At 34.1% G+C, this 72089-nt stretch overlaps 4 protein-coding genes and 1 non-coding gene across 5 annotated transcripts; 3 read left to right on the top strand and 2 right to left on the bottom strand.

Moving 5' to 3' along the window:
• Nucleotides 1–7987: 7987 nt before the first annotated feature.
• Nucleotides 7988–8881, bottom strand: LOC139899929 (uncharacterized). Its single transcript, XM_071882754.1, has one exon. The coding sequence runs from the start codon at nucleotides 8879–8881 to the stop codon at nucleotides 7988–7990; it is 894 nt and encodes a 297-aa protein (XP_071738855.1).
• A 3658-nt stretch (nucleotides 8882–12539) lies between these two features.
• On the top strand, nucleotides 12540–15036 carry LOC139899626 (S-adenosylmethionine synthase 3-like). The gene is made up of 2 exons (XM_071882466.1): nucleotides 12540–12660; nucleotides 13545–15036. The coding sequence occupies exon 2, from the start codon at nucleotides 13547–13549 to the stop codon at nucleotides 14717–14719; it is 1173 nt and encodes a 390-aa protein (XP_071738567.1). The 5' UTR covers nucleotides 12540–12660; nucleotides 13545–13546; the 3' UTR covers nucleotides 14720–15036.
• A 9833-nt stretch (nucleotides 15037–24869) lies between these two features.
• On the top strand, nucleotides 24870–24955 carry TRNAY-GUA (transfer RNA tyrosine (anticodon GUA)). The gene is given in 2 exon segments: nucleotides 24870–24906; nucleotides 24920–24955. It is a non-coding gene; the product is annotated as a tRNA-Tyr (tRNA).
• Nucleotides 24956–41901: 16946 nt separating this feature from the next.
• Nucleotides 41902–42407, top strand: LOC139896041 (multifunctional methyltransferase subunit TRM112 homolog A-like). The gene has a single exon (XM_071878620.1). The coding sequence runs from the start codon at nucleotides 41950–41952 to the stop codon at nucleotides 42319–42321; it is 372 nt and encodes a 123-aa protein (XP_071734721.1). The 5' UTR covers nucleotides 41902–41949; the 3' UTR covers nucleotides 42322–42407.
• A 7825-nt stretch (nucleotides 42408–50232) lies between these two features.
• LOC139899928 (protein MAIN-LIKE 1-like) lies at nucleotides 50233–51105 on the bottom strand. Its single transcript, XM_071882753.1, has 2 exons — nucleotides 50772–51105; nucleotides 50233–50414 (listed from the first exon to the last, which is right to left on the bottom strand). The coding sequence occupies exons 1-2, from the start codon at nucleotides 51103–51105 to the stop codon at nucleotides 50233–50235; spliced, it is 516 nt and encodes a 171-aa protein (XP_071738854.1).
• Nucleotides 51106–72089: the final 20984 nt, after the last annotated feature.

The raw sequence follows: 72089 nt of genomic DNA, 5'->3' as shown, positions 1-72089 counted from the left end.
TAGCAACAATACCACCATTAGCAGCACCAGCAGCATAATCAGTACCAACAACAACAACATCATCACACGTCTCAATCTCGCAATCTATACCTCAAGCATAATCATCGTTCTACGAATCGTTCTACATAAACCATCTTCGTCCTTCATGGCGATTATGTAATCTCTAATGTTTTAGAGATTATGCACTCTAGTTCTAGCCGTAAATCTGATGAGTTTAATATCACATTGACTCATTAAATCCATGATTATGTCTGAAGAAAATATATATGTATATATGTTTTCATAAAGATTGTAATTAAAAGTTTTATTGTACAAACTGTTAATGGTAAAAATATTTTAACGGGTAGGTAATACCCGAGGAATATTTAGATTTCACATTAATAAGTTACACTGTACATTCTTTAAATCTAATTCAACAGTCATCTACTATCCTGTTTACATCCACCGATATACAAATCCGTTCACCATGAAATAACCATTTTCATTCAATTTCATATTTGGATTTTGATCTATCAGAATCCAACAAGTGGCATAATGAAGAAAACATTGGACAAGATAAAATTTGTTAGAAACAAACAAATTAACTATGAGGAATTTTGTTAAGAATCCACGCTAACTGTTCCTAGCTAATTGTTCCTAGCTAACTTATTACATTTTTATTTATCGCAATTTAATTATCGCAATTTACATTCTCGCAATCTTATTTATTGTCATTTAATTTCTGTATTTATTTTTCGCACTTTAAATATCGGGACACGTATACAAGGTTTTGACATATCATATCGACGCATCTATATATATTATTTGGAATAATCATAGACACTCTATATGCAGTAATGATCGAGTTCTCTATACAGGGTTGAGGTTGATTCTACAATAATATATATAGTTTGAGTTGTGATCGAGTCTGAGACGAATACGGGTCACGATACGTATTAATTAATTCGAATATTATATATTAAATTATATATGAATTGTTGAATTGCTAACTGTGGACTATCAATCGAGGACTACCAACATTGGACAATTAAAATGAATTAAAATATTAATTATAACATATGAAACTAAACAAATCTTCAAGTTTGCCACTTGATTTCACCCTAAAACCTCATTTGTATCTTGACGATTACAATCTGCGTCCAAACCTTTCGTAATTCTTGAAAACACCTTAATCGAGAGGATGAACCAACCGCATTTCATCTACGGAAGAAAAGATTGATGCATATAACTTTTCACCTGAGAAGCTCTCAGCAACTGAGTAAACGTTTAAAACGTAGCTATGCAAATTTCTTAGTGTTATTATTACCCAAAATAACTTTGCAATCCCTTTCCAAATTAGCAAATTTTGTCACAGCTCCAGCAAGTCAACTTTGACTTTTCGTTCGAAACAACCTTATTATAACCTTGATTTATATGTGTACTCTTTTATTGTTACCGGAGAACCTTTCATATTCCATCATATTACCATCAGCGTTTAATCATCTAAAAACACAATTCTTCTGAAACCACCTCGAATTGATAATCGATGATTCAGATATCGTAACATTAAATGCAGAGGAAACAGAAAATGGGTAGATGTTTTAAACGGCCAAAAGTTTGATGATAAGAAAGGGGTGTTAGGAACGCTCGATAGAAAATTTGGTACTGAAAAACAGATTGAGCTAACCATGAAGGAGACCAAGGACAAATACAAGGACCAAACCCTATATTCAAAGGATCCAGGTAATTCTAGATCCTATGAAATCTTCAACGAATATCTTTCTCCGAGGTCATGTTAAAATCTTGAGGAAAATTTTTCTTCATCAACCTTTGAACTTAGAAATTCTAAAATATCATCATAAATATCTTCGATATTTCTGAGGATATTTTCATAAATATTCTCGTCCGAAATTATATACCTCTTCGTGTTATCTGTAATACATTATACTAGAAATTTCTGTAAAATCTAAGTATAAACTATGAATGAATTCTGAAGTAGTGTTGGGAACTGAATCATGAGTTAGTATAATATGATGACACTTGATCAACGTGATTATATTACAGTAAGTCATGCTGAGTTTCTAATGGAACGTGATGATTCACAGATCATAACGTCATCGTGTGCCATGTTACACGACTCGTTCATTCTACTTCACCTCTGAACATATCAAAAAAATATATTCTTGATAGTTCTATTCTCAGTGATTCTGGTAATTTGAAAATCAAATCGTGCTATCACGTTCCTACCTGCTTAGAACATTATAATTATTCAAAACTCTGTATCAACAAATTCTGGACCATTATTCGCTTGACTTGAAGTCGGGAAGAGAAAAACAAAAGCATAGAGCTTTAAAATATAAGGGAGAATATAAAGCCGATAACAACACGTAAATTACAAACCGTGTATATCAATGTTTATAGCAACATAAAGACACGGGAGAATTAAAAACAATATAATCCCAAGGGCAAAGTAGAAGAAAGCAGATTCCTCTGGTGGAAGTTGGAAAAGAAAAATGATTGTTGCGATAGTAAGCATGAGAACAAGGATCGGAACTGGATTAAGCATTTTTAGAATCTTTTGGAGGTATGAAACAAGAAGGAAATATAGGAATGGTGAGAGTAATGAAACAGAAGAGTTTAATTTATAATGAAAATATCAGACAGAGTAATCGAAGCAGATCACCGTATTTAATTAAAGAGATCTTAATTTCCTTAAAACCCGAAGAATCAGATCTTATAGATAACGAAGATATTCTTTGAAATCCCTTGAATTCCGGAATTCAACCCTGACTCTGACAAAAGTTAAGACGCACCTTATTTTCTAAATTCAACCATGACTAGTCAAAAGTTATGATAAAACTTGCCTTTTTCATTTCACCATTTAGTGATAGCTTCATTCGTACTTTTTGAGTAATCGAATTGTTTTATCTATATTACTCAATGATGATAAAACTCTATTTATCAGCTCATATTTGTCAGGAAAACATTCTTATTGTTATCCATGACCACCTTGATCAAATTTCGGGACGAAATTTCTTTAACGGGTAGGTACTGTGATGACCCGGAAATTTCTGACCAAATTTAAACTTGATCTTTATAAAATTCTGACATGATAAGCAAAATCTATTAAACTGACTCCCAAATTTGTTTGAACTACTTTTCATAAATGCATTGGACCTTGACTGATCCCGACGATTCACGAACAATTGTTTGTAATAAATATGTGTATATATATATATATATATATATATATATATATATATATATATATATATATAATAAATTGAAACTAAAGATATAATTTTAACATTTGAAGTAAATATGTAAAATAAGATACAAAATAATTAATTATGTATAAATATAAATATATATGATTAATTGTTGTAATATGTATAAAATATAAATATTAAATAAATGTTATCATATAACATAATATTATATAAATGTAACATTAATATATTAAAAGTAATTAAAAGTTTAATTATAGATATTATCTTATTATTATTATTATTAATATTAATATCAGCATTGTTAATTAAATTATAATATGAAGTTTGATATATTTAAATAGTTATAGTTACTATTGTTTCATTGTTAACATCAGTATTATTATTTTAATTAGTAGTAAAGTTATAACTTTAACTATTAGGAATAATATTAGTATTATTATTAAATATTATAATTACCATTTTCATTAAGTATTATTGTTATTATTAGTATGATTTTTATTATTAAAATTAATAAAACTATCATTCTTATGATTATTAGTATCATTATTATTTATTATCAATATTAACACATATGATTGTTATTATTAGAATTATTGATATTATTATCAATATTATTAATTTTATTATTATTATTATTACATATATAATTAGTATTATTATTAATGTATACTTATTTACTTATTAATACCAATTATGGAGTGTAAATAATCAGATATATTTAAGATCAGTTTCATGTCATAATCAGACCATAACCAATTTTGTTTCTGTCCCTGTAAACATTAAACAAGTGAATCAATCGTACAAATCAAAAGAAAAGTCGATATCTGTTTAATTTTTTTTTATTATTTAGTATCATGGTGCGACTTTGGTTACCTGATCCCATCAGCATTTTTATTCAAATTTGTTGTTATCTCCAATCTGTTACACGTCTTTATCATTCACGAATCATTCTTCATATATACAACTGTAATTGAAATGAATTAAAAACAGAAAGGATAGAAAAATGCCCACGTTCCCTGTTCTTCCACTTTTCAGTCATATCACAAGTTCGAATCAAATTAAAAAATGTAATAATGTAGTTCTATTAGGAATGTTTTACGTAATCTTTCTGCAAAGTTTCAAAACCCAAATCATTGTAACGAGTTTCAATTTGTAGGTCAAAGTTTTTTGTTTCAAAAGTCAACCGATGTGTTCTTGCAGAAATTCGAATTCGTGTTTGTATTTCAAGTACAATTAATGATTCCAATAGTTTTTATGAGTGATTTGAAAACAAATTTGTGTAGGAGTCATAAGCCAAAACAGCCTCAATCTCGAAATCAAATTTTTTTTTCAAACCGTGAAGCAGCAGCAGCAGCGTTTTTTTTTCTATTCTTTTTATTATTATTTTTTTCGATTTCAAGTTATTCAGAGATCCATATAGATCGAGTATGTTCGGTGGGAAAGTCCCAAAACTGTTTAGTTAATGGATTTTATGTATGAACTGATCTGGTCGACTAGAAGATTAAGAAGAAGAAGATAACATGATATATCGACATAAAAATAAATGGGTTATGAATTATTCAGAGAAAACAGAAGTAGACGGGTGGTTAGAAGAGTGTTCGGGTGAGCGAGGGGTCTTGGGTTCGAACCCTAGCTGTGGCATTTATTTTTTTAAGGCTTGCTTTAAAGGTAGTAATCTCAATTATTATTATTATTATTATTATTATTATTATTATTATTATTATTATTATTATTATTATTATTATTATTATTATTATTATTATTATTATTATTATTATTATTATTATTATTATTATTATTATTATTATTATTATAATTATTATCATTGTTATGATTATAGTATTATTATTATTGTTATCATTATTGTTATAAACATTATTATTATTATTACATGTATAAGTATGATAATTATTAACATTATAATTATTATTATAAGTATTAATGTTATTATTATGAATCTTATTATTAAGGTTAATATTATGATTATAAATAATTATTGATGTTATTAAGATAATTATTATTGTATTAACGTTAGAATAGGAGTATATGTATAATTAATATTATTATTATTATTATTATTATTATCATTAGGAAGTAACAATAAGTATTATTAGTATTATTATCACTATCATAATAAAGTTTATTATTTTTATCATTAACATTAATGATTATCATATTTATAATTATTATTACAAAATATTAGTACTAAGTATTATTAAGTCTTAGGGAATAGAATCAAAACTAATGTTTTTTTTTATTTGTAAAAGTAATATAACTCTTATATTTATTATTAGTATCATCATTTTTAATAAGGTTATCCTTATTATTATCAGAACTCTCATTTTAAAACAAATAAATATTTTGTACATAAAATATACTTGTTATATATATTGTAATTTTATTAAAATTTCACATAATTATATCTATCAAACTTATTATTATTTAAATTCATACAAATAACAAACTATCGATTTTAAATATAGCATTAGACAAGTATGTATATAAATATAAATATTAATAAACTATATAAATATTAACTATTATAAATATATACATAAATTAAACATACATAATATATAAACTAAAGGTATAATAAGTAAATTTGTTCAGTTATGATTATATGTTTTAATATAAATATACAAATGATATAGGTTCGTGAATCCGAGGCCAACCCTGCATTGTTCAGTTCCGTCATATGTATTTTTACTACAAAATACAGTATTGTGAGTTTCATTATTCCCTTTTTATATACATTTTTGGGCTGAGAATACATGCAAATGCTTTATTAACTATTTTACAATATTTATATGCGTGAGTTTCATTATTCCTGTTTTTATACATTTTTGGGCTGAGAATACATGCAAATGCTTTATTAACTGTTTTACAATATTTATATGCGTGAGTTTCATTATTCCCTTTTTATATACATTTTTGGGCTGAGAATACATGCAAATGCTTTATTAACTATTTTACAATATTTATATGCGTGAGTTTCATTATTCCATTTTTAAATGCTTTTGCAATATATATTTTTGGGACTGAGAATACATGCGCTTTTATAAATGATTTAAAAAATAGACACAAGTACGTGAAACTACATTCTATGGTTGAATTATCAAAATCGAATATGCCCTTTTTATTAAGTCTGGTAATCTAAGAATTAGGGAACAGACACCCTAATTGACGCGAATTCTAAAGATAGATCTATTGGGCCCAACAAGCCCCATCCAAAGTACCGGATGCTTTAGTACTTCAAAATTTATATCATGTCCGAAGGAGGATCCCGGAATGATGGGGATATTCTTATATGCAAATTGTGAATGTCGGTTACCAGGTGTTCAATCCATATGAATGATATTTTTGTCTCTATGCATGGGACGTATGTTTATGAGAAATGGAAATATGAAATCTTGTGGTCTATTAATATTATGAAATGATTATTTATGATAAACTAATGAACTCACCAACCTTTTGGTTGACACTTTAAAGCATGTTTATTCTCAGGTATGAAAGAAATCTTCCGCTGTGCATTTGCTCATCTTAGAGATATTACTTGGAGTCATTCATGACATATTTCAAAATACGTTGCATTCGAGTCGTTGAGTTCATCAAGATTATTATTAAGTCAATTATAGTTAGATATATTATAAAATGGTATGGATGCCGTCAACTTTCGATGTAATGAAAGATTGTCTTTTTAAAAACGAATGCAATGTTTGAAAAATGTATCATATAGAGGTCAAATATCTCGCGATGTAATCAACTATTGTGAATCGTTTATAATCAATATGGACTTCGTCCGGATGGATTAGGACGAGTCTTCACATAGAAATCATCAGATGTCGAAAACCTTTGATTTAAATTTTCATTTATGGTATGCCTTTTCAAAAGAATGCAATGTTTACAAAACATGTCATATAGAGGTCAAATACCTTGCAATGAAATCAATGAATGACGTATTGTCCATATGGATTTGGAGCGATCGTCACAAATTTTATTAAAATTAACTCTTAGACTGGAAGCCTTCTCAAAACATTCTAACAAATACATGAGTTTTCTAAGGTTTCGTTTACTCCACTGCTCGAAGAAAATGGTATCATTCGCATATTGGAGATGCGAGACGATCACTTTATCAACACCCACATCAATTCCATTTGAACATATTTTCTTCGACCGCCACCTTAGTTAAGATATTAAGGCCTTTCGCCGTAATAATAAAGAGAAACGGTGATAATGGGTCACCTTGTCTTACACCTCGACTCAAACAAAATTCCTTAGAGGGCGAACCGTTAGTAAGAATGGAAATTGAAGCCTACTTTAAACACGCATGAATCCAATTACACCATTTAACTCCAAATCCTATGCATTTCATAACTTCTAGAAGGTAATCACAATTTATGGAACTGAAGGCCTTTTCAAAGTCGACCTTGAAGAAACATCCCCTTTTCTTATGTTTTTTAATGTCCTCAACAATTTCATTTGCTACAAGAACACCATCAAGTATGAACCTATCTTTAAGAAAGGCACTTTGCTCAATACCAATTAGATTATGAACCACCTTTCTTAAACGGTTGGAAAGGATCTTTGCAATGATTTTGTAGTAACTCCCGATGAGACTAATTGGTCGGTAGTCACCAAACTGAGTGGATTATTTTTCTTAGGTATTAGAGAAACGAATGATGCATTACAACCAATTGAAAACTCCTCCTTTTCCCAAAACCATCTAATTGTGGCAACCAAATCCTTTTTAATAATGTACCAAAACTTTTTGAAAAAATTCAAATTGAAACCGTCAGGGCCCGGGGCCTTTGAACTCCCGCACCCCTTGACCGCATCCCAGATTTATCCTGTTGAAAAGGCTTGTTCAAGCATATTTGCTTCGCTGCTCGTGACCAGCCTATACTGCAGCTCATCCAGAGATGGACGAGTGGTTTTTGCTCAGAAAAGATGTTTTTGAAGTGAGTATAATCAGAGTCTTTAATTATCTTCGGTTCCTCGCACCAAACACCGTTCACGTTTACCCCCCGAATGTTGTTTTTATTGTATTTTCTTTTCAAAGATTTGTGAAAATATTTGGTGTTCTCATCTCCATCCGTAACCCATTTAACACGCGCCTTTTGTTTCAACATATTACTCTTAGTTTTTTCTTTATCAAGCCATTTCTTTCTCAAATCTAACCAGTATGCCCTTTCAATGTCATTTAGTAATCCCGACTCGACTTTGATTTCAAGAGCTAAGCAATCTTTTTTAGGTTGATCAATTTCGCCATCAAGACCCCCAAAATGTGATTTACTCCACTCTTTGAGGACCAATTTTAACCGCTTCAACTTATTTCTAAACACACAATCTTTTCTACTACCACTATTAGGCTCGGCCCAATAATTAGCAATAATAGTATCAATTCCTTCTACCTTGAACCATTCATCGAAGATCTTGAACGGTTTGGGACCGAAGTTGACCTCATCATTGATAAGAATTATCGGACAATGATCCGAGAAGCTTCTAAAACTTGCAACAACTTTTACATCCGGCCACAAGGAAAGAAACTCATCCGAGACAAGGAACCTATCAAGTTTACTCATTTTAACCCCATCCCCACTAACCCAAGTGAACAATCTTCCACCAAGTGGAAGATCAACAAGCCGATTTCTAGCAATAAAATCATTGAACATTCTTGCTCTACTTTCATTGAATTCACAATTTAACCTCTCGAATTGATCTCGAACTTCGTTAAACTCACCACATAGTACCCAAGAAACTCCGTTAATAAGTAAGAGATTATCTAAAACATCTCTCACATTTTACGTTTGCTAATATCGTCATGAGGGCCATACACATTAAGGTGGTGTTTGTTTTTTAGTTTGAAGACCTTATTATGTCTTATGTCTGCGGGCGGGCAGACATTTTAATTTCAGATCGTTTGTTTTTTTGCAGACAAAAGACAAAATAAGATCTTAATTTGTCTTCCAAATAGAAGCTGTAGAATATTGCTTCTACTTTCAGAAGTTGTTTTCACATGAACATTCTTATCAACCATCACTCTCTAATCTCTATCTCTCTCACCTTCCAACCTACCTTCCATTCACAGCCACTTATCTCCGTCACCTCCTTACCCCGTCACCTCCATCAACTCCGGCAGCAGCACCACCTTCTCCGGCCCGCACTACTCACCAAATCAATGGAATTAGAACACAAGTTGTGAAGAGTCCCATTCGAAACTTACAAAAAACCAATTTATATAACGACAATCATATTCATAGTTGAATCCACTTACTCTGTAAATCAAAACATTTTATCGATCAATAACACCCCACATATGCAAAAAAATAATTGACGAGGTGCTAATAAATAGCTTGATTAAAGTGATTGAGATGCTCGAGCAGTGATTGTATATATTATTTTGAACTAATACAGAGTACTACGTATCTTTCTTAAAAAATTGATAAATGGGTACTGTTGCCTTTAAACCAGAATAGAGGAGAAAGAAAGAAGACAAGAAGATAAGAAGATGAGGTCTCAAACTTATCCACGTATTCATTTTTATTTGTTTTTGATTATTTCCTACATAAATTCATTTTTACATATTTATACGGAGTAATAATATAAAGTTGTAACTGTATTTGGAAAAGGTTTTTTAATTAGGCAATAAATTTAATTTTTACGTGTGTACATTTTAATTTGACAATTTTAATTTTTAGATAAAAATGGAAGGATAGAATAATTTGGTATTTAAAATTTTGGCAGACATAAAAACAAACAGTCTTTAATCTTTAGCATACAGATCTTCAGACCACATCTTTTCTACAAACATGGTCCGCAGATCTTCAGACAAAAACATCTTAAAAAACAAACAACACCTAACTATTATGAATTCATCACCCGTAATCTTCCAAACCCCCCGAATGGCAATAAAGAAATCACTAATCAATTTACTAGTGGCTTCAAACACATTAGAATCCCAAACTAGCATTTGAGAAACTTAAAGGTAGTCGACTTGGAGTAATAAACAATAATATAGTAGTGATTAATGAAACAATACACAAGGAAGTGACGAATGGCATTAAAAAAAGCAAAGAAACAAAGGGAAATATTGAAAATTGAGCAAAGAGTTGATGAAGAAAAATAGAGTACGAAACAAACATAAACATATGAATTATAAAAATAAAGTGAAAGTTTTAATTTTCTTTAAGCATGTAATGAAAATGCTAAAAGCTACTACATGTTTAGGTACAAGGATTAGTTTGGAACAAAAATCTCAATATAAAGACTATTTTTACAATTTTTAATTAGGAGGGATGAAAATAGATAAAATGATATAACACATGGATAATTTGATCAATTTTGTCTTAAATATATTTACAATGTTTTAGTGTACAACTTAGCGAAACATATTTATAGTCAAGGTTGAAAAAGACGTGAGAAGGGGCCGAAACGTTAGCGACCTCAAAACGTCGCAACGGACTAAAAGGGGTAGAAACGGATGTTGACTAACGTTGACTTATATATATATATATATATATATATATATATATATATATATATATATATATATATATATATATATATATATATATATATATATATAAAGTTGACCGTTTTTTTCCGTCTTTCACCGTTTTTTTTCGTTTTTTTTCGTCTTTGACCGTTTTTTCCGTCTTGACCAATTTTACCGTTTTCTAGCGTTGTTGACCGTTTTTTAAGCGTTGACCGTCTTTTTGCCGTTTCAAGGCCCGTTGCAACATTACTAAGACAAATCTGTTGCGGCGCCCGTTTCGGTCGTTTTTTACAACCCTGTCCATAGTTAATATTAAAATGCTATAATGATGACTTTATAAATAGTCATTTTCTTTCATTGAAAAAAAAAACAGAAAGGAAATAGAAAAAAATCTAACCCATTTGGATGACACCATAAATCATTTTAATTTACAATTAAAATTTAATCTTTACAATTAATTATGATTAAGATATAAATTAACAAAAGATGCAACAACCTTTATTTCTTTTGCAATTTACGGAGTATTTGTTTTTTTATATGGTAAATAAAATTACCCCCGTGCTTCGCAATATATTCGATAAATCAAAAAGCATATACGAATACAAATCGCCGTCCTCAAAATATCCCCTGTTCCCAAATCAAATTAAAACCCTAGAAAACTCAAATGAATTGCACGTCATTACTTACACCTACTAATATGAAAATAATATTAACATCCAATAATCCATGTACCCTTAAATACTCAACCCTAACAAACTCTCTTCATTCATCGAATCTTTTTCTCTTTCAAAATTGTCTCCTAAAATGATGATGTCATAGATAACAAAATATTCAAAGTTAAATAAAATTAAAAATAATAATTTAAACCTCTCATGATGATGTCATTAAAATAATTACTTGTATTTAATAAAATTATTAATACGTTAATTGTGTAATATATTAAGCATCATGTACAACATTAAGATAAAACACCTCCGACCATATGTACAATGTTGAAGCATTATGTACAACTTCCATATTTACAATATTTGAAACATTATGTATAACCTTATAATAAAACACCTACATGATCACATGTACAAACTTTAAAACAAATTGTACAATCTTCTACAAAACACTCAATGAACAAATGTACAAATTTTAATGCATATTGTACAACCTTCATATAATAATTGTATTTTAATTTTTAAAAAAATTTCAAAAGGCATTTGTTATTATTAATAATTATTATTATTAAAAATATAAATACTCAAATTTTAAGTAAATTTTATTATTATTTTTATTATTATTTTTATTATTATTATTATTATTATTATTATTATTATAATTATAGTTATAATTATAATTATTATTATTATATTAATATTCAAATATGGATTCTCTTTATGAGATTAATTACGTTACATATGTATGCGAAAATACATGTCTCTATATGTTTGTAAAAACAACGACTAGTTTCTTAGTCAGAATCCGTGATTTTACAAGTCATTAAACTAAACGACTTTAGCATTTACATTCACTTAATTTCTAAACACATATCATTAAACTGTTTAGTTTAATCAAATCCGTGGTTCCATGGATCATTTCTATATAAATAAATATAAAAATGATTGTGTTGCAATTTATTTAATGTAAATAAATGGTAACGGTATGGTAATTCTAATACGGAGTAAAAATTACCCGATTGGGGGTTAAATCCATGAATCATGATTGGTTTTGGGGGTTGGTCGGTAAATAAGGTTTGGTGAAAGGGACCCACGGGTTTGGTGAGGGGTCCACATCCACATAGTTGGTAGTTTCTGGCTACCCGCACCCTTTCGCACCTATAAATTAACCCTCACTCACTTGTTACCAAATCGTCTCTCATTCATATTCTCTTCTTCAGCTTTCCCCAATATTTTATCTCTTTTTTCTGGATCTCAAGATTTGATCTCATTCTTCAACGCCGTTAAAAAGGTACCAACCGTTTCTTCAATTTACACATCTTATTACTATAACAGCTTCCATTTAACAGATCTGTTTACTTACACACTCGTTTTGCTCATCATTCGTTTACTCCATGCATTTTTTTCAGTTAGATCTGAATACTTTAGCTTCGATCTGGTGTCTTGAAGCCTTAATGTTTACAATACTTGATTAATTTGTGCTATTGTCTACAAAACATTAAATTATGCTGCTATATTACAGATCTTATCGCTACCCGTAACCCGTTCATGCGTGATGCCTAACTCTTTTATGTTGCTAGTATCAGATTCGATATTTTTGTCAAGACTAGGGTTTAGGATATGTAGAATAGTTGAATTTGATGAAAGCAAAACACTGGAACTAGTAGATTAATTGCTAAATTTGTGCTCTGTATTAGGTAAAACGTGCAAGTTTAACTGCTAGATGACAGATCTTGTCGATCCTGCTTAATGGAGTAATTGTTTTATGTTCAGGATCTAAAGAATATTGTACCTTATATAAAGTTTAAGTGAAACACCAAAGCTTTTTTGATTAGCAATTTAGCAGATCATAAGTATGAGTTATAAGTTATAACCTTGTCTTATACGGAGTAATGATTATAAAAGAAAGAGAGATTTACTAAATTATAAGTTATTTAAGTACATAAAGGTTTTGAATTTTTACTTACAACCAAAGTAAGTAAAGATCATGATGGATCTGTAGCATTGTTTATGTGCACACAAAAAGCCATTACATTTTAGGTGCAACTATGTTTTAGTTATGTTGTAAAAGTTTGTTTTATCATGCTGACGTGATTTGATTACCTTTCTGTTACTGTTAGAATTATTCGTATAATGTACTTATAAAACCTTTTGGGTATTGTTTGTATCTTTTAGAGATGGAGACCTTCCTATTTACATCTGAATCTGTCAATGAGGGACACCCTGACAAACTCTGCGACCAAGTCTCAGATGCCATCCTTGATGCCTGCCTAGAACAAGATCCTGAAAGCAAGGTTGCATGTGAGACTTGCACCAAGACTAACATGGTCATGGTCTTCGGTGAGATCACCACAAAGGCTACCGTAGACTATGAGAAGATCGTCCGCGACACTTGCAGAGAAATTGGATTTGTATCTGCTGATGTCGGTCTTGATGCTGACAACTGCAAGGTCTTGGTCAACATCGAACAACAAAGTCCCGACATTGCCCAGGGTGTTCACGGACATCTTACCAAGAAGCCAGAGGAAATCGGTGCCGGTGACCAAGGTCACATGTTTGGGTATGCCACTGATGAAACACCAGAGCTTATGCCTTTAACCCATGTCCTTGCAACCAAGCTTGGTGCTAAGCTAACTGAAGTTAGGAAGAACAACACTTGCCCATGGCTCAGGCCAGACGGTAAGACCCAGGTCACCGTTGAGTACCGTAATGAAAACGGTGCTATGGTCCCCACCAGGGTTCACACCGTTCTTATCTCTACCCAACATGATGAAACAGTCACCAATGACCAAATTGCTGCTGATCTTAAGGAGCATGTGATCAAGCCTGTTATCCCAGCTCAGTACCTTGATGAAAACACCATCTTCCATTTGAACCCATCAGGTAGATTTGTTATTGGTGGTCCCCATGGAGATGCAGGTCTTACCGGCAGGAAGATCATCATCGACACCTATGGAGGATGGGGGGCCCACGGAGGTGGTGCGTTTTCTGGTAAAGATCCAACTAAGGTGGACAGGAGTGGTGCTTACATCGTTAGGCAAGCAGCTAAAAGTATTGTGGCCTCGGGACTTGCTCGCAGGTGCATTGTTCAGGTCTCTTATGCTATTGGTGTGGCTGAGCCACTATCAGTTTTTGTTGACTCGTACAAAACCGGAACAATCCCGGATAAGGATATCCTTGTCCTTATCAAGGAGAACTTTGACTTCAGGCCAGGGATGATGGCTCTCAATCTTGACCTTAAGAGAGGTGGCAACTTTAGGTACCAGAAGACTGCTGCTTATGGACATTTCGGCCGTGAAGACCCTGACTTCACATGGGAGACCGTCAAGATTCTCAAGCCCAAAGCTTGAATGTAACAGTTGCACGAGAATGAATGATTCTTTAGCCCCCCTTTAATCGGCTGCTGGACAATAATCAAGCTTTCGATGTTACAAGTAGGCATGCTATTTTCCTGAAGCCCATTATCAGGTGGACAACACTTGGAAAACATATTTAGGAATTGTTACAGGCTATTGATTGTTATCAAATGTTGTGTTTGTTTTTGTTTCTTTTTTTATATTTTGTTGCTGGGGAAACAATTAGGATTCTAAATTTTCAGTATTTGATGGTGAAGCCTATGTTATATCTACGTTTTGAACAAATCTTATCTACTTAAGCTTTTGAATTATGAAGTTGCCATCAATTTATTATTTTCATTACATCAGCTGTTGATAACATTCTACTACAAATCAAAATATTTATCAAGATCAGGATATAGATGGTTCTTTGTGCATTGGATATGCTGAGTTGTTTCTGGGCATTCATCTTATATCTGCATATATATGATGTATGAAACCCAACTTGAGCAATTTATTACTTAGCCCTCCGATGCATATTAACATGGGCGTTCAACCTTTTGTGTCTGTGGATCTGTGTGTTAGGATATACAATTTCTAGTCCTGCTCCTGGATCAATTATCAATCAGCCTTAATGTTGACGTGGCGCTTAGTTAAAAAAGTAAAATGTTGAATCCTCACTTGCAAGATATGAATGTTCTTACCACAAACATGATACCTAACCACTTACAAAGTAGCTCCACTAATATTCCAGGACAATGGACTTTAGTGCATCAGATCGGATTACACATATAAAGAAATAATTACTTTTAGATATTGTTCACCCAAAAGTAACAACACTATAGTCTCCTACTTTTTAAAAGCATGACAAACAAAGTATCAATTAAAATTTCCTTTTTTTATTAAGATGCACCAATACCATATTACGTCATTCTTATTTTTGGTTGTCCAAAAAATACACACACACTATCTTTTATGGGTATTTTTAATCATATAATGATGATTATGATTTATCATCTCTTAACCTGTACTTGTAGTAAATAATTAGTATGTCATGTGAACTTTTGGTTCTTGTTGTTGGACTATATATAATTACTTCTTTAGTAGTCTAAACATTCTTAAAGATGGATTTTAACTGTACTACTAGTGGCAAGTTGGGATATACAGATACTCCTATGTAAATTGTGATCTAGGGGATCGTTTGGGAACTTTAGTACATACAGCAAAAGTCAGTGGATATCAGGTGTTTCGTGTCAATGGTTTCAAGTGTCTCGAGGCTGTTTCGTTATGCGGTTTAAAGACTACAATTTTTTTGGTAATTTTAGGTATGGTCAGTCTTTTCAACCTTTGGTGGTCATAGATTTGTGGGATTTATTTGTTAGTCATCCCTACATTTTACAGTACAACCAACCACTCAATCTGATAGTGTGGTTGAACCGTTAGTTATATGTTCAGATGTTTTGGCAGCCTCTTGTTAGTGTCAAGGTTGGTGTAGTGATAAGGTAATAGTTGAGTTTCTTTTTACTCAAGTGGTCACTTGTTATGTGATAGGATGACGAAGTTAGTCCTTCAACGGTTAGATCTTCCTTTGGCTAGATTTTCCTTTGGCTATAAAATGCAGTAGTTTTTTTTGGATTCGTTTAGTTTGGAATTGAGTATTGAGATAAACGCGTGAGTGGTTAAGTCTCATGAGTGATCCTAACAGTTGTAAAAAAAAAAAAAAATTAGGATTTAGGAGTCATGGTTGAAAGTAAATGAATCATTGTAGTCGATTCTTGTTGGCTTACTAATAACTATACCTGGCAAACGGGTCGAGATGAGTTGGGTTGGGTCAAAGATCAAATGGGTTTGGGTCGAAACGGGTCATGGGTCGAAATGGGTCAGAATTAAAATGGGTCGAGACCCGGGTCGGTTGGGTAGGACTAGTAAAATTGTTCTTAATTATATTTTTTATTAATGTATCTCTTCCGAACACGCGCCTTTTTAGGACCCCGTTTTTGATGTATTTTTTGGACCCCGTTTTTGCAACGAAAACACGCGTCGAAAACGCGCCTAGAAAAAGGCTTGTCGAAAACGCACGTAAAGGACGGGCGTCGAAAAACGCGCGCCGAAATCGCGCCTCAAAACAGGGCGTCGAAAACGTGCCTCCAAAACATGGTTCAAACCCGGCGAACCGAAATCGGGCGTCGAAAAAACGGGTTGAAACAGGCGCGCCGAAACGGACGCCGAAACCGGGTGACGAAACCGGGCGTCGAAAACGAGGTCCAAAACCGGGCACTGAAACCGGGCGCCGAAACCGAGCACCGAAAACGGGGGCCCAAACCGGGCGCCGAAACGGGGGTCCAAAAACGGGGGCCGAAACCGGGCACATAAACGGGGGTCCAAAAACGGGGGCCGAAAACCGGACGCTAAAAACGCGTGCCGAAAACGGGCGCTGAAAATGGGCGTCGAAACCTGGCGCCGAAACATGGCACCGAAACCGGGCGTCGAAAAAGCGGGTCCAAAACGTGGGTCAAAACCGGGTGTCGAAAACTCGCGTCGAACTCGTGCTCTGAAATCAAATCTTTGAAGTAAACCCATTTGGACCCATTTGGGTCCTAAAGTAATTTCTATTATGTTATTGGACCCATTTGGGTCTTAGATTAATTTTTGATATCATATGCTTAGATCTATTTGGGTCTTTAAGTAAACCCAATCGTCCCATTTTTTAAGCTTTGGGTCTTGGTTGTAACATCCCGCGTTTTTCCGTTAAATTTATTTTTAACACTATCTTTTTTTTTATATAATATCTTTCGTTATTTATATTCGTAGATTCCGTTAACAAACGTTCATAATATTCTCGTTATTTAATTATAACATCACTCGTTTACTTGAGCGTTTTTAAACTTGAGGGACCGAGGTTGCCAAGTGGGCAAACTAGTTGACTAGGTCAACTAGTCAACCCACCTTATCCATCCATTCATTTCACCTCCCACCTTCTTCCTCTTTTCTCTCTACTTCCCTTTCATGAACTCAAACACCCAACTCACAAATTCATCATCTAAATCCGACTGGAGAAGCAAACATCAAAACAAATTACATTTTCGTGATCCTCTCTTCATCCTCTACATTTTGGTACCAATTTCATCAAGTTTGGGTAACATTTCTAAAACTCTAGATTTTCTCTAAATTCGTGTTTTTATACTTGAAATGGTGTTAGTTAGTGTCTATGGCTCGTGTGTAATATGAATATATATTTTGTTTGCTCGATTTGTTGTTTTAAGTAACTAGTTTGAACATTTGAAATGAGTTTGCTTAATCTTGCATTTTGGAAGATTAAATGTTGTTTGATTGTTAAAGTTCATGTTTTAATTGTGTTACTAGTATCACTAGCTTCGTTTTGGCAAAAGGTTTAATCTGGCGGAGAAACCCTGACCCCGTGTGCCTTTGACACCTATACCGCCCACCCAGTAAGGGCTAAGTATACCGTGTAAAGCACCTCCCCCCAATACTCAACGAGAACTTGCAGGCTGAATATCGCCCCCGGAGGGATTCGAACCTGCACCCCATTTTTGGCAAAGGGCATATTCTCGTGGGCCCAGGGTTCATAGGTGACTGGTACCACTGAAGCACTGCTTCGTTGGTAGCTTCGTTTTGATGCGTAGGTTGATTAAGAAAACTTCAAACACATGATTATTGATTTTTGTGAATTTTTTAGGGTTTGATAGACTTTGAAATGAACTTTTGATGCGTTGAATGCTTGTTAATGTTGTTAGTAAGTGTTTAGATGCATTGTATGCTTAATTACCTTCGAAACGGCATATCGTATGTGTAAATTGGATTCCCGAATCATAAAATACGTTTTACGAACTTGAAACTTTGAAAATAAACCTTTCTTGATCAATTGACGAGTTTTCGGTTATTGTAATTGAGGTTTTTGCTTGTGAAAGGTAGTTAATTGTATTCCTTGTCAAAAGAGCTTTCCAATGATATAAGATGCGTATTCTAAGTGTTTACGGTTTGCGTTTTGTGCTAAATTGAATTTTGGATCAAGACTTGAACTTTTGAAACTGACCAGGTACCAGGCCACGCCTAATGTCGCGGCGCGACACCTCAGGCCGCGGCGCGGCAATAGCCGTGTTTGGGTTCTGACCTACTTTGTCAAATTTCGAAAAATGTTTGCTATGCTACGCACCTCCGATTAACATGAAACTTGACCAACATGCTCATATATGATTAAAAACCTCAGAAAAATAGTTCGGGACCCGACCCGAATGTGTTGACTTTTCGTTGACTTTGACCGACCGAAGTTCGACTTTTTGTCAAACTTAACCAAATGATTGTGCAATCTTCCTAACTTGTTTCTATACTTGTATCTTACATGAAACTTGACAAATTGATTCATATGCTATATTTAATCGAGTCGTAACGAGCCATAGGACTAATTGAACACATTTCACCCGACCTTGTGTCGTAACCGGTTAATTGATACAACTTACTTGTTTAGGTCAAGGCTAAGCAACTTTCATGCACACGTTTACTTTGTGAAGTACTTTTATACTCGTGCACTCGAGGTGAGATCATAGTCCCATCTTTCAACAACTTTTATACTTTTAAATTATGGGATGAGAAACATATACAGTTTTATACTACATACTTTTATACTTTGAACACAAGTACAAGGAAACAAACATTCCACAGCGAGTTAGAACAAAAATCCTCAATTCGATTATCATTAGTTACACTTGCAGGGTGTAAGCGAGAACTTATATTGTGTGGCCATACGGGTTTGACAAACCCTCATTTCGGACGGTTCGCTACCGTCTACGGATGAAATATATTTTCGAGAAACAGTGTATGTTCTAACACTATTGTGATGGGGTTCTATGGAAGGAAACGTTAAGTCTTGATAATTGGGTGCTCGCGAACAATACTTTTGGAATGCAAACGATTTAGATAATCAACGTTATGGAAATACAAAATCTTGTGGTTCAAAAATAACGTTTACTAAAACACCTATGATTTCACCAACGTTTTTCATTGACAGTTTTCTATATGTTTCTCAGGTTCATACATGGCTATTTGATACATGCTTCCGCGTACACTCATTCTTGCTTGGGGTCAAGCATACATACTTACATACGCTATTGATAGCACCTTTGGATTCAAACATTTGTTTACATACTTACGCTATTTATAGCAACCGTGACTTTCAACTTATATTATGTCGCAAGTTATTTCATTTATACTTTACAACTTTTGTAAACTTAAACTTGTTGTCGAACCGTTTGGTAAACTAAACTTTGTAAGTTTTGTACATTTCAAATGAATGCGACATAATTTTGGTCAAATGAGTCTCATATAGGGACTACGACCACGTAACGGGACCTAAGTTAGCGGCGCCGTCAATGACGATTTTGTCGGGTCGCTACAGATGGTATCAGAGCGTTGGTTGTAGGGAACTAGGATATGCATTAGTGTGTCTGACAGAGTCGTTAGGACGCATTAGTGAATCTAGACTACAACCGGATAGTTAGCCATTACATTCTGACATACATTTGCTATAGATAGCACTTACTTGGCTACTTGTGCATATATACTTGAATCTTTCTTAGGTGAACTCCGTAATGGTACCAAACTTTCATCATACGAATCCGTATTCTGCCACTTCCTGGTAACACACGTAAATTCGAGATTCATGCGCGTAAGAATGACGACGACTTCATTATTCACACTTGTTCGGGAACTCTGTCTCCCAGATTGTTATTCGCCACCGTTTCAACTTACTATCGGTGTCACACCGGTGTTCCTTACTATCTACCATATCGTGTTACTACCATCACTACTCCAGGTGAGTATCGTCGTCACTACTTATCACTACGGTTGCGTACTACTCGTTATCATGATTCGTTACTCTTTTCGCGCCTAAAGACATTATTGTTTGACTTGAACCGCATTGAAGTGAACAATCATTTATACACTTCCCTCGGGGAACGCTTCTTTATAGTTGCACTAATTCTTTCGATTCAATACGAGTCACGTTAGAGATGCCGTTGCACTTTGTTCATTTTAGATCTTCACGGTTACACGAACTTGAATCTATGGAGTGATGTGGGAATGGAGGTATGAGTTAGCGTAATATAACGACACTCGATCAACGTGGTTATATTACGGTAATTCACACCAAAGTTCTAGTGACACGTGATGGTGATTGGACTCGATCAACCTAATCACCACCATGTGCCATGTACATGACTTTATTTTTTTTCTTGTTTGAACATCCGACAACTACGAGAATACTGATAACAACCGTACCCGGGACACATCTTCGATTATTGTCGAACCATAGTTATGCTTCCGAATGAATGGCAAATTCTTTCGACTTCAAACATATGTTACACGTGTGTACTATCTCGTTTTCTTATAGTTTTTATAGACGAACTACAAAATGCTTGGTATGCTCACATCGAGGCGAAAACTTCTCTCGCCTTACACTCGTACTTCCGTTTAAGGAAATATTTTATCTAAATTCTCAATGGAGAGAGAGACTCTTCACACTATACTAGTATTCGCCTCGAGGGTGAATAGTCCTATCGAACATTTTCGGAAACCGATAAATCTTCCGCGGCGCAAAATTCTTGAGAAACAGAAACTTGTTCCAACAAACGTTTTCACGTCCTAACAAACTCTTTCAAATATACCTTAAAGAGATGTACCTCGTTTCGGATCGAGATCCTCGTTTCACTTCTAGATTTTGGAGTGCCTCACAAAAAGTCTCGGGACCACGTTTAGACATGAGTACCGCACATCAACCACAACCCAACGGACCGAGCAAACATACGATTCAAACCTTGGAAACCGTAATACGAATTTGTGTTATCAACTTCAAATTTACTTGAGAAAAGTTTTTGCCTTTAACCAAATTCTCTTACAACGATGGTTATCATTCAAGTCTTAACGTCACACTTTTCGAGGACCCGTATAGCCGTAATTGTCGTTTTCGTAAATTGTTGAACCGAAGTAGGTGACAAGCGAACCACCGGACCCGAAATCATTCATGAAACAACCGGAAAATTTTTCAATTCCAAGAAAGGCTCAAGGCGGATCGTAGTCGCCAAAAGAACTATGCCGATGTTAGACGTGAACCTCTCGAATTCCAAGTGGGTAACCGCGTAACGTTAAAGTCGCACCTTGAAAAGGTGTAATCCGTTTCGGGAAACGTAGATAGCTAAATCCGCGATATTTTTAGTCCTTTTAAAATCCTGGGGCGTTTTGGACCCGTTACTAGCCGTTTAGATTTTTCAACTCATTCGAGTCTCCGTTCATCCTAAATTCTACGTATCAAACTTAAAGACGTGTCTTGCGAAACAAGGACTTGTTATCCTCTTCGATGAACTTACTATCAACGATAAACTCCACCTCATAGGAGGACCGATTGAAACTATGAATCGTGAAACCAAACTCCAATACAACGTAAAATCCCGACCGTCAAAGTTCGTTGAAATGCCCACGGGAGTACCTTCACTTATTCGTAGAATTTACAACACAAAAGTTTCGAAGAAGAAACACCAACTACTACTTCCAACTAAATTTCGGGACGAAATTTCTTTTAAGGTGTAGGTAATGTAACATCCCGCGTTTTTCCGTTAAATTTATTTTTAACACTATCTTTTTTTTTATATAATATCTTTCGTTATTTATATTCGTAGATTCCGTTAACAAACGTTCATAATATTCTCGTTATTTAATTATAACATCACTCGTTTACTTGAGCGTTTTTAAAATATTCGTTTGGTTAATTCCCGCATCCGCTTTGAAACTTGAGGGACCGAGGTTGCCAAGTGGGCAAACTAGTTGACTAGGCCAACTAGTCAACCCACCTTATCCATCCATTCATTTCACCTCCCACCTTCTTCCTCTTTTCTCTCTACTTCCCTTTCATGAACTCAAACACCCAACTCACAAATTCATCATCTAAATCCGACTGGAGAAGCAAACATCAAAACAAATTACATTTTCGTGATCCTCTCTTCATCCTCTACATTTTGGTACCAATTTCATCAAGTTTGGGTAACATTTCTAAAACTCTAGATTTTCTCTAAATTCGTGTTTTTATACTTGAAATGGTGTTAGTTAGTGTCTATGGCTCGTGTGTAACATGAATATATATTTTGTTTGCTCGATTTGTTGTTTTAAGTAACTAGTTTGAACATTTGAAATGGGTTTGCTTAATCTTGCATTTTGGAAGATTAAATGTTGTTTGATTGTTAAAGTTCATGTTTTAATTGTGTTACTAGTATCACTAGCTTCGTTTTGATGCGTAGGTTGATTAAGAAAACTTCAAACACATGATTATTGATTTTTGTGAATTTTGGTTAGGGTTTGATAGACTTTGAAATGAACTTTTGATGCGTTGAATGCTTGTTAATGTTGTTAGTAAGTGTTTAGATGCATTGTATGCTTAATTACCTTCGAAACGGCATATCGTATGTGTAAATTGGATTCCCGAATCATAAAATACGTTTTACGAACTTGAAACTTTGAAAATAAACCTTTCTTGATCAATTGACGAGTTTTCGGTTATTGTAATTGATGTTTTTGCTTGTGAAAGGTAGTTAATTGTATTCCTTGTCAAAAGAGCTTTCCAATGATATAAGATGCGTATTCTAAGTGTTTACGGTTTGCGTTTTGTGCTAAATTGAATTTTGGATCAAGACTTGAACTTTTGAAACTGACCAGGTACCAGGCCACGCCTAATGTCGCGGCGCGACACCTCAGGCCGCGGCGCGGCAATAGCCGTGTTTGGGTTCTGACCTACTTTGTCAAATTTCGAAAAATGTTTGCTATGCTACGCACCTCCGATTAACATGAAACTTGACCAACATGCTCATATATGATTAAAAACCTCAGAAAAATAGTTCGGGACCCGACCCGAACGTGTTGACTTTTCGTTGACTTTGACCGACCGAAGTTCGACTTTTTGTCAAACTTAACCAAATGATTGTGCAATCTTCCTAACTTGTTTCTATACTTGTATCTTACATGAAACTTGACAAATTGATTCACATGCTATATTTAATGGAGTCGTAACGAGCCATAGGACTAATTGAACACATTTCACCCGACCTTGTGTCGTAACCGGTTAATTGATACAACTTACTTGTTTAGGTCAAGGCTAAGCAACTTTCATGCACACGTTTACTTTGTGAAGTACTTTTATACTCGTGCACTCGAGGTGAGATCATAGTCCCATCTTTCAACAACTTTTATACTTTTAAATTATGGGATGAGAAACATATACAGTTTTATACTACATACTTTTATACTTTGAACACAAGTACAAGGAAACAAACATTCCACAGCGAGTTAGAACAAAAATCCTCAATTCGATTATCATTAGTTACAATTGCAGGGTGTAAGCGAGAACTTATATTGTGTGGCCATACGGGTTTGACAAACCCTCATTTCGGACGGTTCGCTACCGTCTACGGATGAAATATATTTTCGAGAAACAGTGTATGTTCTAACACTATTGTAATGGGGTTCTATGGAAGGAAACGTTAAGTCTTGATAATTGGGTGCTCGCGAACAATACTTTTGAAATGCAAACGATTTAGATAATCAACGTTATGGAAATACAAAATCTTGTGGTTCAAAAACAACGTTTACTAAAACACCTATGATTTCACCAACGTTTTTCGTTGACAGTTTTCTATATGTTTCTCAGGTTCATACATGGCTATTTGATACATGCTTCCGCGTACACTCATTCTTGCTTGGGGTCAAGCATACATACTTACATACGCTAGTGATAGCACCTTTGGATTCAAACATTTGTTTACATACTTACGCTATTTATAGCAACCGTGACTTTCAACTTATATTATGTCGCAAGTTATTTCATTTATACTTTACAACTTTTGTAAACTTAAACTTGTTGTCGAACCGTTTGGTAAACTAAACTTTGTAAGTTTTGTACATTTCAAATGAATGCGACATAATTTTGGTCAAATGAGTCTCATATAGGGACTACGACCACGTAACGGGACCTAAGTTAGCGGCGCCGTCAATGACGATTTTGTCGGGTCGCTACATTGGTTGCCAGGTCTACTAATAACTAATAACACATTTACATATGCATATGTTTTTAAAGTTAAAATTGTCTAATAACAACAATAAAACACAACCGACCTTAGCTCAGTTGGTAGAGCGGAGGACTGTAGTATGATTGTAGCTATACTTAGGTCGCTGGTTCGAATCTGGCAGGTCGGATTTTTTCCACCTATGCTATTACAATAACATTGTACTTAACTATATTTATATTTTGGTTAGTTTAGTTTTTTATTTATATTAATTTTGTAATAAACCTAGCTTTTGTACTAAGAATATACTCTCTGCAAACTTTACTTTTATTGTTTCTTCAAATTTGTCTTCAATTAATCATGCGTTTGTGTATTTATATTTTCAAGCACATATGATACCTAATATGTAAACACTAGATATAACTGCCTGTATTTAAAATTAGCTTGTTGGATACTGGCATTTCTTTTATCATTATTTCCATTGTTGTTTATTAGACCACTCCCATGACATGTTTCTTTAAAAAGACACATCGACACATCAACGCCACATCAACACTTCTTTAAAAAGATTGAAAAAGATTGACTTCTACCAACCATAATACACTTCTTTAAAAAGACTAGGACTCACTCACTATCATTTAATTAAAAACAAATATTTTAAAATAAAATATAATGGTTTGATGTATTACTCCGTATTAAATTGAATGAAAGTAAAAGGACGAATTCAACTTTTGTCTAGAAAATGATTAAAAAAAACAACTAAATACCTATGGTGTCTTTTTCTAATTGAGAAATGAACTTTCAAAATGACATATGAAGGTAGTAGTCTTAATAGTAACACTAAAAGTGTAATAAAGGACACGTTTTCAATGATGAAATTGGAAGTTGTTTAATAACGAGCTCACTATAGATAACGTCACCATGTTTGATGTTGACAGTTTTCACGTTTTATATTGTTTTATATGTTATACCAATTACTTCAATTGTCATTGCAGATTTGCAAACCTCGGTTGGTGATCAATATGGGCAAAAATATGGGCATCATCATATCTTAGTTATGTTATTCTGTATATGAAAATCAAATATGTGAAAAAAGGCTACCTAACATTCAAGAGTTTAATAGCTAAAAATTCAAAACCAATTCATTTGAAATGTTACAAAAGTAATTTGACATAACTGTTAAAATACAATGCAAATTTAGATAATATGGAATTAGTAATGTATATAAATATCTAGATATTAAAATGTAAAAGAAATATCTAAATATATATATATATATATATATATATATATATATATATATATATATATATATATATATATATATATATATATATATATATATATATATATATATATATATATATATATATATATGGAAAAAAATCTAGATGTTAAAATGAAAAAATCTAGATATTTTTATGTGGTAAAAATATCTAGATATTTATACATGGAAAAATCTAGTGTGTAGAAGTTTCCATGGAGTAGTATAAATATGGGTGTTGATTTCATTTGTGCGTAAGTTGTGAAAAGAGTGAGTTGAGAAGTAGAGAAGAAGTAAGAAGTGAGAAGAGTGTGAGTAGATGTTCATGCATATTTTTTCCAAGGGAAAACATACACACGGACATCAATGCGAAAGGGTTTTTTTAGGCGTCAACGTCGTTGATCTCCGGTCCGGTTACCGTGAATAACCCGTGCCCGAGATGATGATCTCGGGAGGGTGGCCAACGAATTGCCCGCCGGTCGATAGTCGGACCCTATCGACGGTAAAGGTAGGTAAAAACCCTACAAGACCCGTAGGTAAAAACCCTAGAGTTGCGATCGTGAAGACGATCGTGGAGAAGATCCGGCGATAACTGCCGTGTGCGTTGCGAACTTGCGGTGGCGACGCTGCGGTGTGATCGAATGATCGTATGAGGTGGTGCTTTCATTGAGAGAGTAAGAGTTGTATGCGATTGGGAGATTGTGAACTTGATGTAGGTTTTGCCCCATATTTATAGATGGGAATTAGGGTTAATTGACTTGGGGCCCAAGTTAATTGTGTAGACCCTAACTGGGCTAAACCCTACGTCATCAAGTCCCCCAAGTTTGGTATGATATTTTTGTCAAGTATCGTATCGAACTTCTCATTATGCTGCGGAAAATAAGTTCACATGAGCCTGCGCAAACAACTGTGCGTAAACTCGCGAACAGATGCGCAAAGAACCGCATGCAGAGTGCGCAGGGAAACCACGTGAACTACCATGCGTAAAACCGCATGAAAATTGCGTCTAAAGTCGAGGACAACTGTGCGCAAAGTGCGCGTAACCTGGACAAAAGCGCGTGGACATTTGCGCAAGCGCGCGAACATCTGCGCTAAATATTCATGTACTTAAACCGCATATAACGAATTAAAAGCTCAATAAGAAAAGATAAACCTTCTCAAACCGAACGATAGACGGTAGAAACACGAGACATAATGCATCGTGCCCCACGGTGGGCGCCAAATGTTCATGCATATTTTTTCCAAGGGAAAACATACACACGGACATCAATGCGAAAGGGTTTTTTTAGGCGTCAACGTCGTTGATCTCCGGTCCGGTTACCGTGAATAACCCGTGCCCGAGATGATGATCTCGGGAGGGTGGCCAACGAATTACACGCCGGTCGATAGTCGGACCCTATCAACGGCAAAGGGAGAAAAAACCCTACAAGACCCGTAGGTAAAAACCCTAGAGTTGCGATCGTGGAGAAGATCCGGCGATAACTGCCGTGTGCATTGCGGACTTGCGGTGGCGGCGTTGCGGTGTGATCGAATGATCGTATGAGGTGGTGCTTTCATTGAGAGAGTAAGAGTTGTATGCGATTGGGAGATTGTGAACTTGATGTAGGTTTTGCCCCATATTTATAGATGGGAATTAGGGTTAATTGACTTGGGGCCCAAGTTAATTGTGTAGACCCTAATTGGGCTAAACCCTACGTCATCAGTAGAGAAGAAAAGCTTGTAAGTAAGTAATATTGTAATTGTATTTTGTATTAATAAAAGTGTTCTTTGTTAAGTTTCCCGGTTAAGCCTTAGTTTGTGTTTAAGTTCTTAGTGCACTTGTGTTGTTCTTATTATATGGTCGGCTCTGCCGCCTAAGTGATACATGGTCGGTTATACCGCCTAAATGATATATGGTCGACACTGTCGCCTAAGTACTATTGTGCACTAAGAATTCATAAAATTAATGGCTAATCAACGCCAAAGTGTTGGTGTAGTGAGTCTAGTATAGTCTAGATCCTCTATAGTGGGTGTGTTGGGCTCGTCGAAGCTTCCAACAATTGGTATCAGAGCGGGTCGTTCGGGACCATTTCTAGTGGAGGAAATCGGTAAACGTTGGACATTTACATCGACTTGTTTTCATCAAGGCTCTAAGGGAGATTCTGTCGGAGCACAGTTAGGAACTGTGAAAGCTCATCGGTCTGGGACCAAGCTTATTGGACGTTGGACGTCATGATGGCAGATCTTGCAAGTACGAGCAGTGGAATCAAGAGTCTCAATAACCATAACTATGGTTATTGGCAGACTTGTATAGAATCCTACCTACAAGGACAAGATTTATGGGAAATAGTTGATGGCAGTGACACAACGCCTCCACCGAAAGAAAATGCTGAAGCCTTAAGAAAATGGAACATCAAGGCCGGGAAGGCTTTATTTATATTGAAGACTACAATCGAGGAGGATCTATTGGAGCACATCCGTGACGAGAAAACACCAAAGGCAGCTTGGGAAACTTTTGAAATATTATTTTCAAAGAAGAATGAAGCACACCTCCAGCTCTTGGAAAATGAGCTCGCAGGTATCTCACAAGGAAGTCTATCTATTTCTCAGTATTTTACCAAGGTGAAATCTATTTATCGTGAGATATCTCAGCTTGCTCCTAAAGAGAAAGTGAGTGATGCAAGGATGAAGAGAATTATCATCCATGGCTTAAGATCCGAGTATAATGGATTTATAGCCGCTGTGAGATGATGGCCTACTCAACCATCATTAATAGAGCTGGAGAATCTATTGGCTAATCAAGAGGCATTGGCCAAGCAGATGAATGAAGTAACCATAAAAGACGGAGAAGATGCACTTTTCACCAATAAGAAGAAAGCAACATCTCGGATGAAAGAAAGTAAGACATATGGGTGGAAGGGTCACCCAAAATCAAAAGGCAACGCTTCAAGGGGAGCTCAACAAGGAAGAAGAGATCATCGCCAACAATACGGGAAAAATGATAAGAGAAAGAATGGTGAATGCTTCAATTGTGGCAAGAAGGGTCATTTTGCTCGAGATTGTAGATTCCACAGAAGGCGAACTTTCGAAGGAAATGTGTCCGCCGCAAGAGATGAGAAGAAAGATGTCACATTCGAAGCAACCATTAATGAGGAAACATGGGATGCAGAAGCTGGACTCTCTGTTGAAGCTGACATAGATGATCAAGCTCTTACAACAACTTTAAAGTCAAAAATAAACTACAAAGATGATTGGATCATCGATTCTGGGTGCTCAAATCATATGACCAACGATGGGACAAAGCTGCAAGAAATGGAGGATTACAAAGGAAAGAGGGTCGTGTTGACAGCCGACAATTCGAGGTTATCTATTTCTCACATTGGAAAGACAATAATTCCAAATGAAGGCGGCTCTTATAAGCTCCAACTCGAGAAGGTGTATCTTGTCCCTAACCTAAAGAAGAATTTACTGTCAGTACCACAATTGACAGCAGAAGGGAATTATGTGCTCTTTGGACCAGAAGATGTGTCCGTATTCAAGAGAGTGAAGGTGATTGGCAATCCAATTATGCAAGGAAGAAGAATAGAGTTGGTCTATGTACTATCTGCTGAAACAGCATATGTGGATAAGACTCGAAAAAATGAGTCGGCTGATCTTTGGCATGAACGTCTTGGGCATGTGGGCTATAACAAGTTAAAGGAGATGTTGGTAAAACACATAGTAAATGGGCTTCCTCAAATTAATATCCGAACAGATACAATATGTGCTGGATGTCAATTTGCCAAAGCTCACCAATTGCCATTCAAGGAGTCAGCGCATCAGTCCAAGACACCACTAGAGCTCATACACTCAGATGTCTTCGGCCCAGTGAAACAAACATCACTTGGAGGTATGAAGTATATGGTGACATTCATTGATGACTTCTCAAGGTATGTATGGGTTTACTTCATGAAGGAAAAGTCGGAGACTTTTCAGAAGTTTAAAGAGTTCAAGAACAAGGTAGAAAGTGAGCTCAATACTAAGATTCGATGCTTACGCACAGATAATGGAGGAGAATATTTATCAACCGAGTTCAATATCTATCTTGAGAAGCACAAGATCAGAAGGCAATTAACTTGCCCCAATACTCCACAGCAGAATAGAGTGGCGGAACGCAAGAATCGCCACCTTGCTGAAACTTGTCGAAGTATGCTTCATGGTAAGAATGTACCAGGTAGATTTTGGGCCGAATGTATGAGGACGGCGTCGTACGTGATTAACAGACTCCCACAAACAAAGTTGGGGTATATTTCACCTTATGAAAAATTATGGAAGATCAAGCCAACCGTCAACCATCTCAAGGTTTTTGGATGTGTATGTTACGTCTTCGTACCAGATCATCTACGAAGCAAATTTGATAAGAAGGCAATTCGGTGCATTTTTGTCGGTTATGATGAATCAAGAAAAGGATGGAGATGTTGTGACTCAAATACCGGAAAGTGCCATACTTCAAGAAATGTGGTATTTGATGAAGCTTCTTCATGGTGGTCACCTCAAAAGATAGAGCTTCCAGAATCTCATGGATTAGAAGAAGATCCAAAAGAGAAAGAAGAACATAAAGAGCACATATCGGATCCAATTAAAGAAGGAGATGGATCGTACTCTAAGGAAACGAGTCCATGGAAAACTGGGGTACATCAATCTACATCCGAAGAGGTTCGTCCAAGCCAAATGGATGCCGAGGAGCATGTGCAAGAATTACGGAGATCAACAAGGCCGAGGCAACCTAATCCGAGGTATGCCAATGCTGCTCATGTGGATGAATCAATACCTATTGAGCCTTCCACTTATCACGAAGCAGCACAAAGTCAAGAATGGCAGAAAGCGATGGAAGAAGAAATTAATGCACTAAAAGAAAACCAGATATGGAGTTTAGTTCCAAAGCCAAAAGATGTAAAACCAATATCTTGTAAATGGGCTTACAAGGTGAAGACTCGATCAGATGGCTCCATTGAAAGGTATAAAGCTTGACTTGTTGCTAGAGGTTTTTCTCAATAATATGGGCTGGATTATGAAGAAACGTTTAGTCCAGTGGCGAAGATCACAACAATTAGAGCTCTACTAGCTTTAGCCGCTAGCAAATCTTGGAAGCTGTGGCAGATGGATGTCAAGAACGCTTTCTTACATGGAGAACTTGACAAAGAAATTTATATGGAGCAACCAAGAGGCTTTGAGAACAAGTCCCATCCTAACCATGTCTGAAAATTAAAGAAAGCACTATACGGCTTGAAGCAGGCTCCAAGAGCTTGGTACGGGAAGATTGGCGAGTTCTTAGTACAAAGTGGTTTCACAGTTGCTCCTTCAGATTCTAGTTTATTTGTGAAACAAGATCAAGGAAAACTAGCCATAGTGCTAGTATATGTGGATGACTTAATCATCACGGGAGATCACTATGAGGAGATCCAAAGAACAAGAGAGAAACTGTCTATCAGATTTCATATGAAGGAGCTTGGAGAACTCAAACATTTTCTTGGACTCGAAATAGAGCAGAAAAGAGAAGGATTATTTCTGGAACAACAGAAATATGCGCGAGATCTTTTACAAAAGTACAGAATGCTTAATTGCAAACCTATCTCAACTCCGATGGATCCGAATACAAAACTACGAGCAGATGAAGGAAAAAGTCTTCAAGATGTTACCATGTATCGAAAGATGGTCAGAAGTCTTATTTATCTCACACTATGCCAGCCAGACATATCTTATGCAGTTGGAGTGGTTAGTCGATACATGAGCAATCTGAAGAAGCCGCACCTTGATGTTGTACGACGCATCTTAAGGTATGTTAAAGGCACTATTAACTTTAGCATTTTGTACAAGAAAATAAAAGAATGTCACGTGACTGGATATTGTGACGCTGATTTCGCTGGAGACTATGATACACGACGATCAACAACTGCATACATGTTTAGTCTTGGATCGGGAGTAATATCATGGTGCAGCAAGAGATAACCAACTGTATCCTTATCAAGCACCGAAGCAGAATATCGATCGGCATCATCAGCAACACAAGAAATTACATGGTTGAAACAACTAATGGAAGATCTTCATCAATCAACAGACTATCAAGTAGAGCTTTTCTGTGATAACCTATCAGCTATACGTCTAGCAGAGAATCCAGTCTTTCACGCAAGAACAAAACATATAGAAGTACACTATCACTATGTTCGCGAGAAGGTCCTTGAAGGGGAGATCAAGATGGTGCCAACAAAGACAGATGAACAAGTTGCATATGTATTCACCAAGAGCCTAAGTAAACCAAAGTTTACAAAATTCAGAGAAGCACTTGGAATGGTCTGCAAGACATCATTGGAAGAAAATTTGCATTGAGGGGGAGTGTTAAAATACAATGCAAATTTAGATAATATGGAATTAGTAATGTATATAAATATCTAGATATTAAAATGTAAAAAAAATATCTAGATATTAATATATATATATATATATATATATATATATATATATATATATATATATATATATATATATATATATATATATATATATATATATATATATATATATATATGAAGAAAAATCTAGATGTTAAAATGAAAAAATCTAGATATTTTTATGTGGTAAAAATATCTAGATATTTATCCATGGAAAAATCTAGTGTGTAGAAGTTTCCATGGAGTAGTATAAATATGGGTGTTGATTTCATTTGTGCGTAAGTTGTGAAAAGAGTGAGTTGAGAAGTAGAGAAGAAGTAAGAAGTGAGAAGAGTGTGAGTAGAGAAGAAAAGCTTGTAAGTAAGTAATATTGTAATTGTATTTTGTATTAATAAAAGTGTTCTTTGTTAAGTTTCCCGGTTAAGCCTTAGTTTGTATTTAAGTTCTTTGTGCACTTGTGTTATTCTTATTATATGGTCGGCTCTGCCGCCTAAGTGATACATGGTCGGTTATACCGCCTAAATGATATATGGTCGACACTGTCGCCTAAGTACTATTGTGCACTAAGAATTCATAAAATTAAAGGCTAATCAACGCCAAAGTGTTGGTGTAGTGAGTCTAGTATAGTCTAGATCCTCTATAGTGGGTATGTTGGGCTCGTCAAAGCTTCCAACAATAACATGATCAAATTCGTAGCGTGTGGTCGAGTGTTTCTTTGTCCTCAGCGCGAAGTGTTTCGCCCACATTATGTGTTTTGACATTTGGTCACGTGGATTGAAATTCTTGGGGTTAAGGATGCTTACATCTTTCACCAGGATGTTACAAGTTTCACGCCATCAATGTTGGTAGGAAAATTAATTTTGTTGAATGTGTCGGTCTAACTGTGTGTACATTTGTTTGATTTACTTCACATGTTGCTTTTAATTGTATGTTTTGAGCATGTGGAGGTCTATTTAAGGCCATATTCAATAGTTGATTTTAATAGTTATTTTTGTGGAAAAACGTAATAACGTTAAACAGATCCGAGGGTCAACAAGTACAATCCATACAAAAAGATAATCCAAAGCTAGCCAAACAATCGACAATACTACAACCCAAATCAACTGTTTTTTTACGGCCAGCGAAAATAATTTTATCAAAAATTAACAAGGCGCTAACAAAACAAAAAACCAGATTACAAGACGTTCATAGGGTTTTGCAACCACACTAATAATACAACTGTTCAAAAGTTGTGACCACTATGCTATCAAACACAGAGGATTTTTTGAACTTCACATCGTTGAAGACGTGACTATTCCGAAGGAGCCAGACGTTCTAAGAAATCGAGGTGATGATGATTATGAGGATAATGTGTTGGTTGCTATAACGGAACTCCATCAACCCATAACAAAGCATTTTCAATAGATGACCAAGGAAGTATATCGTAGTTGATCTAGTGACCAATCTTTTGTCAAATTTGAAGACTAGTTTCACAAGTAAAGAACAAGTGGACTCCGTCAACTGTTCAACTAACATGACATAATGCAATTAACTAGAAAAGTATAAAACATACCTAACAATGCCAACATTAAAAACCTAACTACCAATCACACTAATAAAGCAGTAAATAAACAAAAAATAAAATGAACACAATGGTCAAAGAATGTAGACCGTCATTTCAACAGAACAAACACTTGCACCTTGGAGCATCCTGAACCATCTTCAGTTAATCCAAATCACAATGGACCAATTGCACCCCAAGTCTGAAACCAGATCTCCAACATGGAGCATCGTCGTCTTAAGCAATTCCAAAGGCGCCACAAAAAAAAAAAAAACAAAAGAACCCTGTACAAATTCACGGCAACAAGCAACCAAAATCTGCAACTGAAGCCACACTCACCACCACCTCACATGTGTTTCAATTAGATTGAAAATATTTAAATCTAAATTTGTTATAATTCAGTAGGCTTATAACTACCTTTTATGGCTGATCTTAGCAACAAGCCTTCTTATCAATATATATATATGAGCATAGATAAAAGAGAGAAGAATAAAATTTTATATATATGTGAATTGGTATATACACTGATTACAATCGATCGCATATTTATAGTATAATAATTCACTGTGCAGTTAGGTGCACAGTAATATCCGTGAATTTGCAATCGAATAAACTTTACTTTATCAAAAGTGTTATTAAAGTTGTCGGCCATAAGTTTTGGCCATATATAACACTCCCCCTTGGACGACAATTTTGTTTTATTAAAAATCAACTACATGTTACTGCCTCGTTAAAAACCTTGCTAAAGAAAAACCCAGTGGGATAAAAAACTTTAGCCAAGGGAAAAATATTGCAACATAGAGTTGACTCCCTTCAAGTAGACATCGCTGAGTCGTCACATGTTTTGAACATGCCTCATGCCAATATTGTGAACATGCGTTCTGAAAATAGTAGTTGGAAGTGCTTTGGTGAAAAGATCGGCAGAGTTTTTGCTGGATTGAACATGTCTCATTTCAATCTGGTTGTCTTTGATGAGATCTTGAGTGTATGAGAAGAATCTAGGAGGTATGTGTTTCGTTCGGTCACTTTTGATATACACTTCTTTCATCTGTGCTATGTAAGCTGCATTATCTTCATAGATAGTTATTGGGCTTTTATCGCGTTCTAGTCCACAAGAATCAGTAATGAGTTGTGTCATTGATCTCAACCAAAAACATTCCCGAGTAGCTTCATGTAATACAATCACTTCAGCATGATTTGATGATGTTGCAACAAGTGTTTGTTTTTGAGAACGCCATGATATTGCGGTACCGCCATTTAGGAATACATATCCAGTTTGAGATTTGGTTTTATGTGGATCAGATAAATAACTTGCATCTGCATAACCAACTAAATTTTGTTTTGAATTGTTAGAATAAAATAATCCTATATCAGTAGTTTCTCGAAGGTATTGAAATATGTGTTTGATCCCATTCCAGTGTCTTTTGGTAGGAGCTGAGTTGAATCTTGCCAACAAATTAACTGCAAAAGAAATGTCAGGTCTTGTATAATTTGTAAGATACATAAGAGCTCCAATTGCACTAAGATATGGTACTTCTGGTACCAGGATATCTTCATGATCTTCACAGGGACGAAATGGATCAGTGTCAACATTAAGTGATCTAACAACCATAGGAGTACTTAATGGTTTTGCCTTGTCCATATTGAAATGTTTTAAAATCTTTTTCGTATAAGTTGTTTGATGTACAAGTAAACCATTAGGCATATGCTCAATCTGCAAACCAAGGCAATACTTGGTTTTTTTGAGATCTTTCATTTCAAATTCTTTCTTTAGAAGTTGAATGGCTTCATGAATCTCTTTATTTGTACCTATGATGTTAAGATCATCGACATAAACGGCTATGATTACATATCTGGATGTTGTTTTCTTAATGAATACACATGGGCAAATAAGATTATTGGTATACCCTTTGTATATCAAGTAATCACTTAATCGTTTATACCACATGCGACCCGATTGTTTCAACCCATATAAAGACCTTTGCAACTTGATTGAGTACATTTCTATGAATTTTGCATTAGTTGCTTCTGATACCTTAAATCCTTCAGGTATTTTCATATATATATATCACTATCAAGTGATCCATATAGATAAGTAGTCATAACATCCATGAGATGCATTTCTAAATTTTTAGAAACTGCCAGACTAATTAAGTATCTAAAAGTAATTGCATCCATAACAGGAGAATAAGTTTCATCATAATCAATTCCTGGTCTTTGAGAAAAACCTTGACCTACAAGTCTAGCTTTATACCTTGTAACTTCATTTTTCTCATTTTTTTTCGCACAAAAATCCATCTATATCCCACAGGTTTCACATCTTTAGGTGTGAGAATGATAGATCCAAAAACTTTTCTTTTATTGAGCGATTCAAATTCAGCTCGTATTGCTCCTTTCCAATGATCCCAATCATGTCTATTTTGACATTCCATGACAGATTTTGGTTCTGGATCATCATCATCAATCATGATGTCATATGCAACATTATATGAAAATATCTCATCAAGATTTTTCATTTCATTTCGGTTCCATAATATTTTTGAATGTGCATAATTGATTGAAAATTCCGTATTTACATCATCAATCTCCTCTGCAGAAGGAGTATTGATTTGTGGTTCTTCTTGAACACTTTCTTTTACCTCATTATCAGCTGATTTTCTTTTTCGAGGATTTTTATCTTTGGAACCAATTGGTCTCCCACGTTTCTGGCGTGGCAAAGACTCAAGAGTGACATTATTGCCAGCTTTTGGAATTTCAATTCGAGCTGGAACATTTGCTGCTGGTATATATGATTTAGTCACTCTTTTTGTATCTGTAAATACATCAGGCAGTTTATTCGCAAGTTCTTGCATATGCATTATTTTTTGAACTTCGATCTCTCATTCTTTTGTGCGAGGATCAAGATACATTAATTGAGGTTCACACTATGAAACATCATTTTCTTTATTTTTTATTTCTCCCCCTAATCTAGGGAACAATGTTTCATTAAAGTGACAATCAGCAAAACGTGCTGTAAAAACATCACCCGTCATGGGTTCAATATATCTTATGATTGAAGATGTTTCATATCCAACATATATTCCCATCCTTCTTTGAGGACCCATTTTAGTGCGTTGTGGTGGTGCGATAGGAATATAAACCGCACAACCAAATGTTCTAAGGTGGGAAATATTTGGCTGATGGCCAAAAGCAAGTTGCAAGGGAGTATATGTATGAATTGCACTTGGTCTAATGCGAATTAATGATGCAGCATGTAAAATTGCATGACCCCATACAGATACTGAGAGTTTTGTTCTCATTATCAATGGTCTAACTATTAATTGCAATCGTTTGATTAGTGATTCGGCTAAACCATTTTGTGTATGCACATGGGCAACAGGATGTTCAACAACAATCCCAATAGACATGCAAAAATCATTAAATGCTTGAGATGTAAACTCACCAGCATTATCCAATCTCACCCTTTTAATAGTATAATTAGGGAAATGTGCTCGTAATTTAATAATTTGAGCAAGAAATTTTGCAAATACCATGTTTCGACTTGATAATAGACATACATGAGACCATCTACTAGATGCGTCTATTAGGACCATGAAATATCTAAATGGTCCACATGGTGGATGAATTGGTCCACATATATCACCTTGAATTCTTTCAAGAAATAATGGTGATTCTTTTTCAACCTTAAGAGGTGATGGTCTTATTATAAATTTTCCAAGTGAGCATGATGTACATGGGATAAGTGCATCATGAGGGATCTTTTGATCCGTCAATGGATGTCCATGTGTATTTTGAATTATTTTTTTCATCATTGTTGATCCTAGGTGGCCTAATTTTCATGCCACAGATTGATCATTACAGGATCACATGCCTTTTCATTAACTACCATGTGTGCTTCTGGTACATTTATATATGTATAATGTAAACCAGAACTAAGTCTTGGTAGTTTTTCAATCACATGCTTCTTGTCAGTGATACTTAAGTATTTATCATTTTCTGTAGTCACTGACTGATAATCATATCCATTTTGGTATATGTCAGAGAAGCTTAACAAATTTCTCTTTGACATGGGAGAAAATAAGGCATTTTTTATCAGAAAATTTGTACCATTTGGTAACATGAATTCTGCCTTTTCCATTCCTTTTATTAAATCCGCAGGACCTGATATAGTATGTACCGTTCCTTCTGTTGCTTTAAAATCAGTGAAATATTTTTTAGATTTGAGTATAGTGTGTGTGGTACCACTGTCTGCAGTACAAAGATCCCTACCATTTGACTGATTTTGCACTCCAGTAGTGTACATTATGAACTTCAAAATATGAGAAACGAATAATGAGTACATATTTCATCAATATATTACATTCAAAATATGTTATAAACGAAAGTACATAATAAGGAAACATATAGTAAAGTAGATATGGTATAGATCGTAAATCTACATCCATTTATTTGATATGGACATATAATAGAAAATTTATTCATTAAAGTAGTCACTTGTTGGCTCAGTGATTTTTGTATCAAGGTCATCCACAAGGTTTGCCTCTTTTCCTTTTCCCTTTAGAAATTCTTGATATTGATTAACAGAATATTGATTTGTTCGACAGTTCTTAGACCAATGTCTAATTTTACCACATCGATAACAAGAATCTTCAATATTCTTTGAAGAGCTTTCTTCAACATTATGATTTGTGGGATTGTATGGTAGTTGAAATTTATAATTTTGTGGATTATTATTTCTTTATCCACGACCACGACCACCGCAACCATTACGACCACGACCACCACCACGACCATTACCATAAGGGTGATTTCGAACATAGTTATGATTTTTATTATTGTTATGGTAATTTCCATGATGATGGTTTTGGACAATATGACCACGACCTCGCCCACGTCCTCGTCCAGGTGCATTTCTTTTTTTTTTTATTATTATTATTGTTAATAGCATTAACTTCAGGGAATGCTAGCGCACCCGTAGGACGAGATTCTTGATTCTTCATCAGTAATTCTTTATTCACTTCTGCAACTAAGAGATAAGTTTGAAGTTTGGAAAAAGTTTTGTAATTCTGCAATCTTAAATTTTCTTGTATAGTTATGTTTGCAGAATGCATTGTGGAGAAAGTTTTCTCCATCATATCAGCATCACTTATTTCTTGACCACAAAATTGAAGCTTTGAACGGATCTTGAACATGGCCGAGCTGTATTCACTTACCTTTTTAAAATCTTGGAACCTTAGATTTCTCCATTCTTCCCTCGCAGCTGGGAGTAATATTTTCTTTTGATTATCGAGTCTACTCTTGATATTTTTCCATAAAACATGTGGATCTTTGATAGTGAGATACATATGTTTTAAGGTGATATCAATATGTTTGCGAATAAAAGCAATTGATTTTAATTTATCTTGATCAGAACAAGTATTGTTTTCTTTTAAAGTTTCTAGAATACCCAATGATCCAAGATTTATTTCTACATCCATGACCCATGATGTGTAGTTTGTTCCCGATACGTCTAGGGCATCAAACTCAAGTTTTGATAAGTTTGATATTTTCTATTTTCAGAAAAATGAACAACATAAATTATAATCATAATCAATTTCTAACAACATGAAATTAGAATCATTTTAAATTCATAAGTAGCAAACAACAGAATAATGGTATGATAATAAAACCACAAGGGCAGGATAGAATATATGTTCACCCGGTGGTATATTAGCAATAATGATGATAGTTAATATGACCAATACAATAGGAAAAATCATCATTGTGTGAATCATTTTTACAAAAACTTTTGAGAGTGGTAATCTGAGAAAATGAAGATTTATTTGTGAAAAAGTGAAAAACGGAGATGTTTATTTTATATTTGAAAAATATAGTCGTTGTAACGTCGTCAGTTGACGTTATCGACTGTTATGTACTCGTTATATTAATAATAATTTTAATAAAAGAATTTTATGATTACTATAAAATACATTTAGTATAAATATGAAGACTAAGAGAATAAACATATTATGCATAAATAATAAATTTAAGAATAAACGTTAGTATGCATGAAATAAATAATGATTAATTGCATAAGTCATCATAATTGTTAGATAACATAAAATATAAATGTTAGTGAAGTTAATAAGAGTTAGATTACAGAAATATAATTCAGGCGGTATAACCGACCATATATAACATAAATATAAATGTTAGTGAAGCTAATTACAGAAATATAATTCGGGCGGTATAACCGACCATATATAACATAAATATAAATGTTAGTGAAGTTAATTACAGAAATATAATTCAGGCGGTATAACCGACCATATATAACATAAATATAAATGTTAGTTATGATGATAATAATATTTACCTTACTAATAAATAATAGAAGATATCGTTAAAGAATTTCTTACCTTGATTAGTGACTTGTGCTTGCTTAGATAAACCTTGATTATATGGAGCACTTTGTGCTGATAACGTGTTATAATTCAGTAGACTTATAACTACCTTTATGGCTGATCTTAGCAACAAGCCTTCTTATAAATATATATATATATATATATATATATATATATATATATATATATATATATATATATATATATATATATATGAGCATAGATAAAAGAGAGAAGAATAAAATTTTTTATATATGTGAATTGGTATATACACTGATTACAATCGATCGCATATTTATAGTATAATAATTCACTGTGCAGTTAGGTGCACAGTAATATCCGTGAATTTGCAATCGAATAAACTTCACTTTATCAAAAGTGTTATTAAAGTTGTCGGCCATAAGTTTTGGCCATATATGGGTGTGCTTGGGTGACGAGCTTCTTGGAGCTTATGGGAGCTTATAGGAGCTTATAGGAGCTTGAGCTTATGATTTTAATAAGCTTCAAATCATAAACTTCGTTTGGTAGATCAAAAAAGTAGAGCTTATGAAAATCATAAGCTCTGGAAAAATAAGCTACTTTCAGTAGCTTATGAAAAAAAGTAGAGCTTATGAACTGAAAAATAAGCTCCAGCTAGTTTACCAAACACTTATAAAAAATAATAAGCTCCAGCTACCAGCTTATAAAATAAGCTCCAGCTCCAGCTAGGGATGGCAATGGATCGGATGAGGCCGTATCCATATTCATATCCATTTAGTTTTTGATCATCCATATCCATATCCATACCCGTTTAATTTCAGTTCATCCATCCATATCCATATCCAATGGATTAAGCGGGTTAATGGATATTCATTGGATATTCAAAAAATGTTATAATATTTCTCAACATGTGATTAAAATAACACGTAATATAACAAAAATATATACAATGTGGCATAATTAAAATCTATCGATAATAACGAGTGATATTTGTCGAAGATATAACACAATTTGTTAAACTTACAATCAAACATAGACTATGACAAATTAAATGTGTAATTTTTATGTATATTTGATTACATATACGTGTTTTATTGTTATATTTCATGGTTAATTGATTATATAATTTCAAGAATCATATAAGTGTAATTGTAAATGCATTTAAAATACTAAATATGTTTGCATATATCTATATTTAAGTATTTATATATATTTCGGGTGTATTTGGATATATCCATGGATGAAAATTTTTCATCCATATCCATATCCGTATCCATTTAGGTTCATCCATATCCGTATCCATATCTATTTATATCATCCATATCCATTATGTATCGGTGGATCGGATGGATATCCATTGGATCGGGTGACCATTGCCATCCCTAGCTCCAGCTCCATCTCATAAGCTACAGCTCCAGCTACAAGCTCCAGCTACTTTCATCCGAACACACCCATAACAAAATTTTTATTCTTATTTTTATTTTTTATTTTTTATAAAAACCCTTTCACCTCTTATTAAACCCTTCAAACGCCAGTTCACTTTTCTCTCTTTCTCCTCACCGCCGCCACCACCACCACAGCTCCTACACCGGAACCCTAACCAACAACAAAATGAGACTACTAACACACAACATGCTTTCATCAAACATCAAAGGTGTAGTCAACGGATTCCCTCTTTTAATTGAAGCTGAAAAGGTAACCGAAAAACAAGTCGATTTCAATCCTGATTTTCTCAAAAACATGTTCACCAAAATCGATTGGAAAGCCCTAACCGACGCTTCCAAAACCTTGGGATACGCTGAACTTCCGGAAGAAGTTCCCGATCAATCAGTCCTCGATTCCGATGATTTTTTGCAGAAATTTCATCACGCGCTTCTTGAAATTCACCTCGAAGAAGGCGCGCTTGTGTGCCCGGAGACCGGTCGTAAGTTTCCTGTTAACAAAGGGATACCTAATATGCTTCTTCATGAAGATGAGGTCTGATTATAAATGATCGTATATGTAATATGTGGCATTTAATACATTAAGTTGTTACTCTTTTGCGATGAATTATGAAATATAAAAATGTTGGTGTCAGTGATTGATCATTGTATGGTTTTAGGGTTATTGAAGTTCGCTCAAATTGATAATTTTAGAAGTAAAGAATATAACGTGGTTTAAACGTGATTAATTAAATTTCAAATTAATCAGATAGATTTAAAAAAAAAAAAACAGGATGAGATGTATAATCGGAATATTGTAATGGACTGAGTATTGTTCCTTTGATTCAATCCTTAGTTCCTAATGAAGAGAAAATTAGAAAATTGAGTTATTGAAGCGATCATGGTTTTGGTTAATTCAGATGTGTTCTTTTGTGCCATTCAGCTCAAGATAAAGACATTAGAGATGAATCTTGAATATTTAGGCCCATTTGGCTCACGGAATCTAATGAGGAATTGTCGTGTCTAAATTCACCTCCAATTCCAATTCCGCCTATTCCGTGAGCAAAACGGCCCGTAAGTATTTGATATACAAATTTACCTGATTGTGATATTCTTTCGGGTGTGTCTTGGAGTACTACTATTTGTTTGTTAGTCTTTAACTTTGAGGGATAGTTTTTTTTAACTCATAGGTAGAAGAACGACTCTTTTAGAAACCTTTTTCTTTTCGAAAAGGTTAGACTCCTTAGAAGAGAGACTTTGAACCAAATTTTCTTCGTATCCATTCTATCAAAACAAATACGGATTACATATTTATACTACCCAACCAACGTAAAATGGTACTGCTAGAATTCAATAGCGCAACTGTTACTAAACTAGTAAACTGCTACTAACAAGTTAGTACCCGCTGTCCTATTATTGTTTCTGTGAATTAAAAACATGTATGTATGGAGATGTGGTAATCATGGTTGTGCTAATAGTTATTCATCGTTCAATCTGACTCAGCAACGTGTGGCTAAATTCATTTACTTTAACTTCTACGATCATGGGCCAGACATAGGCTTCATGCACGATAACGGTCTGGTTTCTTCGTGATTCAGACGGGCCTGTTGATGATCGTGGAAACTTAGGTTGTGGGTGGTTATCATGATGCCGGTCTTGGTGACTAGATCAACAGTTGTGTTTTGAGTGGCGAGATATTTGGAAATAATTTCAGGTTTTGTGATATATGAAGTGGAGCCTGGTAGAAAGTTAGCCATATAATATGCTAAGGCAGAGACAGGGAAAACCTTAGCCACTGACCCACAGTATTGACCGAATTGACCCTCACGGCTTGGAGTCGCAGGCCTATGGGGCATAGATGTATGACATCGTTGATTGGAGGTAGAGTTACTCTAAAAAAGAGCACCATTGTTAGAAACCTTTTCGAACAGGTTAGACTCCTAAAACAAACCTTTAAAACAACAGATTTAGAAGAGAGACGTTGAACTAATTTTCCTTGTATCTATTCCATCAAAACAATACAGATATATACTTCTAAGCCGACGTAAGCTACTACTGCTATTATTCAACAGTGCAACTGTTACTAAACTGCTATTAGCAAGTTAAGACCCACTACCCTATTATTAGGTAAACTGGTAACATGCATACATGGAAATGTGGTCATCATGGGAGGAGGTGTATGGGCGCTTGCTAATAACTCCTCTTAACCTTTCAATTTCAGTAACGGGGTGGCAGAGTTACTTTAAAAAGAGCACCATTGTTAATAGCTCCTCTAAACCTTGCTAGTAACTGGCGGCTGCTGGTGTTTCCAGGTTTCTATCTTTCAAAAAATTGGCGGTTGTCTTGGGTTGTCCTCCGCCTTTGATCTTGACTATTGCTGCTGTTTTGTTGGTCGTGGTGATCGGATCGTGCTCGATTTGTTTTTCAACTTTTCTTTTGGTTTTGTTCTCTCCATTTACCCTGTCATTGTTTTCTGTTCGGGTGGGATCGATGTTGCCGACTTGTGACGGTATTGAAAAATGAGGTTTTCTGACCTCAATGGTGGTTATTACCTAATCATTGTTCTCGGTAGTTCTCGGGTGTTTGTTCATTTGGAGGGTCCCTTGGGTTTTGGTTTCGAGAAATTTTTTCGGTTTACTGGTCTCGGGTAGGTGTTCTTGGGTTTCCCGGTGGATGATTTTGAAGACTGGCTCTCGAGGAGTGGTGGATACGGAGGCCGGATTCGAGATTCCAGCATATGTTTTTTTTAGGTTTGATGTTCGATGGTTGGTTGTACGTGTGTGTTATCAATATGTGTTATTGTATTGTTTGTTAATGTAGTGGTTCACGCTTGTCGGTAAGGGAACGTCAATGTGTAGCTGGTGCTTACTACTAGACTCTTTATTTTCCAGTATATGATAACTATCTACCTATTACACTTTATTATTGTTGTATACACTTGTGTTTGTTTTGGTGTTAGTTAACTTGGAAACTGTTGAATGAAAATATAGGAAAATATAATTTTGAATCTAATTACTTCATTAAACGCATTTTAACTTATTAATATGCGTCGCCAAATGGAATAGTATTTGGTGGTGAGTAATTTTCGATTTCAGATTGTGCTTAAATTTTCTCAAGATCATCCTAAAACGGCCCAACGATCAGGACTCTCTTAAAATGTTTTGCCATTCAAGGTTGTTTAAATGTCAAAAATGACATTTTACTCATTTTTAAAGTTCTTTGTGAACGTTTTGAATTTCTATCATGCTAGTTTAAAACTCGCGAATTCGCGAGATCATGAACTAAAAATTTCAATATTGGTATGTATTAAACTGAAGTAATAATATTATTTAATAAGTAGTTTAAAGGTAGCTCAAAATTATTTTGTATTTACATGAAGTAAAAGATCAAGACAAAATATAAAAACAACCCGATGATATTTCGAAGAAATTTATATGGTTCATTTACATACGCAAATTTCCCTTGATGAAACTAAAATAAACTAAATATCATATAGTTATGACATTTCATATGATTAAAATCTGGTTTTATCATTGAAACAATACATGAATTTTTAATCATTAGATAAATATGACATTATTATATATATATTTTTTCTCAAACATATTTCATGATAACAATAGCAATTGTTTATTGTTGTTCGTATGATATCTCAAAGATATGCACACACATTATACTTATTTTGTATGTAATGGTTTTCTTTAATAGGGATATCCTCTACACATATAAATGCTATCACTTACTTATAAGGGTCACATTTGTGATTTGATTTGGTTATAGAGATGCAGCCATCTTCGGTTTTTGTTGTACCCTGGGCTTCATGAGAAGATGATAGGTTATAAATTATAATCAATCTTTAGCGGGTCAATAGGTTCATGCTTTTACTTGGTATACGGACGGCTGCATCCGAGGTGACGATCCCCAAATGCAACAATAAGTCTACCCAGCTATGCCATAAAAAGAAAATAGAAAACAATAGAAACGTATTTGTAGTTTTGTACAATGAGTATGCTGATCTGGTGTATTTGTGATTGCTACTTCTCAGTTTGGAACAGAACCCATGTATAATTAAGAACACGACAGCTTAAGATAAGATGAAAATGGTTTTATATGTACATTAAGACAATATTGCATTCCACACGAACAATACAACACACGATAATCATAGACAAAAACACACGACACAGTTTAAAACTTAAAAGCAATATCTTAAGCACTATTCAATGCAAAATATGTGCACAACTAAAAAACTATAAACGCTACAAAACTAACAATTTCACAAAAGCAAAGTTGCATTGGCCTGTATGAAGTTATTGGCTGCTTCTGACTGAAGTTCCTATTGTGGATATATAGGAGCAACTACAACCTTTTCTCCTGAGCTCCACCATGTGCCCGCAATTATTTTGTTTTATTCCAGTTTTTCACCTTGTAACTTCATCTGTAAAAACGACACACATAAACCAAAAGGCATGTCAGCTTGTCAAAAAACAATTAAAGCACAACAAGATGAATATTAACTTGTAACTTCATGTGTTAATTATATCCCAATCGAAAAACTCAAAGACATGTAATAAACCTTAATATGAGTAGATATATGCTGCTGCAATCAAGTACCTCGTATAACTGAACTTTACAGAGTTCTAGAAGCTTCAAAAAAGGTGCAATACGACAATCAATCATCTACCTGTAAATGAACAACATTTCATTTCAGTTCAAATACAGTGATTATATACTATGTTACGGACAACTACATCACATAATTGCTTGTAGATACACATATCAGATGTTATCACTATTGATACACATTATATAGTTGCTTGTAGATACATATTAGTATCAACATATTAAATTGCCCGATAATTATGGGATTTGACTTCATTTTGGTAAACATGGTTGATAAGTGTGGGATTTTTTTAGCCACGTTTCTTCAAACGTTTTGACTTCCTTATGGCAGTAGCTTATTAAAGAGTAATTACTTTGCAACTTAAATTAGATTAATAATATGACAGACACTATAATTTATATTTAACATCCAACGATGGACTGAAAAACTGGATTTTTTTTTAAAATAGTAATTTTTTTAATCAGACTTTCAAAAATGGAAACTGAATCATAATCGTTGCAAAAATGGTAAAACCGAACTTCCAAAGTTCGGTTTTGGTCAAACCCGAAGTTTGGAAGTTCGGTTTTGTTATTTTATTCGTTTCCACAGTGACTTGGCAGACAAGTGTACTAGGTTAGCCACCCGTGCCCTAAACCGAAGTTTGAAACTTCGGTTTTGCAGGCTTTTCAGCAAAACCGAAGTTTCAAACTTCAGTTTTGGTCCTGCCATCTTTTGTTCACTTTTAACCCGAATCTTGCTTTTGCAGGTCGTAATCTATGCTTTTGTACATCTATTTATACCGGTTGAAACTTCATTCTCAATAACAACATCACATACAACACAACCGCATCTCAAACTCCTGAAACAGAGTTTTAATTTTCACCGAATTCAGCAGTTTAAAACTAAAAAAACACAAAATCACATTCTAAAAAAATGGCCAATGATGAGAACGATGGATGGGAATACCTACTTGATATTGATGATTCCGATCTCACTCAATCTGTATCAGTTTCAAAACCCACTCAAACCATATTGGTGCCCACTGAGTCGCCACCATTCCCCCGACCTTTAGAGTCCCCCCAACTTAACCGTCAAAAACAAAAGCAACCTATTTCACCACAACGACCTGTTCTTCGCGGTTCCGGGTCTAACAAAAAGAACAAATTATCCTACCAAATCCCTGGACCCGCTGGTGTTTTCCAAGATGCGTATGAACTTCGAAATAATGAGAATAACGTTGTGGATGACATGTGTAGTGTACGCAAGATTTTGTAAGGGAAATAATCAACAGACCTGAAGCGGATGATTCGTTTACACTGGATCCGTGGCTACGCGCGATGGAGTTTGCATATCCGTACGGAGGTAAACAACAAAATTGTATACTCATTCTTGAAACCATAAGCCAACAGTTTATGTGTATTGTTGTAACTGCAGGTAGATCTGATATAGCAAGCATTTTGAGACAACGTAGATTTTTACCAGCTGAACAAGTTGTTGGTGTTGTTAAGACTTGTGAGAAAAATTGTGTCGGTGATCTGTCTATAACGCTTAAAGTGAGTTTACATCACTAACTTATGTATATTTTCATATTTGTATTGCGTTGACTAAAACAGGTTAATGTAACTATATTCATTTATGTTTAATAGGACACTACGGGTACTATTCGAGGAACAGTATCTAGCAAGATCATCGATGGTGTACATGGGAAGTATGAAGGTGTAAAAGGCATACGTGAGGGAGCTGTTCTGGTGCTACAAAACTGCTCTATCTTTTGCCCTAGTGTGAAGGTTAAAATCCTTAACATTACACGCAAGGCGTTAATTAAGGTGTTCTTTAAAGACGGTGGACCTACGTAGAGCATTGTGTTGTTGTTGTTCTTTAAAATAAACTATTGTTATTGTTGTTTTAAATAATCTATTGTTATATGTTGTTATTGTTATTTAAATTAAACTAGTTGTTAGTTTTGTTTAAAAACGATACTAAATGTATATCACAAACGCAACGAATTTATTAAAACAAGTTCAAAAGATAAACATTACAACCAAATCATCATAAAATACAACTAATCAGTGCCCATGACGTCCCCCACCTATATATCTCAGGTGATGACCAGTTCCACACCTTGTTGGTACAGATTGCCTTGTACTCCTGCGCGGTAGTTGTTCCTGATTTTCATCATCGCCTACGGTTAAATCCTCGATAGGCTCATCCTCAAGTGGGTAATCAGAAACACTCACGTCAAGAGGGCTTCGAGAGGACGAGGCACCTACATATGGTCGGATAGGGGTCCGAGAGGAAGATCCATGATATGTTTCTTGAGGGGTCCGAGAGGATGATCCAAGATGCGTGTTCAACAGGGTATTGTATATGTTTGGAGGGCTGTCGAAGACGTTCTGATGGGTATTGTAGACGTTTTGATGGGTAGTGTATGTGTTTCGAGGGGTACTGTATGTGTCTCGAGGGTTAGGATAGGTTTGGCGAGGATCATGATAATGCGACTGATCACCGTAATCATAAGCCGGGAACTCGAAGTTTTGTGACGGATAGTATTCAAATGGAGCACCTTGCTGTTGGTGATGCGCGTATGAAAGTAGGTGATGTGGCATGTCATAAAATGTTTGCGGGTTAGGTTGACTGTTTGGTTGCATTTGTGCAAATGCCATATCTTGCATCCTCCAAAGCCCTTCCTCCGGTATATAGTTAAAAGTAAACCAATATTATCGATCGTGAGGTTATTGTTTATAGATAATTAACATATCACACAATTGTATCTTACATAGACATTGGTAGTTCCTGCCCAATTAGGATATGTGTTGGTACCCTCGTCGGTTCCTGGATCTGTAATGTGCACAACAGTGCGAGCCTTGTACCAGTCATAGTAACCCCTACTAACACCCCCACCATCTCTACCAACAAATATACGGTTGGCTCGGTCAATCCATTGTGCGATGTACGTGGCCTGGGGGGCACTAGTCCTCATATCAACACTTCTTTTCATGCTAAGGTTTGTTCTGTACAAATGATGCTGCGTCTGAGCGGGAAGCAAGTGTTCAACGCCTGGAATTGGCTGACCCCATCCAAACTGCCTACAGACCCGGTCGGGTAGATGTGTCTCAATAGTAGCCCAGAATATAATAGCCCCACGGTATGACCATAAGGGTCCGTCAGCTGCGCACTGCTCGGGTAGTCGGGTGAATAACTCATCATCATAGGGTTGCCATATAAACTGCATCAACATATTATAATACTTAATAAATGTTTTGACTTTAACATAGCTTCTATAGTTTCACACCAAATAAATGTTACCTGTCTAGGCGTTAACGCCGAAAGTAGGGAGCGAACTGTTGACAATACATGTGCTGGCGTATTTTTGTTAGTCCGTTTACCATGCCACCTACATATGAATAACACATACAAATGAATATAGTTACAATAACTAAAGGTTTAAAGTTACAATGATCTCTTACCTAGAACCATAGGGTGCTGGAATAAGTGGAATCTGGTTCGGTGGCAAGTCCTCTGGAATCTTTCGTACATCATTTTTTAGCATTGGCGCGAGGGATGGAATTCGTTCATACACCCACTATTGTACTAAAAGTAGCAAACCATTAATAGCCTTGGTTTCATAGTTTGTGGCCGCTTTACACAAATTCCTATAAAGATGTGCGAGAACCGCACTACCCCAACTAATACGATTAGCTGGACTCAAGTCCAGGATGGAATGCAAGAAACTCAAAGGGACATCATACGCATTAGAATCAGAAAATAGAACGCCACCCATCATAGCTAAAATATATACTCTAGCCCGCTGTTGGTGAGACTCGATAGTGTCTCCAACTTCTTCATCCAACTCCGTCATTAAAACGGAAATTAATATCCTCCCTCTACATATACCCTATCACCAATAGCCTGAGGGGCGATCCCTAAGTAGGTAACAACAAACGGTATCCAATCGCTATCATTTGTTTCATACCAAATACCGGAGAATACATCCCCGTCTATTGGTAAACCAAATAAAACCTGAACGTCTTGCAATGTTACAGTTGCTTCTCCTACAAATATTAATATGGATTATATATAGTATTCCGATATATATATATATTCGTAAATACTATTTTAAACAATTATCTAATATTATATATATATATATATATATATATATATATATATATATATATATATATATATATATATATATATATATATATATATATATATATATATATATATATATTATATATATAATATAAACTTGACTAAATTAATGATATATATTACGAAGATATAATAATATATATTAAAATAAATAATTAATATATATATATATATATATATATATATATATATATATATATATATATATATATATATATATATATATATATATATATAAGGTAATGATTTTGTACCAATCGGTAAATGAAACGTATGCGTCTCCGGGCGCCATCTTTCAAACATAGCAGTAACAAGTGACCAATCCAGTCTTTGTTTACCCAATTTACAAACTAAACCCAAACCCACATTATCGAGATACACCTGCACATGCTCATTAATTCTTTCGTTTGGTAGCTGTGAAATATGCTGCCAAAAGCTCAGATCAGATCTTCGTGGTTTGATCAACGTCTCCTCGTCAAGCTTCTTTGTAAATACCGCATACGATCTATGATTCCTTTCGGCTTGTAAAAATAATAAAGAACTATCAACCGGCTCCGATCTAGCACGTACTTGGTTCGTTTGAGCCATTTTTTTGTTAAAAACTAAAGGGTTTTCGAATTTTTTTTTTTTTTGCTTTGGATCTGTTTTGTGTGTGAGAACTGAAGTTACAGAGTTCGGATTTATACAGAAACCAAAACCGAAGTTTCAAACTTCAGTTTCCACGTGTCGATTTTTCATTCGACAGTTTAAATTTTTACGGATTATATGTATTTATGGGGGATAAAAATACAGTAAATGGGGTAGCTGGAAGTTAAAGCAAAACCGAAGTTCCAAACTTCGATTTTGCCACGTCGCCCATCCAGTCACCAATTCAACGGACCAAATCAATAAAATAACAAAATCGAACTTCCAGACTTCGGGTTTGACCAAAACCGAACTTTGGATGTTCGGTTTTACCATTTTTGCAATGATTATGATTCAGTTTCCATATTTGAAAGTCCGATTAAAAAAAATTACTATTTTAAAAAAAAATCTGAAAAACTGTAAGGGAGAAGTGTAGAAGAACAGTTATGATACATACCATAAAGCCTTGCACATGTATCATCAAGAGCCACCTATGTACGCTCTTTTGGTCATTTTGACCACATGAAGTCCAACTGATTCATTTCTTCATTTCTATCTTCGATACTACTTGACATTAACAATCTATCAATTGACATTAAGAAGAATCTAGAATACCAAAATGCATAAACGCCTTTCCCACACCACCTTCTAATTCATCACAACTTTAGTTCTTTGACTTCTCAGTCTGACCTACCCAGAGAAATCAACCAATTACTAGAATTTTAGATTTTATTTCGGCCACAATGCCACCACTTTCAATGATCGTTGCATGTAACAACCTCAAACCAGGCTTAGCAATAATTGACCTGTTTACCCCTAGTTAATATAAATTTGTCAATATTGGTGATTTTATAATTATGTGTTTATAATTATCTGACCATATAGTTGAGACTAGTCTGTGACAAGGTTCACAAAGCATATTTATTTAATTGAAACGGACCTCGTTAGAGCCGTTTATGGAGGTGTAAATATTTCATATAACTAGTAAATACCCGTGTGTTACATGGAAGAGGTTTTCTTCAAGTGAAGAAACTCCTTATTGCTTTAAAACTTCTGCTCCTACTCATTGTTCCATTTTTAAAAACTAATCTAAATACAAATTATAACTCATTAATATGCGCCGCCAAATGGAGTAACATTTGGCGGCACATAATTTTCAGTTTCAGATTGTGCTGAAATTCCAAAGATCACCCTAAAATAGAACAATGAGCAAGACTCCCTGAAGGTGTCTTACCATTCGAGGACGTCTAGAAGACGAAAAATGGTATTTTACTCATTTTAGTGTTCTTTTTTAAACGTTCAAAATATCGATCATATTGTTAATTTTATTTAAGCATGACTTAGCATGATATAAATAGTTTTAAGGCCTATTATTTCACTCACATTGTAATTATGAATAACTCATATAATTTTGAAACAAACATCACTTCACTAAATACAAATTTTAACTCATTAATCATTAATATGCGCCGCCAAATGAAGTATCATTTGGCGGCGCATAATTTTCGGTTTCCGATTGTGCTGAAATTTCAAAGATCACACTTAAAGAGAATAAGGAACAGATTCCTTGAAGGTGTATTTCCATTCGAGGTCATCTATATGAAGAAAATGGTATGTTACTCATTTTTATGTTCTTTTTAAACGTTTTAAATTTCTATTATATTATTATTTTTGTTTAAGGATGACTTAGCATGATATAAATAGGTTTTAGGCTTATTATTTCACTCACATTGTAATTATGTATAACACATATAATTTTAAAACTAATATCACTTCACTTAATACAAATTTTGACTCATTAATAAGCGCCACCAAATGGAGTAACATTGGGCGGCGCATAATTTTTGGTTTCAGAATGTGCTGAAATTCTTAATATCACCCTAAAAGAGAACAAGGAGCAAGACTCTCTTAAGGTGTCTTGCCATTCGAGGTCGTCTAGATGACGAAAATGATATTTTACTCCTTTTAATGTTCTTTTTAAAGGTTTGAATTTTTATCATATTATTTTTTTGTTAGAGCATAGCTTAGCATGGTATAAATAGATTTAAGGCCTATTATTACTCTCACATTGTAATTATGTATGACACATATAATTTTGAAATTAATATCACTTCACCAAATATACAAATTTGGACTCATTAATATGCGCCGCTAAATGGAGTAACATTTGGTGGCGCATTATTTTCGTTGTCAGATGGTGTAGATATTCATAAGATTACCCTAATAGAGACAAGGAGCAAGACTCCTGAAGGTGTCTTGCCATTGGAGGTCGTCTAGATGACGGAAATGGTCTTTTACTCATTTTAATGTTCTTTTTTAAACGTTTTGAATTACTATCATATTAATATTTTTGTTAAAGCATGAATTAGCATAATATAAATAATTTTAAGGCCTATTATTTCAGTTACATGTAACTATGTATAACTCATATAATTTTAAATAATTTTAAAGCTAATATCACTTCACTAAATATAAGTTTTAAATCATTAATATGCACCGCCAAATGGTGTAATATTTGGCGGCGCATAATTTTTGGTTTCAGATTGTGCTGAATTTTCTAAGATCACCTAAAAAGAGAACAAGGAGCAAGACTCCCTCAAGGTGTCTTGCCATTCGAGGTCGTCTAGATGACGAAAATGGTATTTTACTCATTTAATGTTCATTTTAAACGTTTTGAATTTCTATTATGTTTTGACTTAGCATGATATAAATAGTTTTATGGCCTATCATTTCACTCAAATTATAATTATGTATAAAACATATAATTTTGAAACTAATATCACTTCAATAAATACATATTTTAACTCATTAATATACGCCGCCAAATGGAGTAACATTTGGCGGCACATATTTTTTCAATTTCAGATTGTATTGATATTCCTAAGATCACCCTAAATAGAACAAGGAGTAAGACTCCCTAAAAGTGTCTTGCCATTAGAGGCCGTCTAGATGATTAAAATGATATTTTACTTATTTTAATGTTCCATTTAAATGTTTTGAATACTATCATATTATTATTTTTGTTTACGAATGACATATCATGGTATAAATAGTTTTAAGGCCTATTATTTCACTTACAGTATAATTATGTATAATGCATATAATTTATAAACTAATATCACTTCACAAAATACAAATTTCAACTCATTTATATGCACCGCCAAATGGAGTAACATTTGGCGGCAAATAATATTCTGTTTCAGATGTTCCTGAAATTCCTAAGATCATTTAAAATAGAACAAGGAGCAAGAATCCTTGAAGGTGTTTTGCCATTTGAGGTCGTCTAGATGACAAAAATGGTGTTTTACTCATTTTAATGTTCTTTTTAAATATTTTGAATTACTTTTATTTTATTATTTTTGTTTAAGCATGACTTAGCTTGATATAAATAGTTTAAAGGGCTATTATTTCACTCATATTATAATTATGTATAACACATGTCATTTTCGGCATCTAAACTGCTTGGAACGGGGGAAAGCCTTAAGAAAGTCTTGTTCGTAGCGCCGTTTTCTAGTTATCGTGCGAATATGGGCTTAATCTGCAATTGAAAATTTTTCAGAAAATTCTTCACAAAATTTTGCCCGATTTTCTGGGGAATGTAATGACTTCAAATATGTGTTTTGTGGCCATTAACTATCATCAAACCGTAACGACACTCTCATATATTTGCACTCAATGTGAAATTTAGAAACAAAAATAAAAATAGGGTTATGAATCTAGAGAAATAAAAAAGCTGCAAAAATACTCAAACAATAAAACCAAGACGTTATAAAAGCAGCAACGTTTTGTAGCTTATGGTGAGATAGTAGCCCCAAAATGATTCTCGCTGTACCTAAATACAATATTAAATAAAAAAAGTATCATAGTGGTATTTAAATAGGCACAATAATTCACATGTGAAAGTATTACTTATCGTAAGATTTAAAAGTGCAAAATTCACCTTTAAAAATAGTAAAATGTCATTTTCGGCATCTAAACTGCTTCAAACGGGGGTGTTTGTTAGTGATCCAATGATCATATTCAAATGTTAACAACTTTGTTTTGATAATGATATCAAGTCGTTGCTTAAAACAACGTATAGAACAACACAAGTTCATGAGCCTACAATCTCTAGCAAACGACCAATACACAAAATCGTTAAGTCAAAAGAGTCATTTGAAAAATACTGAAGGATCACGGCTGGGTCCATGATCGACCACAGATCAGACGGTGGATGCCCTGTACCTTGGTTCTTTGAAACAAGGTACACGGTTGACTCCACGGCTGATCGTGGATCTACCGTAGTTTCTCACTGTCCGGATTTTTGATCAAAAAATGTTTGACTACTTCGGGGCATCTATAATTTACAAAACTTATTTAAACATTCTTAGAATAGTTTCCCCCTTCATATTCAGATGAATTTTGGTCACGAAAACACTAATCTTGGTTAATCACACTTAATGACGCCTTAATAACACTGTTAGTTTATGATTAATGTTAAACACACAAGTATGACTGAAAGTTCTTTTTCAAAAGTTGTATTTTTAAGTCTAAATCAAAAGTAATGAAATATTTAAGATGGTCATTAAAGTCCTAACTAAAGAGATGCTCTCCACTTGATTAACCATTAAACATTACTTACATGCTTAAGTATGATTATTCTTGGTAATTAGTGCAACTTTTAAAAAGTCTTTGCAAGGTTCAAATTAGTCTCATATGGCTTGTTGCAAGTAACCAATGAGGTAAGATACTTCTATCAAAGAAAAGGCAAGTTGGTGAAGATATGGGATAAGAGGTTTGGAATGTAATGGGTTAATTCTTTATGATTAGTGTAACTCCCAAAGATTCTTCACAAAAGTTAAAATGGTCACATTTGGCTTGTTGCAAGTAACCAATGAGGTTAGATGCTTCCATCTAAGTATAGACAAATTGTATGAAGACATGGGATTTGGGGTTTGGCTTATTGTGGATTGTCATGGAGCAAAAATCAACACTTACCTCTTTTGAAATCAATGACAAAAGACTCAAGAGAAGATGTTTTTCTCATTTGCAAGCTCATGTTCACTTCAATGAATGTATCCAAGTATAAGATGAAGGTCAAGGACTTACAGGTGTATTAAGCATCTTTTGAAAGCTCTATATTGGGTAAAGAAGTAAAAAATTCAAAAAAAAGAGCTCCAACGGATATATTGAAAAGCTGACAGAAAGCTCCGCGGTCTACTCCACGGTCGACCGTGGATCGACCGCAGTTTTGTCTGTCAAGATTTTCTTGGACTATAAATACACCACTTTGCTAAACTAGAAGACTACCTCTTTCCAACATTCTTTTAAAGTCATATCAAGTGATCTCCTAAGCCTCAAGCACATATCAATGGAGAGATTATAAGAGAGAAAAAGAGATTCTACTTACACTAAGTAGAATTTTATTGTAAACTTCATGCTTATCATTTGTATATTTAAGTTTACTTTGCGAGATACTTTCTTAGGGGGTCAAGGAAATTAGATAGTTCTTGTGATAGGAAACACCATCTTACTTAGTGATGTAACTTCCTTAAAGGGATCTAGGAAGTTGATTAATTCCATTAAGAATTAATACTTGTCCAAAGTGAAGACAAGTTTGATCTAAGTAAGGTTGGTGTGACCTATTGAAGAACTATGAGAGATTAAGTTAGTAGAATTGATCTTGTGATAAGAACATCATCTTATCTAGTGATCCTTCTTCCTTAAATGGATCTAGGAAGTTGTTCATATTTCCATTAGAAAATTGATGCTTGTCCAAGGTGAAGATGAGTGTGATCTAGGAGTAGTGTTGGTGTGGTTTATTAAAGATCATTTGGTGTAAACAGATCTCCACCGGGTTTGGAGAAATGCTTAGTGAAGCTAACTCCCGAATAGTGAATCGGGGAGTGGATTAAGGTGGATCAGTTAACATTCACCCGAACTACTATAATTCTTGTGTTTGTGCACTTACATTCTTTACATACTTGCATTAACAAACACAAACGCTTCCACACTTAAGGCTTACATTTTGATTATTAAAGTTTCGAAAAAGTTTTAAGAAACCATTAAGTAACTATTCAACCCCTCTAGTTACTTACAAGGGGATAGCCTTAAGGAAGTCTTGCTGGTAGCGCCGTTTTCTAGTTATCTTGAGAATATGGGCTTAATCTACAATTGAAAATTTTTCGGAAAATTCTTCACAAAATTTTGCCCGATTTTGTAGGGAATGTAGTGACTTCAAATATGTGTTTTGCGTCCATTAATTATCATAAACGAATCTACACTCTCATATATTCGCATTCAATATGAAATTTAGAAACAAAAAAAAAAAATAAGGTTATGAATCTAGAGAAATAAAAAAGCGGCTAAAAATATTCGAACAATAAAACCAAGACGCTATAAAAGCAGCAACATTTTGTAGCTAGTGGTGAGATAGTAGCCCCAACATGATTCTCGATGTACCTAAATACAATATTAAATAAAAAAAGTATCATAGTGGTATTTAAACAGGCACAACAATTCACATGTAAATGTATTAATTATCGTAATATCTAAAAGTGCAAAATTCATCTTTAAAAATAATAAAATGTTATTTTCGAATCCTAAACTGCTTCGAACGGGGGAAAGCCTTAAGGAAGTCTTGCTTGTAGCGCCGTTTTCTAGTTATCTTGCGAATATGGGCCTAATCAGCAATTGAAAATTTTTCGAAAAATTCTGCACAAAAGTTTGCCCGATTTTGTGGGGAATGTAAAGACTTCAAATATGTGTTTTGTGGCCATTAATTATCATCAAAACGAAATGTCACTCTCATATATTCTCATTCAATGTGAAATTTTAGAAACAAAAATAAAAATAAGGTTATGAATCTAGAGAAAGAAAAAAGCTGCAAAAAATACTCAAACAATAAAACCAAGACGTTATAAAAGCAGCAACGTTTTGTAGCTAGTGGTGAGATAATAGCCCCAAAATGATTCTTGATGTACCTAAATACAATATTAAATAAAAAAAGTATCATAGTGGTATTTAAACAGGCACAACAATTCACATGTGAAGGTATTACTTATCGTAAGATCTAAAAGTGCAAAATTCACCTTTAAAAATAGTAAAATATCATTTTTAGCATCTAAACTGCTTCGAACGGGGGAAAGCCTTAAGGAAGTCTTGCTGCCGTTTTCTAGTTATCTTGCGAATATGGGCCTCATCTGCAAATGAAAAGTTTTTGAAAAATTCTCCACAAAATTTTGCTCGAATTTGTGGGGAATGTAGTGACTTCAAATATGTGTTTTGTGTCCATTAATTATCATCAAAATGAAACTACACTCTCATATATTCACATTCAATATGAAATTTAGAAACAAAAATAAAAATAAGGTTATGAATCTAGAGAAATAAAAAAGCTGCAAAAATACTCAAACAATAAAACCAAGACGTTATAAAAGCAGCAACGTTTTGTAGCCAGTGGTAAGATAGTAGCCCCAAAATGATTCTCACTGCACCTAAATACAATATTAAATAAAAAAAGTATCATAGTGGTATTTAAATAGGCACAATAATTCACATGTGAAAGTATTACTTATCGTAAGATTTAAAAGTGCAAAATTCACCTTTAAAAATAGTAAAATGTCATTTTCGGAATCTTAACTGCTTCGAACGTGGGAAAGCCTTGAGGAAATCTTGCTCGTAGCGCCGTTTTCTAGTTATCTTGCGCATATGGGCCTAATCTGCAATTGATTTTTTTTTGGAAAATTCTCTATAAATCTTTGCCCGATTTTGTAGGGAATGTAGTCACTTAAAATATGTGTTTTGCGTCCATTAATTATCATCAAAACGAAACTACACTCTCATATATTCGCATTAAATATGAAATTTAGAAACAAAAACAAAAATAAGGTTATGAATCTAGAGAAAGAAAAAAGCAGCTAAAAATACTCGAACAATAAAACGAAGTCGTTTTAAAAAGAGCAACGTTTTGTAGCTAGTGGTGAGATAGTAACCCCAAAATAATTTTTTGATGTACCTAAATACAATATTAAATAAAAACAAGTATCATAGTGGTACTTAACCAGACACAACAGTTCACATGTGAAGGTATTACTTATCGTAAGATCTAAAAGTGCAAAATTCATCTTTAAAAATATTAAAATATTATTTTCGGCATCTAAACTGCTTCGAACGGGGAAAAGTCTTAAGGAAGTCTTGCTCGTAGCACCGTTTTCTAGTTATCTTCCGAATATGGGCCTAATCTACAATTTAAAATTTTTCAGAAAATTATCCACAAATTTTTCCCCGATTTTGTGAGGAATGTAGTGACTTCAAATATGTGTTTTGCGTCCATTAATTATCATCAAAATGTAACTACATTCTCATATATTCGTATTCAATATAAAATTTAGAAATAAAAACAAAAATAAGGTTATGAATCTAGAGAAATAAAAAAGCGGCTAAAAATACTCGAACAATAAAACCAAGACATTATAAAAGCAGCAACATTTTGTTGTTAGTGGTGAGATAGTAGCCCCAACATGATTCTCGATATACCTAAATACAATATTAAATAAAAAAAGTATCATATTGGTATTTAAACAGGCACAACAATTCACATGTGAAGGTATTACTTATCGTAAGATCTAAAAGTGCAAAATTTATCTTTAAAAATAGTAAAATGTCATTTTCGGCATTTAAACTGCTTCGAACGGGGGAAAGCCTTCGGCTAGTCTTCCTCGTAGCGCCGTTTTCTAGTTATCTTACGAATATGGGCCTAATCTACTGTTGAAAATTTTTCGAAATATTCTCACACAAAATTTTGTCCGATTTTGTGAGGAATGTAATGACTTCAAGTATGTGCTTTGTGGTCATTCATTATCATCAAAATGAAACGAACCTCTCATATATTCGCATTCAATTTGAAATTTAGTAAAAAAATAAAAATAAGGTTTTGAATCTAGAGAAATAAAAAAGCTGCAAAAAATACTCAAACAATAAAATCAAGACGCTATAAAAGCATCAATGTTTTGTAGCTAGTGGTGAGATAGTAGCCCCAAAATGATTCTCGATATACCTAAATACTATATCAAATAAAAAAAGTATCATAGTGGTATTTAAATAGGCACAACAATTCACATGTGAAGGTATTACTTATCGTAAGATCTAAAAGTGTAAAATTCACCTTTAAAAATAGTAAAATGTCATTTTTGGCATCTAAACTGCTTCAAACGGGGGAAAGCCTTAAAGAGTCTTGCTCATAGCGCCGTTTTCTAGTTATCTTGCGAATATGGGCCTAATCTGCAATTGAAAATTTTTCGAAAAATTCTCCACAAAATTTTGCCCGATTTTGTGTGTAATGTAGTGACTTCAAATATGTGTTTTGCGTCCATTAATTATCATCAAAATGAAACTAAACTCTCATATATTCGCATTCAATATGAAATTTAGAAACAAAAATAAAAATAAGGTTATGAATCTAGTGAAAAAAGCTGCTAAAAATACTCGAATAATAAACCAAGACGTTATAAAAGTAGCAACGTTTTGTAGCTAGTGGTGAGATAGTAGCCCCCAAAATAATTCTCGATGCAATTAATAAAATATTAAATAAAAAAAATTATCATAGTGGTATTTAAACATACAAAACAATTCACATGTGAAGGTATTACTTGTCGTAAGATCTAAAAGAACAAATTTTACCTTTAAAAATAGAAAAATGTCATTTTCGGAATCTAAACTGCTTTGAACGTGGAAAAGCCTTGCGAAAGTCTTGCTCGTAGCGCCGTTTTCTAGTTATCTTGCGAATATGGGCCTAATCTGCAATTAAAATTTTTTCAAAAAATTCACCACAAAATTTTGCCCGATTTTGTGAGGAATGTAGTGACTTCAAATATGTGTTTTGCTTCCATTAATTATCATTAAAACGAAACTACACTCTCATATATTCGCATTAAATATGAAATTTAGAAACAAAAATAAAAATAAGGTTATGAATCTAGAGAAAGAAAAAAGCAGCTAAAAATACTCGAACAATAAAACGAAGACGTTATAAAAAGAGCAACGTTTTGTAGTTAGTGGTGAGATAGTAGCCCCAAAATGATTCTTGATGTACCTAAATACAATATTAAATAAAAACAAGTATCATGCTGTATTTAAACAGGCACAACAATTCACATGTGAAGGTATTACTTATCGTAAGATCTAAAAGTGCAAAATTCACCTTTAAAAATATTAAAATGTCATTTTCGGTATATAAAATGCTTCTAACGGGGGAAAGTCTTAAGGAAGTCTTGCTCGTAGCACCGTTTTCTAGTTATCTTCCGAATATGGGCCTAATCTGCAATTGCAAATTTTTCGAAAAATTCTCCACAATTTTTTTTCTGATTTTTTGGGGAATGTAGTGACTTCAAATATGTGTTTTGCGTCATTAATTATCATCAAAATGAAACTACACTCTCATATGTTCGCATTAAATACGAAATTTAGAAACAAAAACAAAAATAAGGTTATAAATTTAGAGAAATATAAAAGCGGCTAAAAATACTCGAACAATAAACCATGACGTTATAAAGGCAACAACGTTTTGTAGCTAGTGGTGAGATAGTAGCCCCAAAATGATTTTCGATGTACCTAAATACAATATTAAATAAAACAAGTATCATAGTGGTACTTAAACAGACACAACAGTTCACATGTGAAGGTATTACTTATCGTAAGATCTAAAAGTGCAAAATTCACCTTTAAAAATATTAAAATGTCATTTTCGGTATATAAAATGCTTCTAACGGGGGAAAGTCTTAAGGAAGTCTTGCTCGTAGCACCGTTTTCTAGTTATCTTCCGAATATGGGCCTAATCTACAATTAAATTTTTTTCAGAAAATTCTTCACAAAATTTTGCCCGATTTTGTGAGGAATGTAGTCACTTCAAATATATGTTTTGCGTCAAATAAGGTTACTGATGTGCAAAAAGTGTGCAGTGCTTAATTTGCCTTTCAAACTTTTAAATTTATAAAACCTTTATTAATACACTTTTAACACCTTAACGAACAACAAGACCCGATCAGATATAGTATTTTGGGTTATCGTCCCAAGAGAGCGTGGATGCGGATAAGAGTTGTTCTATTATATAGCTTAGCTCTTATTAAATAACTAAAGATATATTTTTATATGTTTTTAAGATTGTAGATTTTTATCTCTTAGGAAAGAGATGACTGAAGATAAATAAAATAACAAGATATAAAGTAGGAAATAAAGATTTAAAATAAAAAATTATAAAAGAGAAGTGATTACAAGGACGTGTGAATCACAACTTATGATTTATAAGGGAAATATATTAATTATTTCATAACTTGTATTGACAAATAGCAAGATAACAATCATAGACCAATCATTACCCCTTAACAGGCTAAGCTAACTGTTGCATATTATTCAATAGGTAGGACTTAAAGCATATGCTAGATATGTGATGTGCATAACTAACATCTCAATTCTTCATGTTTAATTCAATTACATGATACATATCAATCTTGTGATGAGGATCAACATGCAAATAGACTGACAAATTATATAAGCTATTTAAACACCAAGTAGATCAACTCAAGTTACTAGCTGAAAGTCAATTACTACTAAGTTCTCATGCAATCATTAATTAAACAAATCCAAACAAAGATTCTTCGATTAAGCCTAACAATATCAAATTCTATTATATAAGCGTAATTCCAATTAAACAAGTTTATCATTATTATGGTGTTTAACCTAGTTGCATGCAATTCAATTTAACAAGTTTGATGGACTAGATCTAAACAAGTAGCATGAATCGAATAATAGATCATCGGATCAAATACTAATCAATCCTAAAATCATGTTATGTAATCCTTAAGCATGACAAACAAGTATATTAAAGCATAACAGATTCAAAATAGTTCAAATATCATTACAGAAACATAATCATACAGCTCTGGAAATGAACCAGAAACTGCACGAACTGAGGAAGCCGGCGGCTTCATCTGTTTTCCCAGATGATCACAGTTTTCGTCCAAGTAACCACTATGAACGTTTAGTTCATAGTTGGAGACGAACAGAAAGCAATTAAATAAATAAAAGACATTAAATAAACTAAAGACAAATAAATAAAAGATGATAAATAAAAGACAATAAATTAAAAGACAATAAATAAAAGAAAAGAAATAATTAAATTAAAATGAAAACAATTACAAAGTAAAAAGAAGACGTTCGGACAGAACCTCAACGCCAAATAAAATATTAAACTAGATGAGGTCCTCAATAATCCAAAACCCCAAAGGGTTTAGAGAATCGAAGTCCCCAAAAGAGAGAAAGAATGAAAGAAAAGGTACATTGAAACTAAGTGGTGGAGGCCTCCTTTTATAGGTGAAGGAGGAGCCTCTTACATTTGTTTTCTATCAACGTGGGACAAAAACTACATCTAAAACATGAAAATCCCGTATTTAATATTTAGCAGCCTCTTTTTGACTTCTAGCATCCGAACCGGGCCGAACTAGACAAAAATTATAAAACGGAAGTTGAAGATCTATGTAATACGGACGTCAGGACACCTAGAACGCCTTAATCAGAGATCGTATGAGTAAGTTATGGCCAAAATACAGATTCTACAGCTTTTACGCATTACTTGGTCACCAAGTTGCTTCCATAAACGACTCTGTAACCGGCGGCTTTGGATGTGAAGTCGGCGGCTTAAGTTGATCTGGCTGGCGGCTTCATTTGATCAAGCCGGCGGCTTCCTTTGCTTCCAAGCTGGCGGCTTCCTTTGCTTTTATGCTTTTTTCAATCTTTTTATCCCGTTTTAACACATTTCTCAAACAAAACATTAAAAATACCTTTTTTCTATTTTACCCATTTTTGTATGTTAAAGTACTTAAAATGTCATTAAAATGCCAAAATAACTCCTTAAAATGTATTCAAAAACATGTATAATTTAGGAGTTATCAGTTACGAATCTAGAGAAATAAAAAAGCTGCTAAAAATACTCGATCAATAAAACCAAGACGTTATAAAATCAGCAACGTTTTATAGCTAGTGATGAGATAGTAGCCCCAAAATAATTTTCGATGTACCTAAATACAATATTAAATAAAAACAAGTATCATAGTGGTATTTAAACAGACACAACAATTCACATGTGAAGGTATTACTTATTGTAAGATCAAAAAATGCTAAATTCACCTTTTAAAAATAGTAAAATGTCATTTTCGGCATATAAACTGCTTTGAACATGGGAAAGCCTTGAGGAAGTCTTGCTTGTAGCGCCGTTTTCTAGTTATCTTGCGAATATGGGCCTAATCTACAATTGAAAATTTGAAAAATTTTCTACAAAAATTTCCCCGATTTTGTGGGGAATGTAGTGACTTCAAATATGTGTTTTGCGTCTATTAATTATCATCAAAACAAAACTACAGTCTTATATATTCGCATTAAATATGAAATTTAGAAACAAAAACTAAAATAAGGTTATGAATCTAGAGAAATGAACAATAAAACAAAGACGTTATAAAAAGAGCAACGTTTTATACCTAGTGGTGAGATAGTAGCCCCAAAATGATTCTCGATATACCTAAATACAATATTAAATAAAAACAAGTATCATAGTATTATTTAAACAGGCACAGCAATTCACATGTGAAGGTATTACTGATCATAAGAGAAAGTGCAAAATTCACCTTTAAAAATAGTAAAATGTCATTTTCAGCATTTAAACTGCTTTGAACGGAGGAAAGTCTTAAGGAAATCTTGCTAGTAGCGCAGTTTTTCTAATTATCTTGCGAATATGGGCCTAATCTGCAATTGAAAATTTTGCGAAAAATTCCTCACAAAATTTTGTGGGGAATGTAGTGACTTCAAATATGTGTTTTGCATTTTATGGGGAATGTATTGACTTCAAATATATGTTTTGCGTCCATTAGTTATCATTAAAATGAAACAACACTCTCATATATTCGCATTCAATATGAAATTTTGAAACAAAAACAAAAATAAGGTTATAAATCTAGAGAAATAAAAAGCTGCTAAAAATACTCGAACAATAAAACCAAGACGTTATAAAAGTAGCAACGTTTTGTAGCTTTTGGTGAGATAGTAGCCCCAAAATGTTTCTCGATGTACCTAAATACAATATTAAATAAGAAATAATTGTGCCCTTGGTCCCTCCATTTTACCCCAAAAAGCTAACAGCGTCCCTCAAGTTTTTTTTGGCTTTCAGCGTCCCTCTATTATCACCTTTTTTGATTACGCGTTCCTTCGTCAACTTTCTGTTAAAAAAGTCCGTTAAGTCATGTCACGTGCCTTGCATGTGAGGTAAATTCGTCTTTTTACTCTTTTCTTTACTAAAATTGAGGGACCACTGGTGCAAAAAATGAAAAATCTTATACTTTATATATATTTTTTTATCTATATATTTATTATATAATTTTTGTATTTTAAATACCAAACTTATACCAAACATATCAATCATCTTCATCATCTACCAAAATTCATCAACTCCGGCAGCAGCTTTGACTCCAACTCCGGCATCGTCGACGGTTTAATCACCATCACCATCCTTTTTTCTTCCTTTTTCATCTATTGAAATCTTCATAGTTTCAGTTTATATGTTTTTTCTTTCAGATCCAATTTAATTTTTTGGTGTAGATCCAAACTGATTATAATTTTTCTTCCTTTTTTCATCTCTTCATAGTGGGTTTTATGTTGGTGATGATGGAGACAACAGAGGTAGATTCAGTCAAGGGTTTCGATGACACTTTAATTGATAAAGCTCGAATTCAGAAAGTCAAACACAAAGAATCAAGCTCGAATTCGAAAAGTCAAACCTATGTTCACTACTGACACACCCATATATACAAGCTCAAAAGCTCGCAAATTTTTAATACGTAAACTAAAAAAATCAATTTGAAAAAGAAGATGAAGGTGGGTTTGTCGAAGACTTTTTTGGGTCATTACCTAAAGGGTTTGTAGCTAAAGCTTTATCTTTAACTAGCCCAATAGATGCTTGTAGATTGTTGTTAGTTTGTTCGGTTTTTAGGTCGGCAGCTGAATGGGACGCCATTTGGGAAAGTTTCTTGCCGGTGGATTACCGGAAATTTATCTTGGCGGCGGCTGACGGTGGCTCTTCGTTGAGTTATTCTACCAAGAAATAGTTGTATCTTCATTTATGTGATCAACCCGTTATTATTGATGGTGGAAATAAGGTAAAGTTTGAATTTCTATGTTAATTTATCAAATGGGTTCTGTTAATTTAGTGATTAAAAGTAATTTTGGTTGTAAAATTTGAATTATTATGTTGATTCATCAAATTGGTCGTGTTAATTTAGTAATTATAAGTAATTTTGCTTATAGTGAATCAAATTGGTATATTTCGTTTTAGTTGTGGATCAATTTGACGTTCAAAAGTTTGAAAGTTGACATTTTGATTCTGCTATTGAATAATTGTGTATGACATTTTACGGAAGAACAAGCTTTGTTCAGATGAACAAGCTTTGCACCGGTAGTCCCTCGATTTTAGTGAAGAAAAGAGTAAAAAGACGAATTTACCCTCACATGCAAGGCATATTGAAATGTCCCGTTCTTATTGATTAAAAACGTTCCATATTAATTGATTTCGTTGCGAGGTTTTGACCTCTATATGAGACGTTTTTCAAAGACTGCATTCATTTTTAAAACAAACCATAACCTTTATTTCATAAATAAAGGTTTAAAAAGCTTTACGTAGATTATCAAATAATGATAATCTAAAATATCCTGTTTACACACGACCATTACATAATGGTTTACAATACAAATATGTTACATCGAAATCAGTTTCTTGAATGCAGTTTTTACACAATATCATACAAACATGGACTCCAAATCTTGTCCTTATTTTATTATGCAACAGCGGAAGCTCTTAATATTCACCTGAGAATAAACATGCTTTAAACGTCAACAAAAATGTTGGTGAGTTATAGGTTTAACCTATATATATCAAATCGTAACAATAGACCACAAGATTTCATATTTCAATACACATCCCATACATAGAGATAAAAATCATTCATATGGTGAACACCTGGTAACCGACAATAACAAGATGCATATATAAGAATATCCCCATCATTCCGGGACACCCTTCGGATATGATATAAATTTCGAAGTACTAAAGCATCCGGTACTTTGGATGGGGTTTGTTAGGCCCAATAGATCTATCTTTAGGATTCGCGTCAATTAGGGTGTCTGTTCCCTAATTCTTAGATTACCAGACTTAATAAAAAGGGGCATATTCGATTTCGATAATTCAACCATAGAATGTAGTTTCACGTACTTGTGTCTATTTTGTAAATCATTTATAAAACCTGCATGTATTCTCATCCCAAAAATATTAGATTTTAAAAGTGGGACTATAACTCACTTTCACAAATTTTTACTTCGTCGGGAAGTAAGACTTGGCCACTGTTGATTCACGAACCTATAACAATATATACATATATATTAAAGTATGTTCAAAATATATTTACAACACTTTTAATATATTTTGATGTTTTAAGTTTATTAAGTCAGCTGTCCTCGTTAGTAACCTATAACTAGTTGTCCACAGTTAGATGTACAGAAATAAATCGATAAATATTATCTTGAATCAATCCACGACCCAGTGTATACGTATCTCAGTATTGATCACAACTCAAACTATATATATTTTGGAATCAACCTCAACCCTGTATAGCTAACTTCAACATTCACATATAGAGTGTCTATGGTTGTTCCGAAATATATATAGATGTGTCGACATGATAGGTCGAAACATTGTATACGTGTCTATGGTATCTCAAGATTACATAATATACAATACAAGTTGATTAAGTTATGGTTAGAATAGATTTGTTACCAATTTTCACGTAGCTAAAATGAGAAAAATTATCCAATCTTGTTTTACCCATAACTTCTTCATTTTAAATCCGTTTTGAGTGAATCAAATTGCTATGGTTTCATATTGAACTCTATTTTATGAATCTAAATAGAAAAAGTATAGGTTTATAGTCGGAAAAATAAGTTACAAGTCGTTTTTGTAAAGGTAGTCATTTCAGTCGAAAGAACGACGTCTAGATGACCATTTTAGAAAACATACTTCCACTTTGAGTTTAACCATAATTTTTGGATATAGTTTCATGTTCATAATAAAAATCATTTTCTCAGAATAACAACTTTTAAATCAAAGTTTATCATAGTTTTTAATTAACTAACCCAAAACAGCCCGCGGTGTTACTACGACGGCGTAAATCCGGTTTTACGGTGTTTTTCGTGTTTCCAGGTTTTAAATCATTAAGTTAGCATATCATATAGATATAGAACATGTGTTTAGTTGATTTTAAAAGTCAAGTTAGAAGGATTAACTTTTGTTTGCGAACAAGTTTAGAATTAACTAAACTATGTTCTAGTGATTACAAGTTTAAACCTTCGAATAAGATAGCTTTATATGTATGAATCGAATGATGTTATGAACATCATTACTACCTTAATTTCCTTGGATAAACCTACTGGAAAAGAGAAAAATGGATCTAGCTTCAATGGATCCTTGGATGGCTCGAAGTTCTTGAAGCAGAATCATGACACGAAAACAAGTTCAAGTAAGATCATCACTTGAAATAAGATTGTTATAGTTATAGAAATTGAACCAAAGTTTGAATATGATTATTACCTTGTATTAGAATGATAACCTACTGTAAGAAACAAAGATTTCTTGAGGTTGGATGATCACCTTACAAGATTGGAAGTGAGCTAGCAAACTTGAAAGTATTCTTGATTTTATGAAACTAGAACTTTTGGAATTTATGAAGAACACTTAGAACTTGAAGATAGAACTTGAGAGAGATCAATTAGATGAAGAAAATTGAAGAATGAAAGTGTTTGTAGGTGTTTTTGGTCGTTGGTGTATGGATTAGATATAAAGGATATGTAATTTTGTTTTCATGTAAATAAGTCATGAATGATTACTCATATTTTTGTAATTTTATGAGATATTTCATGCTAGTTGCCAAATGATGGTTCCCACATGTGTTAGGTGACTCACATGGGATGCTAAGAGCTGATCATTGGAGTGTATATACCAATAGTACATACATCTAAAAGCTGTGTATTGTACGAGTACGAATACGGGTGCATACGAGTAGAATTGTTGATGAAACTGAACGAGGATGTAATTGTAAGCATTTTTGTTAAGTAGAAGTATTTTGATAAGTGTATTGAAGTCTTTCAAAAGTGTATAAATACATATTAAAACACTACATGTATATACATTTTAACTGAGTCGTTAAGTCATCGTTAGTCGTTACATGTAAGTGTTGTTTTGAAACCTTTAGGTTAACGATCTTGTTAAATGTTGTTAACCCAATGTTTATAATATCAAATGAGATTTTAAATTATTATATTATCATGATATTATCATGTATGAATATCTCTTAATATGATATATATACATTAAATGTCTTTACAACGATAATCGTTACATATATGTCTCGTTTAAAAATCATTAAGTTAGTAGTCTTGTTTTTACATATGTAGTTCATTGTTAATATACTTTATGATATGTTTTCTTATCATAGTATCATGTTAACTATATATATATATCCATATATATGTCATCATATAGTTTTTACAAGTTTTAACGTTCGTGAATCACCGATCAACTTGGGTGGTCAATTGTCTATATGAAACATATTTCAATTAATCAAGTCTTAACAAGTTTGATTGCTTAACATGTTGGAAACATTTAATCATGTAAATATCAATCTCAATTAATATATATAAACATGGAAAAGTTCGGGTCACTACAGTACCTACCCGTTAAATAAATTTCGTCCCGAAATTTTAAGCTGTTGAAGGTGTTGACGAATCTTCTGGAAATAGATGCGGGTATTTCTTCTTCATCTGATCTTCACGCTCCCAGGTGAACTCGGGTCCTCTACAAGCATTCCATCGAACCTTAACAATTGGTATCTTGTTTTGCTTAAGTCTTTTAACCTCACGATCCATTATTTCGACGGGTTCTTCGATGAATTGAAGTTTTTCGTTGATTTGGATTTCATCTAACGGAATAGTGAGATCTTCTTTAGCAAAACATTTCTTTAAATTCGAGACGTGGAAAGTTTTATGTACAGCCGCGAGTTGTTGAGGTAACTCTAGTCGGTAAGCTACTGGTCCGACACGATCAATAATCTTGAATGGTCCAATATACCTTGGATTTAATTTCCCTCGTTTACCAAATCGAACAACGCCTTTCCAAGGTGCAACTTTAAGCATGACCATCTCTCCAATTTCAAATTCTATATCTTTTCTTTTAATGTCAGCGTAGCTCTTTTGTCGACTTTGGGCGGTTTTCAACCGTTGTTGAATTTGGATGATCTTCTCGGTAGTTTCTTGTATAATCTCCGGACCCGTAATCTGTCTATCCCCCACTTCACTCCAACAAATCGGAGACCTGCACTTTCTACCATAAAGTGCTTCAAACGGCGCCATCTCAATGCTTGAATGGTAGCTGTTGTTGTAGGAAAATTCTGCTAACGGTAGATGTCGATCCCAACTGTTTCCGAAATCAATAACACATGCTCGTAGCATGTCTTCAAGCGTTTGTATCGTCCTTTTGCTCTGCCCATCAGTTTGTGGATGATAGGCAATACTCATGTCTAGACGAGTTCCTAATGCTTGCTGTAATGTCTGCCAGAATCTTGAAATAAATCTGCCATCCCTATCAGAGATAATAGAGATTGGTATTCCATGTCTGGAGACGACTTCCTTCAAATACAGTCGTGCTAACTTCTCCATCTTGTCATCTTCTCTTATTGGTAGGAAGTGTGCTGATTTGGTGAGACGATCAACTATTACCCAAATAGTATCAAAACCACTTGCAGTCCTTGGCAATTTAGTGATGAAATCCATGGTAATGTTTTCCCATTTCCATTCCGGGATTTCGGGTTGTTGAAGTAGACCTGATGGTTTCTGATGCTCAGCTTTGACCTTAGAACACGTCAAACATTCTCCTACGTATTTAGCAACATCGGCTTTCATACCCGGCCACCAAAAATGTTTCTTGAGATCCTTGTACATCTTCCCCGTTCCAGGATGTATTGAGTATCTGGTTTTATGAGCTTCTCTAAGTACCATTTCTCTCATATCTCCAAATTTTGGTACCCAAATCCTTTCAGCCCTATACCGGGTTCCGTCTTCCCGAATATTAAGATGCTTCTCCGATCCTTTGGGTATTTCATCCTTTAAATTTCCCTCTTTTAAAACTCCTTGTTGCGCCTCCTTTATTTGAGTAGTAATGTTATTATGAATCATTATATTCATAGATTTTACTCGAATGGGTTCTCTGTCCTTCCTGCTCAAGGCATCGGCTACCACATTTGCCTTCCCCGGGTGGTAACGAATCTCAAAGTCGTAATCATTCAATAATTCAATCCACCTACGCTGCCTCATATTCAGTTGTTTCTGATTAAATATGTGTTGAAGACTTTTGTGGTCGGTATATATAATACTTTTGACCCCATATAAGTAGTGCCTCCAAGTCTTTAATGCAAAAACAACCGCGCCTAATTCCAAATCATGCGTCGTATAATTTTGTTCGTGAATCTTCAATTGTCTAGACGCATAAGCAATCACCTTCGTTCGTTGCATTAATACACAACCGAGACCTTGCTTTGATGCATCACAATAAATCACAAAATCATCATTCCCTTCAGGCAATGACAATATAGGTGCCGTAGTTAGCTTTTTCTTCAATAACTGAAACGCTTTCTCTTGTTCATCATTCCATTCAAATTTCTTCCCTTTATGCGTTAATGCAGTCAAGGGTTTTGCTATTCTGGAAAAGTCTTGGATGAACCTTCTGTAGTAACCAGCTAGTCCTAAAAACTGGCGTATGTGTTTCGGAGTTTTCGGGGTTTCCCACTTTTCAACAGTTTCTATCTTTGCCGGATCCACCTTAATAC

The sequence above is a fragment of the Rutidosis leptorrhynchoides genome, chromosome 3, assembly GCF_046630445.1.
Source record: "Rutidosis leptorrhynchoides isolate AG116_Rl617_1_P2 chromosome 3, CSIRO_AGI_Rlap_v1, whole genome shotgun sequence".
Classification (NCBI taxonomy): domain Eukaryota; kingdom Viridiplantae; phylum Streptophyta; class Magnoliopsida; order Asterales; family Asteraceae; genus Rutidosis; species Rutidosis leptorrhynchoides.
Note: the sequence above shows the minus strand (reverse complement) of the source record. Positions and strands in the feature narration are given on the sequence as shown.

Coding starts and splice junctions, on each gene's coding strand:
- LOC139899929 (XM_071882754.1), bottom strand. CDS start 8,881: ATGTTCAATGATTTTATTGCTAGAAATCGGCTTGTTGATCTTCCACTT.
- LOC139899928 (XM_071882753.1), bottom strand. CDS start 51,105: ATGGCTCAAACGAACCAAGTACGTGCTAGATCGGAGCCGGTTGATAGT. Junction 50,415..50,771: donor TACGTTTCATTTACCGATTG/GTACAAAATCAT, acceptor TAATATTTGTAG/GAGAAGCAACTGTAACATTG.
- LOC139896041 (XM_071878620.1), top strand. CDS start 41,950: ATGAGACTACTAACACACAACATGCTTTCATCAAACATCAAAGGTGTA.
- LOC139899626 (XM_071882466.1), top strand. CDS start 13,547: ATGGAGACCTTCCTATTTACATCTGAATCTGTCAATGAGGGACACCCT.